Consider the following 70107-nt stretch of genomic DNA (forward strand, 5'->3'; position numbering starts at 1 on the left):
GTCAGTTCCAGGACAGCCAGAGCTAAACAGGGAAACCCTCTCTCAAACAAAATACCTAAATAAAACAACAACAACAAAAACTTAAAAACATTTTTTTTCTAGTTCAGCAATGGGCAGTGGAGTCGGAAACCAGGGCTCAACAAAGGCCTGCCATTTTGGGAAGAGGCCTTGTTTCAGTAGAGCATGCTGTCCGGACCAGATTCCTTTCCAGCTGACTGTCTTAAAAGAACAGTAGCTGGGCCTGTGGACATAGAAAAGAAACTGAAATATTTAGGGGTCAACTTTAGGAGAACATGGCAAACTGTGTAGGTGTTAAGGCCAACAACAAGTACATTTTGAGCTGTTCTAGCCAGGATTCACTGTCACCTGTGACCAAAGCAACTGGACTCTGTCATTTTCCTCCCAGAGTGTAGAAGGAGGTCTGGCTCCTGTTTTAGAGGGTAGGGAGCAGTGGGGGAAACACAGGGGGAAAAAATGGTCAATCAGCACTCCTGGTTGCAAGCCACAGAATCTCAAACTAGCATGTGCATGTCAAGAAATTCATCGGCTCAGGAAACTGAAAAGCTCGTGCAAGAGCTGACTTCTGCCACCAGTGGCGCCCAGATCTCACATGTGTTTTCAGGACATGAACCTGCCGCCTCATCTGTTCTTCTGCTCCTACATACTGTCCCTATATGGTAGCCAAGGTGCTGCCTGGAGCACTGAGGTGTTCTTCTACCAGAACAGGATATCCAAGGGAGAAATCACATTTTTCTTTCTCTTCATTTTTTTTTTTTTTTTTTTTGAACTGAGAACCGAACCCAGGGCCTTGCTAAATCCCCAACCCCAAAAAACCACATTTTTCTGCCACCATCATCCATCCTATGAAGTGAAGACCATTTGCGATGCTACCTATTCAGCTACGTATTCAGAGCTTGCTATAGCAAGAAGCTTGAAGCCTCTGCCACCACTGGTATTTGGTAGGCTCCAGGTAGGCACAAGAAGAGCCTTTGCAGTTACAAAGAGGACTGATTTCAGGCATGCTCTGATTGAGGGCTGGTATGGAGAAGCAGCTGGAACATTCGTCTGGGAGAAACAGAGAACAGGCCCCGGACTAACACTGGCATGGGGAGACATGAGGCAGTTAGATTGATCTGAGATGGTGACATGAGACCAGGCCGGGGTGTAGCTCAGTGGTAGAGCACTTGCCTACCATGCTCAAGGCCCTTCAAGACAAGATGTCAGAGTTGATGAAGGAGGGACAGCCATGGGTGACTGTTGACAATGTTCTCTATCCAGGGAGGGAGGAATACAGCTGTCATGAAGGAATGGAGAAGTGTGCTGAAGCTCAGCTCTTCCACCTGAAAAGGTCATTGTATGATTTGCTAAGGCTGCCCTGTCAATGTACCAGACTGGCTGAAGTATATAGCTCAGTGAAGGGCACCCACCTCAAAAGTACTGGGTTTGATTCTCAGCACATTGAAAAAGAAAGTAATATTGAAAAAGAAAATAATAAAGAAACCAAAGTACCACACACTGAAGCCAGAGGAGGTGTCAAGCAAGAAAAATGTATTGTCTCTAGCCGGATGTGGCAGTGCATGCCTTTAATCTCAGAGGCAGAGGCAGGCTGATCTCTGTGAGTTGGAGGCCAGCCTAGTCTATCTAGCAAATTCCAGGCTAGCCAAGGCTACACAGGGGTACCCTGTCACAAAATAAATCAGGTCACTTCTCCTTAGCTCACGTAGTCTGTTGTGGGAGGAGGATACTGAGTGGCACTCCTAAAGGGGAGAGCATGAGTTAGAGGTGCCCAGATACAGCAACAGGAGGTCAGCAGCCGTGCCGATGGCCAGAGCAGGCTGTTCCTGCTGCGAGGCTGAAGGTCTCTGGCTCCTGACTGCAGCGTGTCCAAACTGCATCCATTCCCAAGCTGGTGCTCCAGGCTCCTGCCAACCCAATGACCCTTTGTGTCCTACTAACAAGGTCCCCTGTGCTTCAGTTAGCAGGAGTTGGAGCCTAGTGCTTGCCATCCAGAGCCCCAACCAAGGCCTGGGCAGGGTGACTCCCCCAGTGCTACTTCTGGGTACCAAAAGAGGGTCAGTCAGCAGGGCTTGCTGAACACTTTCAGGTGGGGTCTCAAGATTTAGTCACCATAGCCTCTGCTGCAGCAGCAGTACATTAAACGAAGTTGTTGAAGAGACTGCTGTTAGTCTATTAGTTGGGGTTTTACTTGGCTGAATAGAAGAGAAAACCCCCCAAATGATATTGTTTTATACAAAATTCAGACATTTCTTTCACACAGAAAAGAAGCAGAGCCAGGCATGGAAGCACAAACCTGTAATCCCATCATTTGGGAAGCTGAGGCAGGATCATAAATTCCATGCTAGCTTAGTCTACATAACAAGACTAAAAAAATAAAAATAAAAAAATAACCGGGTAGTGGTGGCACACGCCTTTAATCACAGTCAACAGAGGAGTCAGGACAGCCAGAGCTGTTACACAGAGAAACTCTGTTTCAAAGAAGGAAAAAAAAAAAAAAAAAGACTCTAAGAGAGGGTGGCTGAGGCTAGGCAGCCAGAGACACTGTGAGTTCTTCATCCCGGGCCAGGCTTCTGTTCTGACCATCCTAGCTCTCTGCAAAAGACAAAGACTGGGAGTTAGGTGAGGAAAGATGGAGGAGGGTGGGGGCAAGAGAAAGGTTCTTTAAGCTGAGTCAGCTCCTAGGAAGCAGTCCTCCCACACAGCCTGGCCCTTACATCTCATTAACCATATTTATCCCCAAAGAAGGTCAGACAAGACTGCCTTTTGTCCTGGACAGCAGGGAGCCCAGCTGACACACAGTAGTGTGTCCTGTTACTAAGGAAGAAAGAGACTTGTGTTATTTTTTTCTATGACATTTGTGTGTGAGTGTGTAAATCTGAGGACTTTTCTAGGTTGATTCTGTGTTTCTGCCATGCTCCATCCTGGGATGAACTCTGATTGTCAGTCAAAATGTAGCAGCAAGCACCTTTATCCACTTAAGTCATCTTACTGGCCCAGAGAATGGTTACTGGTGGTGTGTGTGTGTGTGTGTGTGTGTGTGTTTGTTTGTTTTTCTCTGAGACAGGGTTTCTCTGTGTAATAGCACTGGCTGCCCTAGAACCTTGTGACCAGGCTAGCCTTGAACTCACAGAGATACCTCCCGAGTGCTGGGATTAAAGGCATGCAGCACAACTGTGAGACTTTTTAAGCATTTTTTTTTTAATGAGGAAATGCATCATCTTGCATAAGAAGCCCAGAAATCAACCAGTTTCAGGTCAAGTATCGGGGACTGAGGGGGTCCAGCCCCTCGATAGTCCCCTCCCAGGGTCTGGGAAGAATCTACAACCCGCTGATAATTAATCTTTGATGAAAAGAAATGAATCTATGTACACGAAACTCCTAGTTCATACACTTTATTAATTCTGTGATAGTTCTCTCTCTACACAGCTTCTATTCTGCTCTCATGTCTAGCTCCTTTCTTGCCTGATTTCTCTATATTTATCTACTGTCCCCTCTAGATTCTATCTTAATTCCTTCATCTAGTTCTGTCACTTCTAGGTTCTCATCTATCTAGTTCTTTCCCCTATCAGCTCCTCTCCCGTCTCCTTCTCTCTCATCTGGGTCTTCCTCATCTTGTTCTTCCCCATCTGGCTCTTCCTCATCTTCCATCTCGTTCCTCTAGTACTCTCTTCTAGCCCTTCAATCTAGTTCTTCCCCATCTCAGTTTGTTCCTCTCAAGTTCTTACCCATCTAGTTCTTCCATTCTCTTTTCTCTTCTCCGTGACTCTGTGCCCTGGAAGTCCTGGTATATATACACTTACAAGCAGTATTCCCTTAGCAGTGCAAAGCCAGGCTTCCAGGGTCAAATGGAGGGGTGATAAGAATCACATAGGGAGGCAATAACCATTAATTATCATTTGCAACCCCAAAGGGAAGTAACCAATGGGGAAATGAATTAACTAAAGGCTAAATTCAGGTAATATCTAGGAAGAGGGATCTTATGTGCTCAACTATTAAACTCTTAAACGTGATTAGTAGAAAATGTTAAGAATCTATAAGTTGCTAGGTCAACGGGAGAAAATAAAACTGTCTTCTTTTTTCCTGTGGCTCCTATCTGTCCAAGCTATCTGCTGTTTTTCTGCAGGGTGGGGGAAAGTGTGCTCAGTCGCTAGGCAACCTGTGTACAGCTAGATGCCTCTGGTGATAGTTAAAGGGAGATCTGGAATTACAGGTTTGGGAAAAGAGGAAGTAAGGCACATCCTTAATTGGCACATCCGCCAGGCCTTCTCAAACAGGTGGCCTGGATGCTTAAGTCTGTTCTTAGAGAGTACAGAGGTATCTCTGATAAGGTACTTTCCTCCATCTGGGGATGGACCTGGCCGGATGCTACAATGGTGATAATTACAGGGAGGCTTGAACTGGGGTTCTGGCTGAGCATAGCTGTCAGCATGGAAAGTTATGTAAATATTCCTAGAAGTGGTTAGGTAAGGAGTTAGAGGTCTATAAAGTTAGTAAGGCTGTAAGAAAGGGGGGTCCAAGCTGAATTGTGTAAAGCTATTACTTAACGTCCACCTGACCTAGGCGGTGTCTCCTTGTGGAATTTGTCTTAAATCAGGAGACCTTCATGTGGACTGTTATTACTGCTAGTCCTTGAAAGTGGCCAAGGGAGATATCTGATTCCAGAGAAAGCCTTTCCTGAGGCTGTTCTCCAAATACCTGGAATGTGTGTGTCCAGAGAGTGATCAGTCCACACTGTTAGTCCTTCTTAGGGAAAAGTCAATTGGGAAAACTATGAAGGCACACATGACTTTCATAACAGAATACAGCTGATATATAACAAGCCAAGTAACACCAAAAACTCCTTGGGATTTGGCTTCCTCTGGAGGAATTCCCTGATTCCTCTAGGTAGTGACTTTGCCATAACCAGCTGAGTTCTTATGATATATTCCTGCGGCCTGCAGCAGTCAAGGACCTAAGTCTTTCTCATTATCCCTCCATCCTTTCTGCCCTTGTTTTATTCTCTCAAATCTCCAGTCCTGGTCAAAAGATGGCTGTAGCGCTTTCACCGTCCCATTCTACAGTGCCTAGAAAAAGATAGGAGGGCCTTCTGTTGGAAGAAAACAGCTGCTACCTCAGCTGCATGGGCTGGCTGAAGGGTCTAAGGCAGCATCCTGTACCGGAAGGACTTGATAGGGATGGTCGAGAGGCTGGGACCTCGCTCTGCGGAGATGTCATCTCTCAGTGATCTAACACAGTCTACTTTCTGCCAGAGCAGGTGTCCAAGAGAGTAAGCACATACTTACCAAACCTCTGCTGGCCTCCCAGTGACCCAGGAGATGGTGTGGCCTATACAGGAGGGCCTAAAGTCCTGGGAGTGAGCTGGGCGGTGGTGGCGCACACTTTTAATCCCAGCACTCGGGAGGCAGAGGCAGGCAGATCTCTGTGAGTTCGAGGCCAGCCTGGGCTACAAAGCGAGTTCCAGGAAAAGCACCAACGCTACACAGAGAAACCCTGTCTTAAAAAAATAAAAAAATAAAAACACCAAAACAAAAGTCCTGGGAGTGTGGCTCTTTGTACTAACTAGCTGGGCCCTTTGCAGGAATGGAGCATTTATCTTCCAGAGCTGCTGTCTTGAGAAGTTGCTCACACCAATAGCCAAGCACAACCAGTGATCTGACGTCCTCTGAGGCCTTCCCAGGCACTTCACACTGTGGCACACATATGTACATGCAGGCAAGACCCTCAGACACATAACATAAAATAAACCAGTAAAACTTACAGTTTATCTCTGGAGTTTTCCAGTTAATATCTTTGGACCAGAGATGTCTGTGATACTGAAATTAAGTAGAGTACCACATAAGTTCATGTATATTTGAAGTCCAAGGACTGGGCCGTTAATTATTTATAGGGAGCAGAGGAAGCCCATACACATACAATAACACTCCTTAGAGCCTTGCCTTCCTTCCGTCTTGCTGAGAACATGGAACTGGCTTTTTCCCCCTTTCAATATTTAAATTCTTCTGTGGTGACTTAGCACATGCTAGATAAGCACTGTCATTGAGTTATATCCTCAGCTGTGTTTGTGTGTTTGTGTGTGTGTGTGTGTGTGTGTGTGTGTGTGTGTGTGTGTGTGTGGTAGATTTTTTACATAGATCCCATGCTAGCTAGCCTGGAGCTCTCTACCCTCCTGCTTCAATCTTGCCAATGCTGATGGAATTTGTATTCACAGAAAGATGCTCCAACCACTTTGACTTGCTTGCTTTTCTGAGTGTCCCTGCACCTGTCACTTAACATTATCCATGATGAAGCCCGCAGTGAAGGAAAGTTCTGTCGTTGTCAGTTGGGGTGGTGCTAATGTCATACCCGTGTTGTGAGGGAGTCTATATGATAGCTCAAGCTCTAAGATTCTCAGAAGCTGTCTGTGCATTTGTCCTTCATATACTACCATTTAATGGCATCTGCTTCGGGTCACTGTCGACTTAATCATATCCATATTCTCAACCCTTCAGGTAATGAGCCAGCTTTTTAGAAAACCCACACAAGTCTCAAAGACAGAAAAGAGAGCCACTGTGTTTCACACTTAGGTGAATTTATCAGTGATGAAATTGCAGAGTTATAGAAATCAGAATGTTCACACAGAATATACTCAGCTCACAGCAAAAATAGCTCAACAGTAAAACATCCCTTTCAAATCTGATCAAAAAGAACATGTGTCCTAGTGGTTGAAATTCGTCTGTGTATGGATTTTGCTGTTATAATAAAACAAAAAATGGGTAACAGCCAAAGCAGGGAGAGTTTGCAGAGGCAAACGAGTGTTGCAGAATATTATTTTAAGGTGTGTTACTTTTGTTTATGTTGCATTTGTTCAACTCTGTGAAGCTGTGTTACTGTGCCTGTCTAAAACACCTGATGGTCTAATAAAGAGCTGAACAGCCAATAGCGAGACAGGAGAGAGAGACAAGCAGGGCTGGCAGGCAGAGAGAGGATAAACAGAAGGTGAAATGTGGGAGGAAAAAAGAAGAGGAGCCATAGAAGGGGAAAACATCAGGGGACCCTGAAGCACAGCCCTAGAGATGCAGGTAATTGTTCTACCTGCCTATGACCTTGAAGTACATGCCCCTGGGGCGTGGCCTCTCAGGCCACCCTTATCAGGTAGGCACTCTCTCCCTGTCTCCCTCTTGGGACTTGGATGCTGGGACAGTCTCAGAAAAACAGTGGACTGTGCCTCACCTCTTCCAGGACCCTGCAACAATTCCTCTATTCTGTTTGTGCGTTTTCCTTTCTTAATAAATCTCTTTGCCCTTTAAGCAGACTCTGTGAATTTCTTGCTTTAGGCCAGCCAACCAGCTACACAGCAAGCCACAGAATAAGAGTAAGATTTACAGAACAGAATGGGAAAAGCCCAAAGGCAAAAGGTGTATGGGATAATTTAAGAAAAGCTGGCTAGAAACTAAGCCAAGCAAAGGCCTGATATTCATAAGTAATAATAAGCTTCTGTGTGTGAATTTATTTGGGAGCTGGGTGTTTTTCCCCAAAAGAGAAAAAACGAATGAGAAAATATGACCGCCAACCTGTGATCCCACTGAGATGGACTTGTTTCCTGAGCTTTGCTTCTAGATTGGCATGGTGTCCCCTTGGAGACAATGGGCAGTGTCTGGAGACAGTGTCATCACTTGGGAGAGACACAGGCATCTGCAGTGCAGAGGCCAGGGCTGCTGCTGAACACCAGTACTGGCTGGTTTGGGGTCAACTTCACACAAGCTACAGTCATCAGAGAGGAAGGAGCCTCAGTTGAGGAAATGCCTCCATGAGATCCAGCTGTAAGGCATCAATTAGTGATCAGTGTGGGAGGGCTCAGCCCATTGTGGGTGGTGCCACCCCTGGGTTGGTGGTTCTGCATTCTATAAGAGAGGAGGCCGAGAGAGGTGGCTCTCTGTGAGTTCAAGGCCAGCCTGGTCTACAGAGTGAGATCCAGGACAGGCTCCAAAGCTACACAGAGAAACCTTGTCTAGAAAAACAAAAACAAAAACAAACAAAAAAGGCTGAGTAAGCCTGTAAACAGCACTCCTCCAAGGTCTCTCTGCATCAGCTCCTGCCTCCAGGTTCCTGCCCTGTTTTGAGTTCCTGCCCTGACATTCTTTGGTGATAAACAGCAATGCAGAAGTGGAAGCTGAATAAACCCTTTCCTACCCAGCTTGCTTTCTGGCCATGGGGTTTTACTGAAGCAATAGAAACCTTAACTAAGAACACCTTACAATTCTATGTACTAAATGTGTGATTCTGGACCAGCTAAGTAACCTTCTGGACCTCAGCCTTCTCATCCGTAAAGTGGAGAGATTATGGTGTTAGGGTTCGCTTGTAGATCACCCCACAGAAGACCACCACTCATGTATGCAAAAGCAAGAGTGTTTATTTCTCGAGAGAAGAATTCCTGCATGCAGGGGTCAAGCCACACAACAAAATGGCGACGACCCGCAGAGCAGCTCAGGCTCCTTTTGTAGACAACCAGGAGGGGATCAGGTCGTCCTAAACATGATTGGCCACGTGAGCAGCAGCCACATTAATATGTTTCTGATTGGCTAGGGCTGTAAGTGCTGAATCATGCCTGGTGTGCAATATTTCCCACACCTGCTTTATCAGAAACAAACTGAGACCTAAAGAGAAACTGAACGTTAACTGTAACTCAGGCCTAGTGGAGGCTGGGGTCGGGAGAAGCCCATCATAGTGTTCCAGTGGTCTCTCAAGGGCAGTGAACAGTTGTTGAATATTATACATGAGACACTACCTGGAGTGATATTCCACTGGCTTTCCTGGCGTCTCTGTAAGAGATTCCTATTATTTTATTGGATTAACAGAGGAACTAAAACAGTGAAAACTCTTGGCACATGCCTTGAACAGTGTGAGCACACAACTGTCATTTCCTAGATATTCAAGGAGGGGTGGGTTGAGGAGGTAGATTAAGCTAAATATACTTAGTCACTAATTCCAAGAGCTTGGTTTGTCTCTAAAGAAAAGCCCTTGGTCTCTGATCTCTTTATCTAGTGGAATTTTATGTTTACAAAAAACAAACTTTAGCACTGGACAGATGACTCATTGGTTTAGAGTGGGTATTGTTAAAAGGTTTTTGCACCCTGGTAGGCTTCTCTGCCGACAATCCAAATTAGTACAAATTAAACCAAATTAGAAAAAGCCCCAGTTTGCCGGGTGGTGGTGGCACATGCCTTTAATCCCAGCACTCGGGAGGCAGAGCTAAGTAGATCTCTGTGAATTTGAGGACAGCCTGGTCTACAGAGCGAGATCCAGGACAGACTCCAAAACTACACAGAAAAACCCTGTCTCAAGAAACCAAAAAAAAAAAAAAAAAAAAAAGAGAGAGAAAGAAAGAAAAAGCCCCAGTTTAATGGGTAAAGTGTTCCCAGGTAATTCTCCAGCCCCCTAGAGAGGAAACAGGAGAGACCAGAAAACCACATGTCTGCTTTCTGGGATGCAGCTTAAATAAATACCCTGTGGGAGTGGTATTGAGCATCTTGGGGGAGAAGCCACCATATGGTTGCTGGGAATTGAACTTAGGACCTCTGGAAGAACAGCCAGCCAGTGCTCTTAACCTCTGAGCCATCTCTCCAGTCTCCTCTTCCTGCACAGTCATTCCCCATAGGCCTGTGCACACCCCTTCTGTTCCCTTCCCTTAATTAACTTTTATTATGGTGATATTTTATTTGTACTGAAATGGGATTTTATTTGTATGTTAATAAATAAAGTTGCCTGGGGTCAGAGCTAATAGCAAGCCATAGCAGAAGCTGGGCGGTGGTGGCACACGCCTTTAATCCCAGCATTTGGGAGGATCTCTGTGTGTTCAAGGATACAGCCAGCATGGAGACACACGCCTTTAATCTCAATACCAACCATAGAAGACCTGGAGGTCTGTACAGACAGGCAGTGACGAGGATGTCATGTAGTTGGGTTTACAACCAATGAGAAGGAAGAACAGAAAGTCTATAAGAAGACAAACAGACAGGAAGCAGGTCTCTTGGCTGAAGAGGACAGCAGCAGCAGTGAAGGGTAAGGTTTTTAGCTCTGATCTCTTGGGCTTTCATCTCTGCATTGGCTCTGTGTTTCTTATTTAATAAAGACGGTTACATCTACGGTTAGTGTTTCTTGTTGTACCTTGTGGCTTTTCTCGCATGGTAAACAGCGCTTAGAGAATAACATTGCACTGCTTAGTGAATAACAGCTGTTCTTCCAGAAGACTAAAGTTCAGTCCCAGCACCCACTGCAGGCAACTCACAACTCTAACTCCAGCTCCAGGGGATCTGGTCCTCTTCTGACCTCTGCAGGCACTGCTTTCACGTGCGCGCGCACACACACACACACACACACACACACACTCTCTCTGGTCTTCTTCTGACCTCTGCAGGCACTGCTTTCACGTGCACACACACACACACACACACACACACACACACTCACACACTCTCTCTGGTCCTCTTCTGACCTCTGCAGGCACTGCTTTCACGTGCACACACACACACACACACACACACACACACTCACACACTCTCTCTGGTCCTCTTCTGACCTCTGCAGGCACTGCTTTCACGTGCACACACACACACACACACACACACAGAGTAATTTTGTTTGTTTTGTTTTGTTTTCCCAGACAGTTTCTCTGTGTAGTCCTGGCTGTCCTGAAACTATCTCTGTAGATCGGACTGGCCTCCAACTCAGAAATCCACCTTCCTCTGCTTCCTGAGTGGTGGGACTAAAGGTGTGCACCACTACACCCAGCTCCACGCACAGGTACGGTTTAAAAATAAAACATATAAAGTTGAACCATCTTTTAAAATGTTTTAAGTATTTTCTTCTGAGACAGGTATAAGAATTATGTCCTTATTACATCACCAGCCTGCGACGGTGTCCCATCCTAAAAAGCGGGCTCTCCTTCCGTATTCTCTCCCCTCCGCCCGGTCTCTCTCTCTCCCTCTCCCTGCTAATAAAGCTCTAGAAAGGTAACCATGGCTCGTGATTCTTTCGCCACCGAAGCATCCAGCGCTCTCTTCCGTCGGCATGGCCGCCGCAGCAGCAGCAGCGGTGGCCAGCCACAAGCACCGCTGCTTAACTAACAACACGGTTTCTCTGTGTAGCCCTGGCTGTCCTGGAACTCGCTCTGTAGACCAGGCTGGCCCCAAACTCAGAGATCTGCCTGCTCCCACCTCACCCCCTAGCAAAAAATACATATATATTTTTAAATTATGGATATGTGTCTATATGGGAGTAGCACATATAAGCACATTTGTCTGAGGAAACTTTTGATTGCCGGACTTTGGTAGTCAGCCTCAGGAGTTAAGTGGCCAAATAAGGGGCTAGACCTTGGTGGCTAGCTTTAGGAATGCAGTCTAACGATTTTATTTATTTATTTTGGTTTTTCGAGACAGGGTCTCTCTGTAGTTTTGGTGTCTGTCCTGGATCTCGCTCTGTAGACCAGGCTGGCCTCAAACTCAAGAGATCCACCTGCCTCTGCCTCCTGAGTGCTGGGATCAAAGGCGTGTGCCACCTTCGCCCGGGTAATGGTTTTTAGAAAGGCAGAGGGAACGGGGCAGATGTACAAGGCCCGCCAGAGCCACATGCTCCAGTGGGTTAGGGTCCCTTCAGCGCTGGCTCTTTATGTGGACTAGATCGGTCTTGAACTCAGGGAGATCTGCCTCCCCAGGGCTGGGATCGAAGGAGTGCTCCACTACACAGGGCCTTCACTAGTTTAACTGTTTCTGCACTAGCTGCCTCTCAATGTATTCTCTGTACTGCAGTTAAAGGAGTCCTTCATGTCACTACTTTAAACCAGAGAGTTCTAAAGAAACCAAGCCCTTTAAGTGGCCTCCAGGTCCGTCACGTACGGCTCTCACCGGTCCTTTCTCCTTACTCTAGGCACTTTTGGACACGGGGTTTGCATATTCGACCTCTCTGGCAGCAAGGTTCCTTACTTCAGACCTCAGCTCAAATGTCTTCTGATAGATGGGGGATGCCTTCTGAGAACACCCAGTGTCATTCCATTTCCTCACGTCGTCTCTATCCTTTTTCCCCCTTGTCTTTTTCTTTTTTGTTTTTTTGAGACAGGGTTTCGCTGTGCAGCCCAGCCCTGGCTGTCCTGGAACTTGCTTTGTAGACCCCCGAGCCACTTGCCTCTCCCTGTGCTGGGGTGGCGTAGCCACCACCTCCTGGCTTCCCTCCTGGCTTGTATTTTTTTTTTTTTTTTTTTTTTTTTTTTTGCTGAGGGTGCTGGATACTGAATCCAGGGCTTCAGTCACGATCAGCAAGCACTTTCCTGCTTTTCTACGGCCTCCACCCCCGCCGCCCTCCTCCATTTTCTTTTCCCAAGTTAGCAACTGTCTAACATAAACATTTGTCATCTGACAAGCCTCCCTAGAGAACAAACTCTGAGCAAAGGAATGTGCTGGTTCCCCAAGCGTCCGGGGAACCAGCACGACGCCTGGCTCTCCTCGACCGTCTATGGCCCAAGTGACCAGGGAAGCCCTTTTACTTTCCTGGTTTTCCATCAACACTCAGGAGAGGAGGCGGCCTCCAGCCTGACGGCCTCCCGTCTCTGCATTTGCAGAAGTAAGACTGGAGGTCTCAGGGGACGCAGCAGCTCCACGGTTCCGTGCAGGAAGTACGGCCAAGCAAGCAAACAAAGTAACCTAGGGCTTGGGAGGCGCCCGCGGCCTAGCTTGCCTGCCTCCCCCGCTCTGGGTCTGCAGACCCCGGTCCCCGAAAGCCCGTCTCCGCAGCCGCAGGCCCGAGACAGACGCCCGGTCTAGGGGTTGGCTAAGGCCACCGGAGCCCAACTCAGGACGAGCTCCGGGAAGGTGTGGCCTGTGTGCGAGCGCGTCCACTGTGCCCAGCAGCAACGGTGACGACAGCCTGTTCGGAAAATGCACGTTAGCGTGAACGGAGGGGGAAACACGGGGTGTCTATTAACCCAGCCGGGCTGCTGCCCCCTAAAGCGAGCGGCACGACGCATCCAACATGGCTGCGGCGCCAGCGCGGCAAAAAGCAACGCAAGAAAATGGCGCGCGGGGGTGGGGGGGAGGCGTAGCCAGCTTGGCGTACCCGGGGCGGCGGGAAGAGGGGCCAAGGCCACTCCAGAGGGCCTCAAGACCCTCCGGGTTCTAGTACCTACTGACCCTCCCCGCTACGCTGGACCCAAGCAACAGGGAGGGCGGCTATTGTGTCTGCACAAGGCCAGCCTCCAGCGCCGCTGGAGCTCGGAATGCTGGGAAAAAAAAGTCGATTCTCTAAACAGAATGCGCTACGAAGACTGCGCATCCCCGCCACAGAGGGCCGGCCAGCCACGCAGACAATGTTACGTCGCCGCCGCGGAGGCTCGCCCCACCCCCAGCCCACGTTCTAGAGCCGGCGGCGCGGGGACGGTACGCCCGTTGCGTACACTGCCTTGTTTTAGGTGGGCCGCCAAAGGGCGCCCCCCCTGCGTCACTGACGTAAAGCTCTTCCTAGAATGTCTGTAGCACCGCGCCGAGCCCTCGGGCTCCGCCAGACGCTGTTTACGTAGCGTCCCGGCCGTGCGTAGCGTTAAGTTGGAGCAGTCTCAGCGGCCGCCGCCATTTTGTGCAGTCGCTGGGAAGGGAAGGAGACGCCTAGACCGTGGCGCCGCCCGGTTTGAGCGTGGCCAGACCTCCCCAGCTGTCCTGACGACCCCGATTCTCTGTGTTTTGCTCCCGTCTCCGACGAGAGAGGCGGCGACGGTGGCGTCTGCGACGGGAGACAGCGCGTCGGAGCGAGAGAGCGCCGCGCCTGCCGCCGCCCCAACAGCGGAGGCGCCGCCGCCATCGGTCGTCTCTAGACCGGAGCCGCAGGCCCTTCCCAGCTCGGTCATCCGTGCCCCGCTCCCAGATCTTTATCCGTTTGGGACCATGCGCGGAGGCGGCTTTGGGGACCGGGATCGGGACCGGGACCGTGGAGGGTAAGGGGAAGGAGCAGGCGGGAGGGGGGGCGGGGTAGCCCGCGGCTCGCGACGTACAATGGCGGCCGGGCGCCGGCCTCTGGCTCGGGCGGGCGCCTCTGCGGACCGCCGTGGTGGCTCGGAGGTGGCAGGCCAGCCTTGTCGCCTCCCTTGGCTCGCCTCGCTGATCATTTGGTCCCCGCAAGCCGCAGCGTCTGTCCGGGAAGAACCCGGATGCTCAAGTCTAGGAAAAGCGATCTCGAGATGACGATTTCCTTTCCGTTAGGTCTCCAGCCATCCCTTTCGAGGGACTGGCGTCGAAAGGGCCTTTTCTGATTCTAAACCAGATTTTACTCCCCTTGCGGTCATATTCTTGTTAATTAGAAACACGTTGGAATGAGAAGTGCTGGAGTTGCTTTTAAAAGATCGAAGTTGGGAGAACTAGAAGGGCAGGTGACGTTTTATGTTTACTTATTGCCTTTTAAAGATCCAGTTACACTGCAGAATTAACTTTTAAGGCCTAAGCTAGGAAATTTTGTTTTTACATTTTTTTTGAAAAATTAATTAACGCAGGAAGTTTCGTATTATGTTGCTAGAAAAATCCTTGAATGTGTGCCCTGAAATCTATACCAAAAAGCTTTATGCCAACATTGCTCCTGACGCCTAGATGCAGGAAACAGTTCACATCTAGATAAACTCGGGGTGCTTTTTATTTGGATACAATAAAGTCTTGGCTTTTTGTGGCGGTGCACAGGTAGATAGATCGCTGAGTTCAAGGCCAGCCAGGTCTACATTAGGAATTCCAGGACAGCCAGGTTTACATAGTGAGACCCTACCTCGAAGTAGAGGGGAGAAGTCTTTAAAAGTAACAAAGCTATCGAAACCAAGAGAACCTCTTGAGGTGTCACATGCCAGTGGTCCAGCACTAGATGCTGAGGCAGGAGCTTGGTGAGCAAGGCCAGCCTGGGCTACTGTAGATCTTGTGTCAAAGCAAAGGAATGGTTTTCAAAGTACTAGATGGGTTAGTTGTAGAAAAAAAAAAATGAGTTACAATAGCCTTGTAAAGTAATCTTAATTTTAGAAGATTTATTTTTTTTCCTGGATCATTACCTTAAGATTCAAGCAATGTTAGCCAGGCCATGATGGCATGTGTCTTTAATCCCAGCACTCGGGAGGCAGAAGCAGGTGGCTCTCTGTAAGTTCGAGGCCAGCCTGGTCTACAGAGCAATTCCAGGACAGCCAAGGCTACACAGAGAAACCCTGTCTCGAAAAAACAAAACGGGCAAAAAGATTACAGCAAGACCAATGGAAATAAAATCTGAGTTAGGCTAAAAATCTCTTCAAAATTGAGTTTGGGCCATTTTTGCAAGACTGAAAAGACCTGGCTTTATATTTCTTGAAGAGTGTTTCAGAATTTTGTTAGTTGACTGATTTGCAAGTGGGGTGGAGTGGCCACCTCAGAAGACATTGAGCTGAAAAGTCTGGGGTCTTTTAAAACTGAATGGGTGTACTTGGCTGTATATAGTTTTCTGTTGTATTGGTTCAGCAGTGGTATTAATAAAATTACCCCAATTCTGCTTACTGAAGATAGATATCCAATGAATCCCAGTAAAATTTCTTGCCATAAATCTTGTCTGGGTGGCTTAGTCTGCCCCAGTTGACCTAGAATGCACCGTATTTCAGTGTCCCAAGCTCTGGGATAGCAAGTGTCGACCACCACACCAGGCTCAACAGAAGGGGATTTTAGCTGTAGGTTTGTCCCCTAACTGGCTGGTCTTGAAATTCTTCAAAGTAGCTACTATTGAGTTGTCTCTGATTGTGTAGTCTTTTACAAGGAATAGGAAATGAGATTTTAAAATACCCCATTTGAAGCGGCGGTGGTGACGTACACCTTTAATCCCAGCATTCTGGAGGCAGAGCCAGGCGGATCTCTGAGTTCAAGGCCAGCCTGGGCTACAGAGTGAGTTCCAGGAAAGGCGCAAAGCCACTCAGAGAAACCCTGTCTCGAAAAACCAAAATAAAAATAAAAATACCCCATTTGAGTAGCAAATAAAGCTCTGTACTTTGACATAGAGTAAGGCAAATAAAGGTGATATTTGGATTGTTCCAGTAATAATTAGCTTCTAATTTCATACATTTTGAGTTTAGCAAGTGGCCATATCTATTCTTGTTTGGCTTACCTGTTTGTTGTAAAAGACATATAAAAAACAAGACTTAATTTTAAATCTATCTGAAGGGGGTTTTGTTTTGATACAGGATCTCATAGTCTAGATTGACCTTGAACTCTTTTCTTGCCACCACCTTTTCAAGTGCTGAGATTACACCTGTTCAGTACCATATATAGCTGTGAATATTATTAAACAAAAAAAACCCTTAACCTACATACTGATGGTTTCTTCTTGTAATTCAGTATTATTTGAGCCTGGTATTACCATCAGGAGACTGAGGCAGGAGGATTGTTGTGAGTTTCTGGGGCCATGCGGCTACAAGGTAAATGAGGTTCTGCCTCAAAACAAGAGTAGTACTATTAGGGAAAGAAAAAGGGGATGTAAAGTAAAATATATAAAGACGAAGGCTAGAGAGGAAAGGATTACAACTTTAAAAAAAAATATTTGTTGTGTGTACAGTGTTCTGTATGTATGTATACCTGCACACCAGAAGAGGGCATCAGATCTCATGATAGATGGTTGTGAGCCACCATGTGGTTGCTGGGAATAGAACTCAGGACCTCTGGAAGAGCAGTCAGTGCTCTTAACCTCTAAGCCATCTCTCCAGCACCTACAACTCTTTATTTTGGTTCTTTTGAGTAAAACACTAGTTCCTGATGTCCCAGTAGTTTGCAGATTAGCTGAGAAGTACTTGCCCCAGCAAATGGGGGGAAGTTGGCCAAGAAGCTGTTATAGATTTGAGGGGCTTGCTTAAAGTATGTACGTTTTCCTCGAGTCCACAGTCTTGCTCTTGCAGGTTAAAAGAGTATCTTCTTCGTTACGAGGGCAGGGACCTGTTTAGGTTTTAGTCCATGCAGAATCTCTGGTACCACTTAAACCACACTGGGTATGTAGTTGGTAGGCAGTAGTTTTGCCAGATGGATAGAGCTAGTGGTAATGCTGTTCTCTGCATAGAAAACTAGGGTACAGAGAAGTAAAGTGTGCTACCAGATTACATAGTAAGTTTCAGAATTAGAATTCAAGCTGGGTGTTGGTGGCGCATGCCTTTAATCCAAGCACTGGGGAGGCAGAGCCAGGCAGATCTCTGAATTCAAGGCCAGCCTAGTCTATCAAAGCAAGTTCTAGGATAGGCTCCAAAGCTACACAGAGGAACCCTGTCTTGAAAACTGCCCCCCCCCCAAAAAAAAAAAAAAAGAATTAGAATTCAAGCCTTGTTAGGTTCCAGAATCTCTCGAGATGATAAGATGAATGGTCTTTCTAAAGGGCTTTCCGGAAGCCGTCATTTTCTATGCTTTCCTGTCACGTGAGATGGATACTAATGCATCAACATTTTCTGGTGTCTCTAGGTTTGGAGCAAGAGGTGGTAGTGGCCTTCCCCCGAAGAAGTTTGGTAATCCTGGGGAGCGTTTACGTAAAAAGAAGTGGGATTTGAGTGAACTCCCCAAGTTTGAGAAGAATTTTTATGTGGAACATCCAGAAGTAGCAAGATTGACTCCGGTAAGAGGGGGTGGGGGATGAATGAGAATGTTTAAATGGGTTAATCTGAGTGTTTTATATTTTATATTAGGTCAAATCTTTTTAATGTGTTGTAGGGTATTTTGTTTTGGGTTTTGGGTAGTCGTCCGTCCCCCCGTCCCCCCCCCCCCCCCCAGGATTTCTCTGTGACAGCCCTAGCTGTGTGCCTATAAAAGCTAGAACTTGCCTTTATAGACCAGGCTAGCCTTAACCTCACAGATCTATCTGCCTCTGCCTCCCAAGTGCTGGGATTAAAGGCATTTTACCCACTATGCCCGGCCATGTGTTGTGCTGTTTCTTGGAGACAGGGTTTCTCTGTGTAGCCCTGGCTGTCCTGGAACTGACTCTGTAGACTAGACTGGCCCCGAGCTCAGAGGTCCACCTGCCTCTGCCTCCTAAACCATGGGATTAAAGGTGATTGTCACCACCACCCAGCTTGTTTTATTTTTTATTTATTTTTTATTTTCCTTTCCCTTTTTAGTTTTTCAAGACAGGGTTTTTCTGTGTAGCTTTGGAGCCTGTCCTGGAACTCACACTTTAGACCAGACTGGCCTCGATTTCAGAGATCTACCTAGCTCTGCCTCGAGAGTGCTGGGATTAAAGGTGTTTGCTACGCCACCACCGTCCGGCTGTTTTAATGTTTTTTGTTTTGGTTTGTTTGTTTTAAGATTTATTTATTTATTTAGGTATATGAATAATGTCTTCATGCATGCCAGAAGAGAGCATCATATCACATTATAGATGGTTATGAGCCCCCATGTGGGTAACTGGGAATTGAACTCAGAACCTCTGGAAGAGCAGCCAGTGCTCTTAACCACTGAGCCATTTCTTTATCCCCTGTTTTAATGTTTTTTAAATGTTTTGTTAGTTGTTTTCAAGATAAGGTCTTGATTTGTAGCCCTAGCCAACCTGGAACCTGCTATGTAGCCAAACTGGCCTCAGACTCAAGAGATCCACCTGCATCTGAGTGCTGGGCTTAAAGAAGTACACCACCATGCCTGGCTTGCCTTTGTCATTTGTTTTGTTTAATTTTTATGTGATAAAACTATTCTGTTTGTGGCATGGTCTCATTATGTAATTCTAGGCCTGCCTTTAACGTGCTATCTGGCTACTTCCCCTCTGGATGCCAGGGTTATAGGCATGGGCAGGCACATCTGATTTATGATCTTCTCTCTTTGATCAAACCCTGAGTTTTGTCCAAGAAGGCAAGTTCTTCTCAGCCATTGAGCTAATTTTCTTTTAGCAGTGCTGGGTTCAAACCTAGCCCCATATGCATGTAAAGCTTAAACTCTACTATGGAGCTACACCCTCATAAAATTAATTTTTAAAATAACATTGTGTGTTTGTGTGCTTTTAACCATTTGATAGTGTATTCTACTCAGAAATGATTGCTTGTCCAGAAAAACTCTGTCATGGAAAGAGCATTTGGGCCAAGTTGTGCCTATTCTCTTCCTCGTGGTAGTTTTAGGTAGAAGTTAACTGTTTGTAGTAGACTGTCTCACTAAGTAACCCTGACTACTCTGGAAGTGTTTTGTAGATAAGGTTAGCTTTGAACTTGGGCTGATCTTCTACCTGCTCCATTGGGATTACAAAGCACCTTGCCTGGCTAGGACGTACTTTTGAGAGGTTGTTCAAAAGCCTGTGGAAACTGGAGCTCTTTAGTCAGGTGCATCAGAAACTTGAATTCATGTAAAAAGCGTTGGTATTTACCACTGTGATAATAAAACTTAAATTGAGAAGAACTTTGATTGTCTTCCTTTTCCACCCTTTTCCACCCTGTAGTATGAAGTTGATGAGCTCCGTCGAAAGAAAGAGATTACTGTGAGAGGGGGAGATGTTTGTCCAAAACCTGTCTTTGCCTTCCATCATGCTAACTTCCCACGTAAGTGTTCTTTAGTCCTACATTAAGTGGTAGGTTGCTTAAAGGTTTTGAAAGGCTCAGAATTTTGTTAAAAAGACAAATAGAAACCTTTCAGAAAGAAAAGATAGTAGCCAGGCAATAATGGCTCATGCCTTTAATCCTTAGCACCTGGCAGGCAGAAGCAGGCAGATCTCTGAGTTTGAGGTTAGCCTGGTCTACAGAGTGAGTTCCAGGACAGCCAGGACTACACAGAGAAAGGAGGGGGATAGTAATTTAGTGTCAGATGGCTCAGTTGGTACCTAAGTTCAACCGTGGGACCCATATCAGTGTGAAAGGAGAAAACCAACTTCACAAAGCTCTCCTCTGACCTCCACAAACTCACTCTGGCATATCATGCCTGCACACACAAAATAAAGTTCAAAAAAATTTTATTTTATTTTTCATGACATAGTCTCACTATGCAGATCAGGCTGGCCCTGTCTCCCAAGTGCTGGAATTAAAGGCGGGCACCACTACCACCTGGCTTTAAATACTAATTTTATGTGAATTTCAAATTTTTTAGAAGCATGAAGGCTACTAGTATTAATAATACTATTTTTGTTTTGTTTTTTGAGACAGGGTTTCTCTGTGTAGCCCTGGCTGTCCTGAAAATAGCTCTATAGACCAGGCTGGCCTCGAACTCACAGAGATCCACCTGCCTCTGCCTCCCCAGTGCTGGGATTAAAGGCATGCGCCACCACCGCCTGGCTACTGTTTTTGTTTTTTTAAAGATTGTTTGTGTGGGATGAGGTTCCTAGGAGGTCAGAAGAGGACATCAGATTTCCTGAAGTTGGAATTACAGACATTTGTGATCCTGAGATGGGTATTGGAAACCAAACTTGAGCCCTCTGTAAGAACAGCAAGCACTCTTAACAGCTGAGCATTTTCTCAGCTTTGGTTTTTTTGGTTTTTCGAGACAGGATTTCTCTGTGTAGTCCTGGCTGTCCTGGAACTCACTCTGTAGACCAGGCTGAACTTGAACTCAACAGAGATTCACCTGCCTCTGCCTCCCGAGTGCTGGGATTAAAGGTGTGCACCACCACCACCCAGCTTCTGCATTGTTTCTAATGCCAAAACTTCTGGTATTTTGCCCCTGTGTTTTACAAGGCAGCAGAATATTGCTTCTAGGATATAGTATAAACTTTGGGAGCAGTAAATGACTCATGGGCCTGTGCTATTAGGTGTGTTAGGATAGTAGTTCTCAAAGGTGGTAGTGAACTGGAGAGATTGGGTTTAAAGTTCTTGATAAATCTAAGTAAGTCTTGTCTTCAGTAACTGCTACTTCTTAAGACCTCATGTGTGCCTTTAGTTTGCCTAATAAAAGTAGTAATGCATTTCCTTTTCTTTCAGAGTATGTAATGGATGTGCTGATGGATCAGCATTTTACAGAACCAACTCCCATTCAGTGCCAGGGATTTCCTTTGGCTCTTAGTGGCCGCGATATGGTTGGCATTGCACAGACTGGCTCTGGGAAGACATTGGCGGTAGGTACCGAGTCTTTAACATTGTAGTAACTTACTTTGTTATCCTAGTTGTCTTAGATTTTTCTCAGGTTTCCCCCACCCCTGTCCTGAGACTGGGTTTCTCTGTGTAGTCTCTGTTGTTCTGGAACCTTGCTCTGTAGACCAGGGTGGCCTCCAACCAGAGAACTGCTTGCCTCTGCTGCCTCCCAAGTACTGGGATTAAAGTTATGTGCCACCATTCCCAGCTGACATTTTCTCAGTTCTTAAACTTAAATTAAAAAATACTATGTGCAAGCCTGGAATGGCGAGGCACACCTTTAATCCCAGCACTAGGGAGGCCGAGGCAGGCGGGTGGACCTCTGTGTTGGAGGCCGGTTTGGTCTATATAGTGAGTCATATAGTGAGACACTGTCTCAAGGCCAAAAAATAAGATACGTGTGGTATTTCAGCTATGTGTTTTCATTGTACTTGAGTGTGGTAATGTGTTCTGGTTTTCCTCACTTTCTACTAGGGCATTGTTTATTACTGATTTAAATTGGAACCCGTTCAGATAATGGCTTGGGTTTGTATAACATTGTTCATTCTCATTCCTCCTCAGTATTTGCTGCCTGCGATTGTCCATATAAACCACCAGCCATACTTGGAAAGAGGAGATGGCCCAATTGTAAGTGTGTTGCAATTTGTAATTGTTAAGAATAACTACTTCAAATGATAGTTGAGTTTTAGGTACTGTGTCTAAAACCCAATTTAATTCTTTTTAAAAAATGTTTATGGGTATTTTGCCTGCATATGTGTGTGCATGTGTGTTGCCTTGGAGGCCAGAAGAGGGTATTTAATCCCCTGGACCTGGAGTTAGAGTTGTTACCTACAACGTGGTTGTTAGGAATTCAACCCAAGTCCTCTGGAAAGGGGGCCACTGCTCTTCATCATTCCAGTTCCTTCCCTAATTTAATTCTTAACCTTTTTCTCCATATGTAGAAGTGGTACTGGCCTGTCTTATTTGGAATTAAATGACTTACCCAAAGTTACACCAAAATGAAATGACTGAATTTGAGACATTCTTCCTCTTTTCTGTTTGTGGTTCTGGGTATTTAACTGGTGCCTTTGTGTGTGGTAGGCATATATCCCACCACTGAGCTTACCTCCCTGAACCTAGTCTTTGAACCAGTCTTTGCAACAAATTCAAGTACAAGTCTTTGTTTTAGGGTTTGTTTTTTAGTACTGGGGGGCTGAATTTAGGGCCCGAAGTATGCTAGGTAAGTATTCAACCACTGGGCTATATCAACAGCTCTTAAACACAATTCTGAATTACTCATTTTTATTAGTTTTGGTTATTTTTCTGTAGGGAATAATTCAGGGGTCAACTTGTTAGGGTCAGTTCTACCCACCATGTGGGTCTCAGGATCAGGTTGTCAAACTTGGGGGCAAGCCTTTTTTATTATTTACGTAGACTTGGCTGGCTTGGATCATCTTTCCTCGGCCTCCTGTGCTGGGATTAAAGATGTGTACCACCATCTCCCCCCGCCCAATACAAACATCTTACCTGACAGTGCTCCTAACTGCTGAGCCATGTCTCCAGCCCTCCCCCACTTTTTAAATAATTTTTTTTTAAATTTATGTGCATTGGTGTTTTGCCTGCATGTATGTCTGTGAGTTAGGGTGTTGGATCCTCCAGAACTTGAATTACAGACAGTTGTGAGCTGTCATGTGGGTGCTGGGAATTGAACCAGGGTCCTCTGGGAGAGCAGCCAGTGTTCTTAACCACTGAGCCATCTCTCCAAGCTCAACTTTTATCTGTATTTGCTGCTGATATTTTTGGTTTTGTTATTTGGATTCCACTCCCCCCGCCCCCCCCAACAGGGTTTTTCTGTAACAGTTCTGGCTGTCCCCGAACTTGCTTTGTGGACCAGGCTGGCCTCAATCTCACTCACAGAGATCTGCCTGCCTCTGCCTCTGCCTCCTGAGTGCTGGGATTAAAGATGTGTGCTACCACCACCTGACACATGGTTATTTTGTTTTGTTTTTTTTTGAGTCAGAGTTTCTCTGTGTAGCTTTGGAGCCTGTCATGAAACTTGCTCTGTAGACCAGACTAGCCTTGAACTCACAGAGATCTGGCTGCCTCTGCCTCCCAAGTGCTGGGATTAAAGGCGTGTGCCACCACCACCTGGCCAACGTGGATATTTTTTAAGCCAATTGTTCATCTTGTGAGGTTAAATGTTGGTCATACAAAACTGGGTGTGATATTGCATGTCTCCAATCCTAGCACTAGTAGATAGAAACAGGATCAGAAAGAACTTTAAGGTCATCTTCAGCTACATAGTTAAGGGCTGTAGAATCTATATAAGACCCTTTATTTATTCATTCATTCATTCATTCATGTATTTATTTGAAGTACATAGTACAACTAAGGGGGTCATTTATACTTCACCTAATCATAATGCATCAGTGTAACCCAAGTGGAGAGGATGTTGGTATCATTTCCAATTCTAAATGGTAAGTTATATTTTCTCATGAGCCAATGTGCTCCATTGCTCAAATAACTTGAGATGTGCTAATTAGACAATAAGAAGAAAATTAGATTTCCTGTTGGTTCTTAGGATTGTTTGGGTGTTTTTGTTAAACTTGGGGTGGCTTTCTCACGTTCACTTGCTTCCCCTCCCCTGGTTTCAGTGTCTAGTGCTGGCTCCTACTAGAGAACTTGCTCAGCAGGTGCAGCAGGTGGCTGATGATTATGGAAAGTGTTCTAGGTTGAAGAGTACGTGCATTTATGGAGGTGCTCCTAAAGGTCCTCAAATTCGAGACTTGGAAAGAGGTAAGAAAAACTTTTTCATGCTTGCTAATTTCTGTAAATGAAATTGAACAAAACAGGTTCTTGTGAGAAAATTCAGTATTTTTAATAGTGTAGAAATTCTTGGGATGCAGTTCTATTAGCTATTTTGTTGGGGGCAAGCTTGTGGCTAGAGCTTAACCTACTCTTTGTGAAGTTCTCTTTGCATCATGCTTTCCAGATACTATTTAAGTTTAGCAACTGCTGTAACATTGAATACAGCCACCAGGGCTGGTGCCTCCTAGTTTCTGTGTACTGAGGTCTGGATACTTTATATCCAAAGCTTCTTCATGGGCTAGATCTTTGATTTAATTTTGCTTTCCAGGCGTTGAGATTTGCATAGCCACTCCCGGGCGCCTGATAGATTTCCTGGAATCGGGAAAGACAAACCTTCGCCGATGCACTTACCTTGTGTTGGATGAGGCTGACCGAATGCTTGATATGGGCTTCGAGCCGCAGATCCGTAAAATTGTTGACCAAATCCGGGTTCGTAAGCTGACACTGCTTTGTTCTATTCATACCTGTTTGACTGTGTAGAGTTCCTTAATCTAAAGGAAACCTTCATTTCCTGATAGCCTGACCGGCAGACACTGATGTGGAGTGCAACTTGGCCAAAGGAAGTAAGGCAGCTTGCAGAGGACTTCCTGCGTGATTACACCCAGATCAATGTGGGCAATCTGGAGTTGAGTGCCAACCACAACATCTTGCAGATTGTGGATGTCTGTATGGAAAGTGAAAAAGATCACAAGTATGAAAGGAGACTTCGTTATCCTGTTTTGATAAAATACTAAGTTTGGTTTATTTCTGAGACAGGGCTGTACTAGATATCCTAAGGTTGCCCTCATACTCCTGATCCCTCCTTACTTAGCCTTCACAATGCTGAATTACAAGGTATACTATACCATAGCTGAAAAGGCCAGGATGTTTTTGAGGTTGAAACATTCTTTGGGTGTTATTCATTGGAGCATTGAAGTTAAATGCAGTGATCTTGGATTGTTGGGTTTGGATCCAAGCTCTTGTTTAATGGCAGCTGTATAATTTTAAGGCAGGTTTAAGATTTGCTTCTCATGGCCTCCATTTGTCGTTTTTCAGATAGGTAGACCTACTGGAAGCTAGAGGGAATTGGTGGGAATTGAGTTTTATTCATGGATCCTTGGCAGGCTTGGAGCTTGAGGTGTACAGAAGATGACTTAGTTCCTGCCTCCCGTGTGCTGGATTGAAGGCATATGCCTCCACACTTCGTTTAGGTGTTGCTGGGGATTGAATCCAGGGCATCATGCATGCAGGGAAATAGTATAACAGCCAGAGTTAGTTTGTGGTGTTTGTGTTCATGCACTGTGCTCATAAAGACAAGAAAATAGTCCTGATCCCCTGGTGCTGGAATTATAGGTGGTTGTGAGTTACTCATAGTGGATGCCCAGAGCTAGATTCAGTCCCCTCCATACGAGCAAAGACTTAATCTTCAGCCCCTGAATTATTATTTCTTAAAAATGCAGATGTATGTGCTTATTAAAGTATCTGTCAACAGGCTGGGTGTGATGGCAGGTGCTTTTAATCCCAGCACTCAGGAGGCAATTTGAGGCCAGCTTGGTCTACAGGGTGAGTTTCAGGACAGAGCTATACAGAGGAACCATGTCCTCTGCAAAACAAAACCCAAAAAGTTAGTTTTTTTTCCTTTTTGGAAGAAAATATTCTTGTGTGGTTGAGGTTGACCCTTGAGTTCTTCATCCTGCTTCAGCCTCCTGAGGGATACTGGGATTGTAGGCATGTGCCACCACACTCTTAAGCTCTGGGAGTTAATAGCATCTGTGTGGTTGATGGAAGAACTTTACTGTGTGAGACTGCATTGTTGGTCTTCTTTTCAGATTGATCCAACTGATGGAGGAAATCATGGCGGAAAAGGAAAATAAGACTATAATATTTGTGGAGACAAAGAGACGCTGTGATGACCTCACTCGAAGGATGCGCAGAGATGGGTGAGTACAGCACCTTGATAGCTTTATACCAGCAGATCTCAACCTGTAGGGCATGACAGGGTTGGAGGGCCAGGTAACCCTTTCACAGTGGTCATACATCAGATATCCTGCATAGCAGATATTTTTGAAATTTATTATGTATATAGTGTTCTCCCTACGTGTATGCTGCATGCCCGAAGAGGGCACGAGATCTCATTACGGATGGTTGTGAGCCTCCATGTGGTTGCTGGGAACCAAACTCGGGACCCCTAGAAAGAACAGTCAGTGCTCTTAACTGCTCTGCTATCTCTCCAGCCCCGCATATCAGATATTTACATTATAATTCATAACGGTACCAAAATTACAGTTAATGAAGTAGCAACAAAATAATTTTATGGATGGGGGTCACCACAGGAACTGTATTAAAGGGTCGCTGCGTTAGCAAGGTTGAGAACCACTACTGTGTGCTAAGGCTGGTACATGTGTGTATGCTATTTTAGCCTGATGTATAATTGTGTGAATGTATAAACGAGCAGTCTTATTGTGTAGCTTAAAGAACGTGATCAAAATTATGTATTAATACTTTTGTAAACATTTCTAATATATAATATTCTTCTGATAGTTGGCCAGCTATGTGTATCCATGGAGACAAGAGTCAACCAGAAAGAGATTGGGTACTTAATGGTAAGAATAAGACTAAGCATTTTCTTTTGAGATAGGATCTCACTATGTAGATCAGGCTGGCCTTGAACTCAGAAATCCACCTGCCTCTGCCTCCTAGGTGTTGCTGGGCCTAGCACAATACAGTTTTTTGACACCTATCCTGCCTCTCCCCCTTCCCCATTTATAATGAACCAGATAATAGATTATTGGGGCTTTGTACACCAAACAGTGGGTTCAGTGATTTCTACACAAAAACAAGTGGTTGTAGACAGGACTGCAAACATGGCCTGATTGTATTCCCAGAAAGGTTTGTTTGCAGAAAGAAGTGTTGTACTCCATTTTATTTGGAGATGAAAGTCTACCCAGCCCTGTTCTAGTTAACCGAACCCTGGGCATTTTGAGTACATCTCCAGAGTTCTTTAAAGTTCGTAATAATATAAATAAAAATAAAACTTTTCAAATGAAAAGGACTGGAGAGATGGCCCAGCTTAAGAGCACACACTGCTCTTGGCGGATCCTGCCACCTGTGTTGAGTGGCTCACAACCACCTGTAATTTCCCCTACAAAGGGATTCGATGTCTCTGGCCTCTGAGCACCTACACTCAACATACACAGACACACAGTTTGAACATACTTAAAACACTTTTCTTTTTCTTAATTAAAATGAGTGTGCTGTGAGCTGTAGATAGGTGTACAAAGCCAACATTATGAAAGGCGTCTATCTTAGGTGGGTGAGGGGAATGCTTTTTCTTCAGTTCATGTCTTCTATGGATGTTCTTTATGGCCTCAGGTCCCTAACTTGGTACCTTTTCTCTTTCTTCTTCAGAGTTTCGATCTGGAAAGGCTCCTATCCTCATTGCCACAGACGTAGCCTCCCGTGGGCTAGGTTTGTATAGATAGGTGTCTCTGTTGATGGTTTGTGTATCTTTTGGTTTTAAAATGTTTTTGTCATGTCAAATTTAGAGTTGTATGTATATGAGTTTAGTCAAGAGTGTAAGTGTGATTTCCCCCTTGGAATTTTTTTTTTAGCCTTTGTGGGTTTTTAATTTTTTTGTTATTTTGGGTTTTCTGCCATCATCCAACCCAACTCCCTGTTATTTTCAAAGTCTCGTTGGCTCCTGACAAATAGGCTTTGGTCTGCAGCAAGGCCTAGGCATGACTGTTAAGTTATAGGGAGAGGAGACATTCCTTTACAGCTTCATTTCTTTTTGGTTTTGTTCAGTTTTCTGGCTGGATAGAAGGAGCCTAATTAAACCTAGCTAGCAAAAGCTGGTTTCTTTAGTTTTTCCCTTATGCCAGTCTGTCTATTATAGATGCAAACGTAGAGGCCACTTCCCATGAATATTTACTAAAAAGGGTTTGATTACTCTGTACTGTAATGTCATTCTATTGAATCTGCATTGCCTGGAGTTACTTGAGTAAAATGGACAATTCTCGCCTCTTCTTACCCATCATTTGGCCACTGATGTGTTGTCTGTTTAAGAACTTAATCTGAAGATGTTCTTTGGGAGTTTGAACCCACGATTTAAGATACATACAAACAGCCTGTGATACTTTGGCTTATTGTTTTGAACTGAACAAGTCTGACCCAAAATGTTTACATTCATAAAAATTATTTCAGCTGGGTATAGTAATGCATGCCTTTGATCTCAGTATTTGGGAGACAGAGGCAAGTGATTTCTTTAGTTGGAGGCCAGCCTGGTGTGCATAGTGAGCTATAGAGCAGCTAGGGCTACCTTGGGAGACACTGTCTCCACAAAAAGATTCTCACAGCTGGGCATGGTAGTATATGCCTGTAAATTCCAGCACTTGGAAGCCTTGGGCAGGAGAATCAATAGTTTGAGGCCAACCTAGGTTATATAGCAAGATCTTGTTTTTGAGAAGTGGGGGTCATGTCTATCGTGAGGAATCCATTATTGGTGTGTTTAATTTCCTGTTGAGGAAGGTGAGAAGTACCAAGTTTCCCTGTGCAATTGAACATAGAATGCATAACAAGTATTGACTGCAGCAGTGATGGAGCTTTTTTATCCCTTCAACTCCTTCAGAGGTAGTGACCTGCAGCCATGGGGGGGGGGGTTCACTTCCCTCTGAGGTCATGTCTGGGTCGGTGCCGTTAGAACTTGGGCCTGTTGGGAGAGGAGGCAGAAGCCTGAAAGCAGTTTATAGAAGCGCTTTCAGTGATGGTGGTTTTTAAAACAGGCTTGCTATGTGCTGGTAGCTTCTTTGTGCATCTTGCCTAGACAATTAAAATCTTTGTTCTATGTCCCCTTGCATATTTTAACAAAATCAATTGGCTGCCATTAGAATAACTTAGACTCTTCATCCCACCCCCCCCTCATTGCGGTGAGGGGAGAGGGAAGGTACCTGAGTCTGTTTCTTGTTACTCAACATCAGTGCTTGTTTTGGGCCCCTTTGTTTGCTGCCTTGTAAAAATCAAAAGGAGGGAGAAAACCCACCACAATGGCAGAATTCTGACCATGGTCCTACAAGATCCTGGAAAGTGAAGGCTTCTACCTCATAGACAGGGGTGCGATTTTCAGCTGAGTCACCAGGCCTTTTTTCACTTCTGTGGAGCGATGGTCTCTTAACTGATCCCTTCAGGTAAGTTCTTGGCCTCCCATAGCTCATGATAGTCCTCTGCAGGCGACCACTGTTCCCTTTCCACTGGGATATTTTTTATTTCGCTTTTTTTTCTTTTTCTTTTTTGTTTTAAACTACAGACTGTTAAACTAAAAGTATTGAATTGATTTTGTTTTGTTTTTTAGCAGAAGCTTTGATATCAGCTGCAGATCACTCAGTACATGGCTGAGGCAATCTCCATTGGCCCGAAGCCGCTCTAGATGAGCCTGCTGGCTAGTCTTAGATTCTCCCTCCCAATTAGTGATTGGCGTTTCAGGCCACGGCCGAGGTTCTCCTAGCCATTGGCCAAAACATGGCACTTTGCATTTCTTACCCTGCTACAGCATCTTCTATAGACAGCAAGATAATATTGTGGCGGTGCACCAGTAGCCTCAGGGCAGCCTGGCCTGGGGAAAACAAACCAGACTCTGTGCTTGCTCTCAGGTGGCCTCAGTGAGCTTTGTGTACCCAGGACACCTTTCTAGTCTGAAGACCTTGCACCGTGTCCACCCTTTATCGAGCCTCTCCAGAAGTACTCCCAGCTTTAGCATCTGGAGCCCACCCAGTGCTTGCTGCTTGGAAAGCACACTCCTGTGCATCCAGCGCAGTCATTCAGCATGGTCTGTTGCCCATGGTCACTCAGTGGGAGTGACGGGGGCCATTATCCAAGCTCTGAAGATGTGCTTACGGAGTTAACCCCCACCCCAGCCCACCCCCACTCTTCCATCCTTGCCCTATAATATTTTTTCTTTGTGGCATCAACGACCCAAGCCGGAGACTCAAGCTGCCCCCTGTGATAAGTGCCTTCTCGTCTTTCTGGTGTGATTCAGGACTTTAGGGGTCAGTAAAGACTGAGGAGCCTTTATTGTAATAAGAAACAGACATAATGCCCCTACTTCACATGCCCCTAACAACAGCTGAATTTTTGTTTTTTAATCATCTCCCCTTTCCCCTGAAATTAATCCAGTCTGGGCAATAGATGCGTCTGACCCTTTGGATGTAACTTTTTTTTTAATTTTTCTACAATCACCCCAATTACCTTGGGGAGGCGTTGGAGGACCTGAAATTTTTACCTGAACCCAGGTTCTCCGGCGCTTGGCAACCAAATGGGGCTACAGAGAAGCATCTAAGCCAGTTCACAGAGCGAGCGTGTGTGGGGACTTCTCACTGCCACGGACCCTTGATGCATGCTCCCCGCGCTCCAGTGGTCCCGTGTCAGAAGGCGGAGTTTTCGAAAGGAGGCCGCCAAATATAAAAGACAAAGAGACGGGATCGGCTGCAGCGGTTTCCCAAAGGAGGAGGGAGTGTGCATCGGTCTGGTAACAAACAGAGAATGTTTTTTAATTACTTCTATCACAGAAATCTGTGTTTTATCTAGGATATTTTCGGAATATTCTTTGTAAAATGCAGATTTTTTTCCACAAAAAATTAGGATTCTGTTATTAAATTTGTTTGTTAAGTAGGTTAAAAAACTACATTTAGCTGAAAGCATTACACTAACATTTACATAATTTTAAGTTTTAGGGGGTTACCCAGCCCATTTCCTAGCCGTGTACAGAATATTGAATGTGTGTCTCAAGGTTTCATGGTTTTCCCCACATTCTTTGGCTATTGAATCTCCAGGTCACGTAGACAATCTGATCATTGATGATACAAGTACTAAGTTTGCAATAACCTTGAGTTGAGTGGAAAAAAACCTCACTTGAGAAGCTGGGCTTGGTAGTACAGTGAAATTTTAGTGTAATGTGTTCTTGTGACTGCAAAGGGAAAGATAATGTGGGTGTTCAAGCAAAGCAAAAGAGGTGTGTACTTTGGCTTTGGTTTGCTTTTTAACTACACAAGCGAAAAAACCCTAACTGTACATACAGTCTGAAAATGTAGTGAGTAGCTGGAGTGCCTTTCCAGGTTGCTCTGTGACTGGTCTGAAGGTAAGTTGGTTGTTGTTGGTAGTCTGTGCCAGGCTTCTCCCAACAGAGTAGAAGTGATTTGGCCCTGCACTTTACTGGTGGTTACTGATTCCTTCTCCATCCCGGTTTTGAAAGGGGTGGGTGGCACTAGAGTGTGTCCGTCTGAACTCTGGTCTAGTGTAGCTCCTGTCGGCATACAGTCACAGAAGAGGCAGGAGTTTGGGGATTAAATGGGACTCCCTGGGATTATAGCAAATCCAGGCGCAGTGCCCGGTTGTGTCCTGAGAGTCACGGATCCTCTTTTACTCTGTTGGGATGAGTCTCTTTTGTACCTGCTCAGAGTGGTTACTAACTTGGTCTTCTCTCCTCTTGCTGTCATCTGCATTCGTGCTCCCCACCTCTTGGCATTGTCCTTGACCTTCTCTTTCTCTGCCACATCAATTTACAACGGCTCACCATTGACTTGGAAGATGTGGAAGATGTCAAGTTTGTGATCAACTACGACTATCCAAACAGCTCAGAGGATTATGTTCACCGTATTGGCCGAACGGCCCGGAGCACCAACAAGGGCACTGCCTATACCTTCTTTACCCCGGGGAACCTAAAGCAGGCTAGAGAGCTGATCAAAGTGTTGGAAGAGGCCAATCAGGCTATCAATCCAAAATTGATGCAGCTGGTGGACCACAGAGGCGGTGGCGGCGGAGGGGGTAAGGGTAAGTCCTGGAATTTTCCAGGTACTACCAAGGACCCCTAATACTAATTGTGCCTGGGTTTTTTTTTGTTTTTTGTTTTCATTTTGATCTGTGAAGGCTCTTGCTTGGAAGTCAGAGAATACTTAGTGGTTTTTTTTTTTGTGTGACATTGTAAGTCAGGAAGCACATTTTGTCATTATGCTGCTATTACTATTGTAGCCTGGTATGTGAGAATCTAAGACCCATTATTTAAATTTTGGGTCACGTGCGTGTTCAAAATTAAACTAGTAGTACATTCCTGTAAATTTTTGGGGAGTGGGGGGTAGCTCAAGAGGTTTCTTTGTAACAGCCCTGGCTGTCCTATAACTTTCTCTGTAGATCAGGCTGACCTCAAACACACGGAGCTACTTCTGCCTCTGCGCCTTTTCCCTCCAACTGCTAGGATCAAGTGTTTGTCATTATATCCAGCTGTTTAGAATTCTTGACACCTGGAGGTAAGGCCAGCTGTGACTCTTTTAGGGACAGATGGAGCTCCCTAGAACCTGTCTCTTAACAAATACATGTAAAGCTAAACTCTTGTTGCTTTTTGATACCTTTAAATTGCTTCTTAATTTTATTAGGGTTTCAATTTTGCATGTGGAGAATTTGGTAATCTTTTATCATTTCATAACATAGTATTAGCTGAGCTCTGTTCTCCTGGCCAGATTGTTTTTGTGGTCTGGCAATTGTTTTTGTGGTCTGGCAGTGGTGGCACACATCTTTAATCTCACCACTCAAGTGGAAGAGGCAGGCAGATCTCCAGGTCAAGGCCAGCCTGGTCTACATTGTGAGTTTCAGGACAGCCAGGGCTAAACAGAAACTTTCTCATAAAGCCTGTTTCTGGTGGCACATGCCTTTAATCCCAGCACTTAGAAGGCAGAGACAGGCATATCTTTTGAGTTCGAGGACAGCCGGGGTTACACAGAGAAACCCTGTCTTGAAAAACAAAAAAAGCAAACAAAAAAAAGATTGTTTTTTTAACTCAAGGAGAGTCTAAAAGGCACCAAGTTGAGTGAAATATTAACTTAGAGACTAGCCTTGCTGACAGTGAAGACCTGTTGAATAGTTCTGTTCCCCTTTATGTTCAGTTTGTTTGGATCACATACAGCATTAAAGATCCCTCTATCTTCCCACCAGGAGGTCGCTCTCGATACCGGACTACTTCTTCAGCCAACAACCCCAATCTGATGTATCAGGATGAGTGTGACCGGAGGCTTCGAGGGGTGAAGGATGGTGGCCGGAGAGATTCTACAAGCTACCGGGATCGCAGTGAAGCCGATAGAGCCAGTTATGCTAATGGCAGTGGCTATGGGAGCCCGAATTCTGCCTTTGGGGCACAAGCAGGCCAATACACCTATGCTCAAGGCACCTATGGGGCAGCTGCTTATGGCACCAGTGGCTACACAGCCCAGGAGTATGCTGCTGGCACCTACGGGGCTAGCAGCACCACCTCGAGCGGGAGGAGCTCCCAGAGCTCCAGCCAGCAGTTCAGTGGTATAGGCCGGTCTGGGCAGCAGCCACAGCCACTGATGTCCCAGCAGTTTGCACAGCCTCCAGGAGCTACCAATATGATAGGCTACATGGGGCAGACTGCTTATCAGTACCCTCCTCCCCCTCCCCCCCCCCCCCTCCTCCTTCTCGTAAATGAAGCTGCTTGGTGGAGTGACTCATCATGCAGATTAATTCCATCTAAAGGAATACTGTCTATTCTTTTACCCTTCTAGCCCTTTGCATTTTTATTTTTTCTTTTTCCAACCATTGTGGTTTATCTTTTTTTAATGCAGATTAGTTAAAATTCACTGCCAGGTTTCTTCTGCCCACCCAAAAGATCCAGTCTGTAATAACAGATTTTGTAAGGGAAAAAAAAATACGTATATATATAACACTATATATATATAAAACTGACTGGAAAAGATTAATTTCTTCCCCCGAATTAATGCATGTTGAGGATATTGAGCTATTTTTCATCTTAAAGGTATTAGGCATTTTTGTTGGAGCCTGTTTATTGGGAAGGAGGGTAGGGAAGGATGGATGGTCCCGCAGAAGATTGCGGCATCTGCTTCAGACTGTTCTCCTTCCTGGGAGAAGCCAAGAGGGACTTCCATGCGCATTGTCCATGGTGGGTTTTAAGTTACTGAAGTTAGATTAGTCAGGCCTGATGAAATTTAAGACAACCAGTCATTTTGGCTGATGGTTATGACGTGCATTTGACAGTTAAAAAATTCCTAATTGGTTTTGACGTTCTCCTGCAGTTATTAAATATTAACCAGGTTAGTGTTGAGTTAGAAATTAAATTTCTGAGTTCAAGCAATCTTTAAGTTTAAAAAGTACAAGACATTGTTTTTGCTGGGTAGACTGGCATCTGGGTAGAGGCTGCCTGGTCCCCCCCCACCCCCCCCCATATAACCAGGGAACATTTGAAAGTCAGTTTTCTAGCCAGATAGCCATCATGAGCCGTAAGCATCAGTGCTTAGCAGAAACTTCCTGAGCAGCTGAGTCTACAATGTAGAGAGCACCTTTAGAAATGATGGAATCCAAATGGGCAGATCTTCCTCTTAAACTCGGTATTTTTAAAGTAAGAATGACTCACGGGCTGCTCTGCCCTCAGCCAGGCTCTCCTGAGCAGGACTGCTGAAGAGCTAGTCTCCACAGCCTGTTCTGTGGTACTCTTAGCAGCTGGAGGCACTCATCCTCGGCCTCCCTTTGCACTCAGCTTTTCCAAGGTAGGTAGTGCTTTAGGAGGCACTCTGGAGGACTAGAGTCCACTCCACCTTACTCTCCAGTTGAAGGTGGGTGCGTTTGTCTCCTCGGCCGGCTATTTGTTCAATGTTTTCTTACTGAAACTTCCAAGAGCAACAGATGCATCTGAAAGAATAGTCTGCTCTTGTGTCACCTAAGAGGATAGGACAGTAGATGGCCCCAGTGCCTATAGTAGATCACAGTGGTGGGTGGGCGCTTTGTTTACTGTTACCTGCGCTGTTCATTCCCAGTACAGTTAAAGGGAGGAGGCCCCACTGCATTCCTTCGCTGTACCCTCAAGAGTGCCCTGCTGCTTTCTAACAGTCTTAACGATACCCTGGAGGTTTCCTTCAGAAGGAGAAAAGGGGTGGTTTTGAGGGCTCTGAAAGTAGGAGTCAGTGTGCGCCATAACAGGTAGGTTGTCAGCATGTGTTGGCTATACGCATGGGAACGCTTGGCGTCCTTTCGTTTTCCTTACTATCTTACAGAATGTTAAGCTAAGGGAGAATGGTGGGCACAGACGTGTGGCAACCCTCCTCTGTGCTTTGGAACCAAAGTGTGTGTCTGTCTCTCACCCTGCTAAAAGGAAGCAGTGTCCCACCAAGGACACTGACCAGCCTGTTACAGAGAACTTTCTACAACCAAATTCAGATTTATTTATTAAGCATTATACCATGGGCTATCCTGTGGTACTGCAGCTCTTCAAAACGCCTCTTCTGATAACACCTCTGGGGATGAAGCAGTAGCACCTCTCCTCCCCACCAGAAGCATACTCCAGATGAAATCAACACCTGGTTTCATAGTTCATGAGCTCTTTTGGCCTGGGTACAGCAGAAAACTAGCGGTTTTCCGATTTAGTGCAAATGACTTCTGTCTCCTTGTCTGTCCTTTGGAGTTCTCAGGACGGGCGTAGGCAAACCCTTGAGCTGGGTCTATTGCCCTGGTGGTTAACTCACGTAGGGAAAGGGCTTCAGTATTAAGCTGTGGGCTGCTCCCCTACTCCTCCCAAACAATTTATTGTGCAGACTTCTCATCTAAAAGGTTGGTGGCTTTGGCTTGGGATCAGTGCTCTGCTAATGCCTTTGCTGATCTCTCCACACATTCCTGTCATGGAGACTTGAATTGTAGGTGTGATGTTAAGGCACAGGATGCTAAGAGCTGTTACTACTATTCTTAGTGTGTAAATTGTCCTTTTGATACCATCTTGTTTTCTTTTGTAGGTATAAATAAAAACAATTGACAATAAAGGTGTGAATTTTTATTACATTCAAACCTTACCAAGAGTTGAGGGTAATCTTAACATTTTGCTCCAAACAACAAATAGGAGTTGAATGACTAATTATCCTAGTTAGCACCTCAAACTGGGAGGGGAAAGTGGGGTTGATGATGGGTCTTGGCACAGGAATGAGTCACACAGTGAGATGACCATGGTGTCCACCTAGGCTGGCAACTGGGATGAGTCTAAGATGCAGTGTGGAAGTGGGTTGTGTGATGACACACATCCAGGGTCTTCAGTTCCACACTGACTAGGAAGGATCTTTGTGAATGTGTCTTCGAGTTCCGTGCTATGAACCCTCCACTGTAGTCAAAGGAGCAACTGTTGGTCATTCATGGAGGAAGTATCTTGTAGCTCCTTATTTTCACTTGCCCATTGTAAGGCCTCACTTGGGCAGCTGGAGCAGGTATTGATGGTATATAAGTAGTCCTGCTGTTGATGGTAAGAGGAAGGTCTGCCAGTGCTTTGCTCAAGTTCACACCAGCCATTCAAGTCACCAAGGAGAATAATCCAAATGATTTGCTCCGGGTGCCTTACGGTGTGGCCCATCTCTTCAAACAGGCATTGGTAGGCTTAGCTTCTTTCCTTTGAGGACTAGAAGAAAAGGAAGGTCAAGTTACAGAGTATTCTATACTTAGAATTGTTTTCACCACCACCACCACCCCGTTTGAGAGTTTAACGGACATGACTCCCCAGTGCTAAGATTAAAGGCACAATCCACCACAACTGTTGTCCCTTCAAAGTTGTCATCTGACAGGAGGAGGTTGCCGGAAGTTGTATTTCAGGTTAACCATGGCCTCCATGTCTCTCTGCCCCGGTTTTGGTTACTGGTGCTCCTTCCCTACATAGTTGTTGACTCAGCAGTTGGCATCAGTTCATCTCTCTTCCATTCCCATAGACTATCCTTGATCTCTTCACCCTGTGCTTAGCTGCCCTGACTATGCCTGCGTGGCAACTAATGGGTTGGCTGAAATGAGTTCTTACAGATGATGCTCTTGGTGATGTACTAACAAACCCCTGAGGTCTCGTGCGAATTTAGTTGGTTTGCATTTCAAGGTTTACGACTTTCTAAAGCCCGTTTTGGATCCTAGATGATTTTCCCAACCAGGTCTGTCAAAAGTCCTCTTCCAGTTCTCTTGTCTGTACACAAGTAGGATTCCCATTGGTTTGTGCCTCCCCCATCCAAATAAGCTGCAGAAGGGATGAGCCTTGACCCTGCCTCAGACCAGCTGGAGTACCACAGAGTGTCTAATGACTTAGGACAGTGCCTACCTTTGGTCACGTACAAGTAGAAGAAGTCACAGTAAAAGATGGTTTGTACTACTCCAGACACCACTGAGATCTGATCATAAAAATTCTCTGTCTGGTACCGCCAGATCCAGTTGGCTAGATAGAGTGCCCGATACAGCCCCAGGAAGAACAGGTAGTGAGTGGTGATGGTCTCGGCCTCTCCAGTCTTGCTGATCATGAAGAGCTGTGGCAGGATGGCCACCGACTCCAAATAGATGGAGAAAGTCCAGAGGACCTGTCAGAAGAGCAGAGAAGGCTGGGAGGGTCCATTGCTTGGGAGGACCCGTGTTAGTGAACGTTGAGAGAACAGGCTCCTAGTGTAACAGTAACCCAAGTAGGCTTTGAGCTGACTGTCTCCCAAGGAAGGGCTGGGGTGACACACCCCTTTAAGAACTTTGTGGCTTTCTGGTGTTGGGGACAGAAGCCAAGGTCAGACGCGTGCTGGACAAGCACTTCCCCATAGTGTCCCCAGCCCTGTACTTGAGTAGCTGTGCTTTTCCATCGCTGTCTATGGAAATACAAACTCAGGGATGGAATGAATGCCTGCTTGTTTTAACAGTGCAAACATGTCCGCAGCACAGTTTATAAACGACATAATTTAAGCCACAGCTTGTCGGGGCCATAAGTACCAGCAGAGGACCTCCAGACATTCTCTTGAAGCTCAAGCCTGCTGAGTTAATAGTGGCCTGGACTGCTCTTGGGGACACAAGGTCCTAACAGAAGCAGGGTCACCACCTGCTTAACTGGAGCCTCATGACTGAACAGATGTGCCCCTTACCGCTGTGAATGGTAAGAAATGGGCTTGCAGTAGGCAGGCTGAAGAGGGTGCTGGGAGGCACCCCTGCCTTGGGATCAGACTCACCTCCGTTGGTGCGTAACTGTAGTTGACCAGAAAGGAAAGGCCAATCACTGGGACCAGGAGGAACTCCAGCCGGAATGTGTCATTCTCGCTGTCGAAAGTTTTCCGGAATTTCCAATAGATCATGTACACGGTGGTATAGGCACAGAGGAGGAAGACCACCTAGGGAGGCGTGGGCGGCATGAAGTCTTGTTGGTTAGGTGGTTTTTTCAAGACAGGGTTTCTCTGTGTAGCTTTGCGCCTGTCCTGGAACTCACTTTGTAGCTCAGGCTGGCCTCGAACTCACAGAGATCCTCCTGCCTCTGCCTCTGAATGCTGGGATTAAAGGAGTGCGCCACCACCGCCCGGCTTGAAATCATTTCGTAATGCTCATGTTAAGCTGTGATATCTGTAACCCTGAGGACCAACATGTTATTGTCCCCCAACATGCGTGCGTGCGTGCGTGCGTGCATATGATATGTTCCTGGGGGCCCTAGTCTTGTGGGCTGGAGGTCACTGGCTTCTCTAGTGTATCCTCAGGATCTTCTCTTTTGCAGGTCTGGACAGCCTTGGAATTTGCATTTCTAACAACTTCCCAGGTGGCGCTAATGCTGCTTAGCTGGCACTAGACTACACTGGCATAGGGAACTCAATCACTTAAACGTCACTAGAATGACATGCTGTCACAACATGTAGCGTGGGGGTCACATGCCCTGTGAAGACATGAGTCTGTCTCCCCTACAAGAGGACACATGGGCAGGACCCTCCTCTGAATCAGCACAGATTAGCGAGGGAGGGAATGCAGGAAGTGACGACCACCTTTCCATTCCATTCCAGACTAGACACTTCATCCTGCCACACAAGGCTGGGTCTGCAGAGGAATGAACTAAGCGGGTGAGGAGTCTAAGTAGGGGGTGATGTTAAGACCCCAGATTCACACCATTCAAATGCTTCACAGGTGACATCTCTACCCCCACCCCTCCCCTGCTAGGAATGAGCTACCTGATTCCCAAAGAATCTCTCTGAGACAGAGAATTCCCTTTGGTGCACTATATCATCTCTTGGAATCTTCACAGTTACCCTGTAAGATACAGATAAGACACTCCTACTCCACACATGAGCAGGTAGAACTGGGACTTCAGATATAATGCACTCAACCAAAACTACATTTCCAGAGCAGGCGGGAATCACGGGGGAGAATTTTCAGAAAGGCTTTGGGTCTTTTATTTGTTGTGAGGTTTTGCTTGTTTGTTTGTTTGTTTCAAGACAGGGTTTCTCTGTGTAGCCCTGGCTGTCCTGGAACTTGCTCTGTAGACTAGGCTGGCCTTGAACTCATAGAAATCCGCCTGCCTCTCTCCCACCTCCCCCAGTGCTGGGGTTAAAGGCGTGCCCCACCATGCCTAGCTATTTGTTTGGGTTTTTTTTAAAGAGGTGTGTGTGTGTGCCACTTGAGATTTTGGATAAACTATCTAAAAAGAGCTTTTTCCACATGGGTGATGGCGGCACACACCTTTCATCCCAGCACTCGAGAGGAGATCTCTGTGAGTTCAAGGCCAGCCTGGTCTACATAGTTCCAGGACAGCCAAGGCTATGTAGAGAGAACCTGTCTCAAAAACAAACAAACAAAACCAAAAACACTACCAACAACAAAAAGAGCTTTCTCCATAATCCCAGCATATGGGAAGCTGAGGCAGGACGATTTCAAGTTCAAGGCCAGCCTTTACTATGTGGTAAGATCCTGTTTCCAAACCAAGAGGAGGCTGAACTGGGTGGTGGTGGCGCATGCCTTTAATCCCAGCACTTGGGAGGCAGAGGCAGGGGGAATCTCTGTGAGTTCAAGACCAGCCTGGGCTACAGAGTGAGTTCCAGGACAGGCTCCAAAGCTACACAGAGAAATCCTGTCTCAAAAAACTAAAAAAAACAAAAACAAAAAAACCAGGAGGCTGGAGAGAGGTGGCGAGTGCTTCCTGCTCTTGCAGAGAACCCATTTGGTTCCCAGCACCCATATGGCAGCTAGCTCACAATGGGCTTTAACTCCAGTTTCAGGGAATCCAACACCACCTTCTGGCCTCTGTGGGCACTGCATACATGTGGTGCACATACATACAGGCAAACACTCATACATAGAAAATACAAGTAAACCATTAAAAACTAAAACAAGCCAGGTACAGTGGCATACTCCTGTGATTGCAGCATGCAGGAGGCAGAGGCAGGTGGGTTTCTGTGAGTTCCAGGACCCCCAAGGCCACATAGTATGACCCCATCTTATTAGACAAACAAACAAACAAAAAGCTTATCTAGCTGCTAGGTACCTTACTGGGCCACCAATACCCTTCTGCCTTAGGAGACACACACACACTTTGTAACCCTGTGGTAACGGAGAATAGATATGCTCATGACTAGCCACACAACTTACCAGGCCCACTGCCAAGTGAAAATGTGAGGCCCTTTGTTTATAACTAGGAATTTCAAGATGGCAACGGCAGAGGCGTCAAGTAAGTGTGGGGCTCTGGCGGACAACTGTATCGTTTACATGCCCACGAGTCCTGGCCACCCCAAGGCTGTCGAGCAGAGTTACAAGGAGCCTAGAATCCATGGACCTGCCAAGCCTGCCCTGGACTGCTCACATCCAGATGTTAGGTAATAGGAATGTGCTTTTGCTAAAGTCACTCACGCTGTTAACATCTGAGCAGCTGTACCCCACTTTGCTGACTAGCAATCTGTTCTTTTTTTTTTTTTTTTTTTTTTTTTTGGTTTTTTCGAGACAGGATTTCTCTGTATAGCTTTGCGCCTCTCCTGGAACTCACTTGGTAGCCCAGGCTGGCCTCGAACTCACAGAGATCCGCCTGGCTCTGCCTCCCGAGTGCTGGGATTAAAGGCGTGTGCCACCACCGCCCAGCTAGCAATCTGTTCTTATCTCTGATGTACCTGCCTCAAAGCCAGGAAGGGTGATGAGAATCTTCACCCCAAAAGCACCCAACCATGGCACAGAGATGAGGCATGGCGGTGGAACTGAGAAAACCAATCTACACCTCCAAACCATAGCACCATCGAAGCCTTTGGTCCCTCTGCCTCACTGCCTCAGCCTCACACCGCTTCTCTCAAGAGGCCAGCCAGCCTGTTCCTGCCTCGAGGGCCCTTTGCCCTGGCTACACGTTTTGTTTGGTACTCGTCCACTGATCTCAGGTCTGTCGCCTGTCATGAACACCTCGGTTAACTCCTCAGCACCTGCCCACGCTCCCTGAGGTAGCTATGCAGTGATCCTCTATCAGATGACCCTTCAAAACTTTTTAAAAAGTCAGATGTTAATACTTTGCTTAGCCCCCTCCACAACCAATGTGCTCATTTGTTTACGGTGTCCCCCGCAGGATCCATGAGTCTTGCACGTCTCCAAGTGCCTGGACAGCAGAGGCAGAACACACTTGCTCCAAGTGTAGCCAAACCAAGTTCACCAAATGTCCAGGGTCCAATAAACAAATGTCTGAATTGTTTGTTAAACCATTCTGTGTTACGGCTAATTTTTAGGAAATGTTCAGTCCATGGTAGAGTGCTAGTATTTACGTGTGTGTGTGTGTGTGTGTGTGTGTGTGTGTGTGTGTGTGTGTGTGTGTGTTCGCAGTGTCCGGTGATCTTTTGAGACACTGTCTCATTGTGTAGCCCTGGAACCAAGTATGTCGACCAGGCTGGCCTTGAACTTGCAGCAATCCTCCTGCCTCCCTGTTCCCTCAGGGCTGAGACTTCAGGAGTGCATCATGATACCTGCCTCACATTTAAATATGTGACCTTGACGAATTTCACAGCCACCCCTCTGAGCTAAGTACAGGTACCACCTTGGCCCTGAGGGAACCGTACAGAGGCCCGTACCAGAAAGGTCCTGGGCAGCAAGGCAGGTGTGAGAGCTCCACCCCTAGCCTGAAACTTCCCAACACAGCAGCCCCCCAGCCCCCACCCCACCCCCACCCCACCCCCCAGCCCCACCCCACCCCATCCCCCACCCCACACTCTCACCTTCATGACTGTGTTGTAGATGGAGATGAAATTGGAGACAAGGTCCAGGTACCTGGTGGTGAAGACCAGAGCAAAAAGAATCTGGCTCTTCCCAGAGATGCCTGTGCGGGGTGAACAAGGGACCATGAGAACACAGTCTTCAGGTGGCCACGCAGGTGCCAGGTAGGCCTGTCCCCGCCCTGCTCCGAGTCACTGGAGTTCCTCTGCCTCTCGTGGAGCTGTGATCTGTCACCAAATAAAGATCTGAACGCTACGTTCCCAGTCACCCTGCGTGCGCCACCTTGGTGCTTCTCTGTGGAGGATGCGGGGGTAGTGTGAGTCGCCCCGGGTGGGGGTGTTGAGGCTGTTTTGTGTGCCACCCCCGGAGCTCCAGTGGCAACCCCAGAGCTCCATCCTGGGAGAACAAGGCACTGACTCCAGGTGCTGATTCACCGGGGAGACAGGCAGGCAGATGAAGACGCCGGCCAGCAGCACTCTGTTTCCCAAAAGGCACAAATTTAAAAAGCTCTTTCCCGACTTACAAAGGTTATGCCTATTTTTACTCATTATAATACAAAAATCAGGGGTGCAACTCAGTGACTTGCCAAGCATGTACAAGGCCCTGGGTTCCGTCCCAACAGTGCAATTAGTAAATAATAAACACCAAATAGAGCATGCACAAGCAACCAAGCCTGAGTGCACAGACCTCGGGCCACTGCTCACTGTATGCGCCTGAGTGCATGACCCAGTGGTGCCTTGTTCTCCACGCTGTCTCTTTTCTTTCTCTCTTTTGAGACAGGGTCTTGCTGTGTAGTCCTGACTGGCATGGAGCTTGCTATAAAGAATAGGCTGGCTTGCCGGGCGTGGTGGTGCTAGCCTTTAATCCCAACACTCGGGAGGCAGTGGCAGGCCTTTTGAGTACAAGGCCAGCCAGGGCTATACAGTGAAACCATGTCTCAAAATTAATTAATTAATAATACTACTAATAATAAGGGCTGGCCTCAAGCTTTTAGCAACTCTCCCTTCCTCTACCTTTTCAGTGCTGGGGTATAGGTGTGTACCACCACCTGCCCAGCTCCAAGGTCTGCCTGTCTGTCTTTCTTTTTAAAAAGGATTTATTTACTTTGAGAAATGGCTCAGTAGTTAAGAGCACTTACTGCTCTTGTAGAAGAGGGGTTTGGTTCCCAGCCCCCACAAAGTGGCTCACATGCCTGTAACTCCAGTCTCCAGAGATCTGATGTCTTCCTCTGACCCCCCCCATCAAGGGAAGCAAACAGACTCAGGTACACACACATACACATAAAAGGGATAAATAAATGTAATAAAATGCTATTTCTTTTAGCTAGGTATGGTGGTGCACACCTTTAATCCCAGCACTCAGGAGGCCAAGTTGGGTGGATCTCTGTGAGTTCCAGTCCAGCTACAACCACATAGTGATAACATGTTTCAAAATATAAACAAAAAGATCGTATATGTGTGTGTGTCTTTGTGTGCGCGCGCGCGCGCGCGTGTGTGTGTGTGTGTGTGTGTGTGTGTGTGTGTGTATACATGTATATGTAACACAAGTGTACCTGATGCCCGTGTAAGTACCTGGAACTGGAGTTACAGTTATAAGCCATGATGTAGGTGCTAGGAATTGAATCCAGGTCCTCTGCAAGAGCAATCAGTGCTCTTAACCACTGATCCATCTTTCCAGCCCTGACCCATGGTGTTTCTTGGCCTCCTTGGTCTATTCTTTTTATTTATTTATTTATTTATTTATTTATTTATTTATTTATTTATTTATTTGAGTTAGAGTGTTGTTATATAGCTCAGGATGGCCTTGAACTCCCAATTCTCCTACCTAAGCCTCCCAAAGGTTATTTTTAATGTTTTTTTAAAATATTTATAAAAGTTACTTATTTACTTAGTATATGTTTGTAGTGTTTGTGTGTGCACACATGTCATGTACGGAGATCAGAGGACAGGTTTCTTGGGATGGCTCCCTCCTTGCACCACGTGGATCAAACTCAGATGCTCAAACTTGACAAGTCCCTTAACCCACCAGGCCATCTCACCTGCCCAATCTTTAGTATTTTGAGACAGCATCTCACATAGCCCAGGCTGGCCTCAAACTCTCTGTGTAGACAGAGTTGGCCCTGAGTTCCTAATTCTCTGCCACCACTTCCTGAGTGCTGGGATTACAGGCTAGTGCCATCACAACCAGCGCTGTCTTGGAACTCGCTCTGTAGACCAGGCTGGCCTCAAATTCACAAAGATCCTCCTGCCTCTGCCTCCTGAGGGCTGGGATTAAAGGTGTGCGCCACCACCACCTGGCCTACCAGGGACTTTTAGATGAAAGTTTCAGAGTCCAGAGAGTTCCCTCCAGCTTTCATTCAGGTTGATGTCATACCTAGTGGCCATAAAGGTTCTCAAAAGAAGACAAGAACAAGGGCTGGCCCTCTGTGCAGCGGTGCAGTACATAACTCCCTGACTCGGAATGCAGAGACAGAGGACTTAAGACACAAGGAGCGGGGCTGGAGAGATGGCTCAGAGGTTAAGAACACTGCTTCCAAAGGTCCTGAGTTCAATCCCCAGCAACCACATGGTGGCTCACAACCATCTGTAATGAGATCTGGTGCCCTCTTCTGGCCTGCAGGGATTCATGCAGACAGAACACTGTATATGTAATAAATAAATAAATCTAAAAAAAAAAAAAAAAAAAAAAAAAAAAAAAAGACACAAGGAGCTTTGTCTCTCAATAAATAAATAAATAAATAAATAAATAAATAAATAAATAAATAAATAAATAAATAAATAAATAGGCATGGTGGTGCACACCATTAATCCCAGCACTCGGGAGGCAGAGGCAGGAGGATCTCTGTGAGTTTGAGGCCAGCCTGGTCTATAGAGCGAGATCCAGGACAGCCAGGGCTGTTAATGCAGAAAAACCCTGTATGGAAAACCCACCACCACCACCAAACAAACAAATAAGGATTGGGTGTGTCCTAACGGTAGGGCACTTGCTTGGCACATGCAAGGTTCAGGGTTCCATCTCCGGCACCAGAATAAATGATCAAGACAAACAGTGAAAGCTTCTCTCCTCTTGACTCCACTCCCACCTCCCCCCCCACCCCCCACCCCCCCCCACCCCCCCACCCCCGTGTGCCTGCCTCACCTTCCCTGCTGGGACCCTGAAACAACAGGTAACCCTTTGCACTCCTCTGGCCACTGCTGGTGGTCATGGCGGTGGTGCCAAGGGCCAGGTGCCTGTTTCCTTCTTCCTTGCCCTGCCTTCGTCAGTCTAACCATTCCCCTTCACAGTGCCCATGTCTCTGCAGCCAAGGTCAACTGACCTCACCCCTGGTCTCAAGAGCAGCTAAAATCACCGGCCGCCATCCCTCTCCTGGCCCGGTAGCATCAGGCAGCTTTGCCTCCCTTTCTATGGCTCTACCTGTCTCTACCAAAACAGCAGCCCCCACCCATCCTGCCCATGACGTTCTCTGAAGCACGGGCACAGGTCCAGATGACTTCCATCCTGGGCCTCCAGCCTCCAGGTGCCCTGAGCCAGACCCTGAAGGACTGTGAGTGAGAGTCTCTCAGAAGACTCCAGGCTCCTGTAACTTCCAGTTCACTGCAGAGCCACTGGATCCAACCTTACTCAGCCCAGTCCCCCTCCTATCCAGTCTCCCAGGTGACAGACATCTCAACCTCCATCTCTTGATGCAGGAGAGACCTGCTGTGCCTCGTCCTCTGCCTCTACATCTTCCATCTACCTCTTCTGAATCGTCCACGGCTTCCTTAGTCCTGGATCCTGAGCATGATGGGTAAAGCCTTCCTACCTCTGGACCACCCTACCTTCTGGATTCCTCTCCCTCCTGTGTGTCCTTCCCAGGATATGCCCTATGCCCTGCGGCTTTTATGTGTCTGCAACGGTTTTCTCAACTCTGTATCCTGTTTCTGGGCACACACACTGCCCATCCTCTTCCTCCACGTAGCCCTCCGTTGTTCTCTGCTTCCTCAGCCCTGGTGGAGTCTGAGTTTACCCCAAAGCTCCCATCTGAATGCCTAACACAGGCAGGGACACAAGGGACAAAAGATGGCTGAAAGACAGTGTCCATTGCACCACGGGGGACTGCAATCCTCAATCCAACCTGGAAACTTCTCCCAACCCCAGCAAGGCAGCAAGGCAGCCAGACCTCTGGTCAAACGGAGCCCCTCCAATATCTCCATCTCCACTCAGGGCCAGCTCCAGACCCCTGGGCCAGGCTGGGGTCACTAGCACGCAGGAAAAGGAAGACTCTCCCTGGGGAGTGGAAGGCGGGAGAGTGGAGGGGAAGACCCTAAGACTAGGGGTCTTCTAAATACGCACTCTTCCCTCCTAGTGAGGGGGAGGGTCGCCGCTTCCCCCGCCCCCCCAAGTCCTCGCCCAGTAGCAGTGGCACCGCCAGCTTGGAGTGGAGGATAGGGCGACGGAGGTGTGGTAGCAGTATCCGTGGAGGCGGAAGCCACGCTCCGGCAGAATCTCCCGGATCCTCGGGTGTCGAACAACTTCACTGAAGTCTTTGGAAGCGCGCGCGCGCGAACGCGGTTCCCTCTGAGCCCGAGTCCCCACCCTGGTCCCGTCCCGCCCCGCCGGGGCGCCCGCTCACCGGCACAGCTCTTGGACCTCCAGATCTTCCCCAGGAGCAAGAACATGGCCAGGAGGTGGCTCAGGTCTCCGAGGATTCGGAACACATTCATGGTCCCGCCCGCCGCTTCCCGCGCCGCGTCGCGCGGAACTTCCAGGGAACTTTCTGGAGCGCCGAGCGCCGCCGCTGCCACGTCCCCGTCCCCGCGCGGCACGGTGCCCCAGGCCGCTGCCGCGCCCCCGCGCGCGCTCCCGCCGCTCGCGCTCCCGCCGCGCGCACCCTTGGCCGCGCGGTGACGTGGCGGGGCGGCCGGGCGCGGGCGAGGAGCCAGGATGAAGCGGCGCTTCCTACGTCCCCACGCCGACGGGCGGGGCAGGTCGCACGGCCGCTGCTGGCCTACGCCCCTCTCCGGGCGTGCATACGCACCCAGGGGACCCCCTCATCCCCAGAAAGCACCATCACAGCCTGGCACTTGGCTAAAAGCTGAGTCCCACGGCCCAAGCTCTGCTGGGGCCTGGGGGGTGGAAGCAGGCTCTCTGCGGCTGTCAACCTCCTGGGTTGGAACTCCTGGGAAGCGGGGCTGCAACTAGCCCTGAGCCTCTCACCTGTTGATCTGGATAGCTCTGGGCTAACCTTGTCGATGGCTTTGGGTGTGGAGACAGGCTGACCCGGACTCCCCTCTCTGGGCCTTAGTATTGACGTCCTTACAGCGGAGCTGCTGCTGAGAGCCTGAACGAGGCTAAGTGTGTGGTTGGATCCCACGCCTTCATTTCTGTTCCCCTCTTCTTCATGTGAGAAGACGCTGGAAAACATTTCGCTGACCAGGAAAAACTCCAAATGGCAGAGAGGCGGGCAGGGTAGAGTGGGAAGAACCTTCAGTGGGCTAGAGGCCTCCTACTGTGTGGGTTCTTGAGCAGGGCACAGGTCTCTGAACCTGTACACATGGAATCAAGGGTCCTAGTGCCCTCTCCTTGATCCCAGCACCCCTCCCGTTCACTGGAGCGCTTCATCTCTCCTCTTCCAGCTCCCACTGCTTGCAAGAGAGGCTTTGGCAGGATGAAGATCTGCCACTGCCACGTTCGCCAGCTCTTTCCATCTCCCCCCTCCCCAGTGCCCTTCACCACCACTCCCAGCACAAAGCAGTCCTGGGAGGCTTGGCATGTGACCCCGGGGAGTATCATGGACTATGGTCTGAGGGAGTGCAGCATGTAGGACCCTGGAATGGTTTGATGTGAATCTGCAGGTAAGAAAACACACACACACACACACACCCCACAGTAGGGCCAGGCTTGTGGCTCAGTTGGTAGGGTGCTTGCCTAGAACACACAAAAACCTAGGTTCCATCCCTGGTGGCATGGATCAGCCAGTAAAGTCACGTGATGACCAGTTTGACAACCTGAGCTCAGTCCCCAGAACCCACGTGCTATGGCATGTGTTCACAATGTAAATAAAAAAACAAAACAGAACTGGGTGTTGGTGGTGTGTACCTATAATCCCTGCATTTGGAAGATGGAGGCAAGCTCAGGAGTTAAGATCGTATAGTGACTGGGCTAAATGTCACACACACACACACACACACACACACACTGTTGTGTGACAAAACTTTTCCTGGGGAGATGAAACACACTCCTCTACTCACCCCAGATAGGGAGCCTATCACAGACCAAAATATGGATATCACCAAAGTCCAGTTGGTGAACCGGTGAGTTTTATTGGGGTCAGTTACAGGAGCAGAAATGACTCAGAGACAGCTGCATCACCAGGGCTCACCCCAGCATGGGTGACAGCTCACAAAGCCGGGAACCTCAAGCTCACTGCACACCCTGCAGGCAGCTCCACAGGTGGAGACTGTCCTTTCCAGGGGCCTCGGTTGGTCCAAACCTCTTCCAGGCAGCTCTTCTGGTTTGAGAGTCTTCTAATACGCCACACACACACACACACACACACACACACACACACACACACACACACGGAATAGCTGAGAAAGACCCCAAGATGAGACATGTGCAATCAAAGCTGGAGAACAGCATCTGAACAGTGTGTCCAGCTAGGCACTGCCATTCTCACACTCTACCCAGAATCCCGGGTCCAGAGAGGAGAAATCATTCTTCTTTCTTTTTTCTTGGTTTGTTTGCTTTTATTTTTTCAAGACAGGGTTTCTCTGTGTAGTCCTGTCTATCCTGGAACTCACTCTGTAGACCAGGCTGGCCTCAAACTCAGAGATCCACCTGCCTCTGCCTCTTGAGTGCTGGAACTAAAGGTGTGTGCCACCACTGCCTGGCTGTGAAATTGTTTCTGATTAACACACACACACATACACACACAGACACATACAGACACACACAGACACACACACACACACACACACACACACACACACACACACACACCGTGTTAGCCCCAGGCCCAGCCCCAATCTGACTGCACTGCCCTGCTAGTAGATATGATGGGATGTGGTGGGGGGGTTTCCCAGTCCAGAGCAGAGAGTGAGGGGGTGGGACCCTGTGTAGCAAGGACTCCCACCTGACAGGGAGCTTTCCCACAATGAAAGCCACAGGCTTGCGCATCTGTGGGAGGGTTGCATACCCATTGGGTGCTAGGCCCCATCAGGTTGCTGGGCAGCTTCTCCCTGTTCAGCCTTCGAGCCTGTGGGGCAGGCAATGGGGCCTGAGGTCAGTGACATGAGATGCATGGCCTGGCCGTGGCCCTCTGGGAAGATAAATGGTCCTCAGCCCTCTCTGTCCCCTGCTTTCACCCAACCCTGCCTAGATGCCTTCCCTAAGTCGATGCCCAGAGAAGGCGGTGGCTATTTAAATCCCTCAGGTGAGGCTACCCAACCTGCTGGCACCTCCTTCCAGCGCCCACGTCCTGCTCAAGCCAGAGAGAAGCGTGTGCAACACATCTGTCCTCTTGGGAAGCAACCCAGCTGTCCGTGGGGCCTGGGAGCTGGGATGGGGCTGTGTCTTCAGCTTCCTCTAATTCCTCCCAGGAGACCTTGGCAGGGGAGACTGGCCAAGGCCAGCAGGCCTGAGAAGTGGCCACTGTGGTGCCAAATGGGAAAGGATGGGAAGCTGCAGGCCTTGTCCTGGGCCTGCCACTGCGGCCGTGAGCCTTTGCATGCCTCTTCTCTGGGCCTCAGCTCGCCTGTCTGTTAAATGGGTCGTCTTCCTGAGGCTCCTGCGAAATGAACGCTAAGTCTGCCTTTCACAGATGGGGAAATGGGTGGTCTGAGTTGTTTGTGCCCACAGCCTGCGTCAGCATCCTTTCCCCCAGGACTCCCCAGCCTATCCCCTGCCTCCAGCCTCCTGCACTATCATCGTTCCCCATCAGTCCGGCACCGTCCCTGGTGAGTGGGAAAGAGTGCCTTACCCTCATGCCTCAATTTCCACACACACACACACACACCAAAATATGCTTGCTAAGGTGAAGCCAGAGGGAAATTTCCCTCAGCTCAAAGGAAAGAAGAGTGTTCCTTCTCATTACCAAAGAACCTTGTGTGTTCAAAATTGTGGGAGAAAGAATGAGGATCACTCAACTATAGAAAAAAAGATACACGGGCATAGTCCCACAATAATGTTTTCTTTATCTCCCCCTACTGACTGCAGTGCTTGTTAGATTTCACCATTGTGTGGAATGCCCTGCCGAGTGTGGGCTGACTCCCCAGCAGAGTCCCAGAAAGCAGGGAGACTCTATTCTATGGGGCTTACTTCATCACTAAGGGTTCCCAGGCCCCTGGGCATGGCCTCAAACAGCCAGCCAGGGTTCTCTCCCTGTAACCTGGTTCTCAAGTGTCCCAAAAGTTCACTCCCTGGCAGGTTCAGAGCTGGTGGCATTTTACAGATCAGACAGCCAAGGTTGTGAAACCTCCCTTCCACTTTTAGTGCCAAGTGTATTTATTGAAGACCAGCTGTGTGCCCGGCGCCCTGAGGACTGAAAAAAAAAAAAAGTCAATGCAGCCTGCAGGATTTCTTTGGGTGCCCAGCGTGGAGGAAGGGACTCTTCACAAACAGGCAAGACCCAGGGGATGGAGTAAGAAGCCTCCTTAGAGGAAGTTGCGAGCAGGGTTGTAATTAAGGAAAGTATCAGGGCAAGTGAGCTTTGAGTTGGAGTTTGCCTCAAGAACAAAACCTGGAGAGAGGGTTCCAGGAAGTAGAGACCTTGTCTAAGGACAAGAAGATAGGCTGTGGCGCACTGTTCCAGTGCGTCCTGTCTGCCGTGCTCTTAAAAGGATGTCAGCAACGGAGCTTGAAACAGATGAACTTCAGCCTAGGCTTCATCAGATGAGTCTTGGGCTTCATCAGCCGGGGAGCTACCCATTTTAAACTATTGACTCTCTCACGTCCATAACCTATGTGGTTTTTTGTTTTTTGTTTTTGTTTGTTTGTTTTTTGTTTGTCTGTTTTGTTTGTTTTAAATTGACTTTGGGGATGGTCACAGGGCCAAACAAAGTTAGCAAAGTGTCTAAAGCGCCTTGCATAGAACAGGTAAAGATCACGCGCCAGTTCCTCGATCCCCCTTTGCAGGAAACTGAGGCCCAAAGGAGGGCCCGAAAAGCGGACCTGAGAGGAAAACACGGACCCGTGCCGCTTCAGAGGTCAATTCCCCGCTACACAGCGCCTTCCTGGCGCGTTAGATTTTTGCCGCTGGAGTGCTCGGAATTGACCGTGCTGGGGTGACATGGGTTTACGCACTTCACGGAGCTGTGCTTCTGAGGTGTGTGCGCTACGCTGGGAGCGTTACTCTAGGGACGGGTGTCGTTTTCTGAGACCCCCAAACGGCCGTAGTCGGCCCGGCTGCTCCAGCCTGGTGCCGCGAGTCGTGAGCTGGGCCTGGCCCGGGCGGGGTTCCCACGGCAACCGCAAAGCCGCTCCCCGCGTCTCCGGAGTGACGAGGCGCGAGCCAAGACCCGGAGCCTGGATTTCTGGAGCCGAGCCCACGGAGCGAGGCTGGAGAGAGATCGCGGCTGGCCAAGAGAGGAGGGGAGCGACAGCAGCCTTACGTCCTTGCGCTGGCGTTCCCGAGGGCATCCGGCAAACGCCACTCCCACTCACCCCGGCCTCAGTGTGGTCACCAGCTGCCTTCTGGGGATTCCTTCCCTGCTTTCCAGGTGGGGAGACCGAGGGCTGGGCTGCACCCCAGTGTCACTGGGTGAAGTGGGCAAAGCCGGGACCTACTCTTGGTGGCCCGCATCCCGACTGAGAACTGTGCAGAACCACGAGCATCTCCTCGGTTGGAGACCAGCCCAGTTAGTAACCTGCTGTGTGGTCTTGAAGTCCCCACTCCTCTCCAGGTCTAGGAGATGGGACATTGCCACCAATGTCTCAGAGAAGCTCTCACCAAGTGTGTGAAATAGTCACCAAGTTTAAAAAGAAAGGTGTCGAACTGCACAGTGCCTTGCACATGCCAAGGGCCATCTCCGTGTCTGTTCTGGTCCCGTCTGTCCACTCCAGCCCCAAGGGCAGTCCTCTGTGACAGCCAGCTGCACCCTGAAGTTGGGTCTCAGAACCTTCCATGCCTAGAGGTTTCAAGCCTGCAGGTGAGTGCACCCCTACTTTTTTCTCCCCATGGACAGAGCTCAGGGCAGTTCTCCTTAGACCTAAGACTCTGTGTGTCCCAGATGTAGAGGGGTTCATAGAGGCATGGCCTTCCACCTACTCACCCACCTGTCCCCCTCCGCTGTGACTGAACAGATCAAGCTCCTTACTCATTGGGGTTGCCTGAAGCCCGGGACCTGCCCCCTGGACAGAGCCCATTTGGTACCCTAATACCCTTTGAGAGCCACGTGCTGGGCATGTGTTTGGATGGATGTATCTGTGAGCCTGTGTGTCCTGTGTGTGCACACGCGCGTGCGTGCGTGTGTGCGTGTGTGCCCGTGTGCACGTGTGTGTTGGGGGGATATATACATGGGTGTGTGTCTGTGTGCCTGGCATGGCAGGCCTTCGTGTATGTGCACTTCGGATGGATGTGTGTGAGTCTGTATATGTGAATGTGTGTATTTATGGCTGTGTGGAGTGTCATGTGGTATGTGTTGTTCATTCCTGGCATATGTGTTTACCGGGCATCTACGTGTGTCTTTCTGGTGCGGATGCCTATCTAGATAGGCTTGTGTGGGCTGTGCTCATGGTGTGCTCGAGTGAATGTGTGTAGCTGCTGGGATCTTAGGTGCTGTGTGTATGGGAGTGGTGTGGGGGTGTGCTGAGGGTCTTGGGAGTAGAGGCTTCTCCCTCCCTTCTCTGCTCACCTGGTGACCTTCTTCCCCAGCTAAGGACTGTGGCGGGGCCACTGGGCAAGCAAAGGCCACCTCCTGCTCCCTCCACAGACCTGTGGCTGCTCAGGTCTGTGGCCACAGTTGCCGCCAGAGGCTAGGTTGGATGGGTGAGCCTGGGGCCAGGGCTCATGTGACACCCCTCACTGCCTGGCCTCCTCCCCTCCCCACAGCAGGAGCAGCAGCAGGAAAGGTTGGCGGAGGGGGGCTATTTTGGGAGCATCTCCTTAGCAACAGCTGCCACTGCCGTCTGTGGCGGTTTTTCTATAGGTGCTAAAATATTCCACCCTGGTGACTGAGTGCTGGGCGGTGGGTGAGGACGGGGATTGAGGGTGGGAGAGACCCCTCCAGTCTTTCATCCCAAGGGCTGGCATGCTGGCGTGCTGGGCCCCCAACAGCCCTTTCCTCACTCCGGACCTCTTCTCTTGGAGCTAACAGGACTGTGGAGCTTTGAGGCAGGCCAACTCTGTCTTGATCTGATGTCTCATCTAAACAGCTGGTGGCCTCAGTTTGCCTCATCTGTGGAATAGGCTGGCTGGATTCTCAGAAACTTTCTAAGCCAAAAACAAAACAAAAAGCCACCTCTGGAATCAATAATACTGATATTTCTGAGTGCACCCCAAACCCCAACTGTCCCCACCTGTCAGCCCTTCCCCCTCCACCCTTCACCCTTCCCAGCTCTATGCACAGGCTCTTGAGGCCACTGTGGGACCTAGGAGGCCTGAGCAGGCTCCCAGAGTGGGTGGGTTAGTGAGCCCTCTGCCAACCTGGAATGATCCTTCCTTAGGACCTAGGCAGGTGCCAAACCCAGGTCCAGGCCTGGCATCTGCATTTGTTAATTCCCACTGAGCCAAGGCAAGCCACTTCCTCTCTGTACCTCAGTCTGTCTCTGCACCCGGAATCGAGACTCCAAACCTCTGCTTCACAGAGTTGTGGGGGTCAAATGGGGGCTGTGGCACAATGAACAGACAGACACGCTTCAGCATAACACTTGTTCTTCCAGACAGGTGTCCCTGGTGCTGAAGCTGTGCGTTCAACACAATGCTGGGCCTCAGTCTCCCCACTGGAACGGTACCTGAAGTATAGAGTTCGTGTAGAGATTGAGGCAGTGCTTATAAGGACCCGGAACAGTGCTGGGCTGATGGGATGAATCTGTGGAGTCTCGGACTGCCCCATTCCGCCCACCCCGTCAAGGCTACCCTATCATGCTTCTGTATTGGATGAAGACAAGTCCATTGCCTTTCAGGGCTACAGAAGACTGTCCCATTACAGATGAGGCCTCTGAAGTTGGTCCAGAAAAGATAAACAACTTATCAAGGGACACACAGGTCCTAACACCCAAACCATTTTTCCTTTCTTTCTCCAAGACCCCTTACACACACTTACACACATATGCATATACACACACATTGGCATATTATATCAAACGAGGCGTAAACTCCTGGACCATGACATGGCCTGTGGCTAGGTCTTCCTGAAGCATTCATCCATTCTCAGAACAACTGCTTACAGTGGGGAATTGTCTTATTCTTCCCACTTAATACAGGGAGACCCAGAGCAAAGAGACTACCTGCCCGGGGCAATTGGGTGTTTATTTGATGGTGAAAAGAGAACTCTGTTTCCTGGCGTCCCTGGACCTCTCCTGGCTTGGAGCTGCCCTATCTCTTACTCCCTAGGCCTAGCCCTGCAGCTTTCCAGGGACTCAGCAGTTGCCCCATAGTGCAGTCCAAACCCATCCAGGGGGCCCCATCCCTCCCTCAGACTTTCGTTGCCTAGTGACCTGGTGAGGGACACATAGCCCGCAAGAGCAGCTGTGGTGGATCTAGAGATCCCTGATTCTGTCTACCTCTTCTTTCTGCTCTCTCTTTCTCCTGCGCTCACCCCTCCCGGGGCAGCCAGCCACCAGGGGAGGAAGCTGCAGGTTACCAGTTGTCCCCGCATCCTCCCGCTTTCAGTCCACACAGGGGTGCAGTAGATCCCAGACATCTGTCAGCTGCTAAGTGAACACTTATTTTGCTGGAAGGCGGGCGTCTATGCATAAACACACACACATGCCAGAGAACATTAGTCCTGGCTATCTGCCCGAGGGCACAGGAGGGTAAGGAGAGAGAATGGCAAAGAGAACAGACACTGTGCACGGTGAAGGTCCACCGTGCTGAGGATGGCACCCAGGGGACAGCATGGGCACCTGCTGCCGGCACCCACCTACCTTCAACAGTCTGCGCACAGGGCCTGTTAGCGCTCACAGTTTGTGGACAGGTTAAACAGAATCTCACTCAAGGTCATTATAGTTTCTAAGTGCTTTCAAAGCCAAGTTGGTCTGATTTCCAAGCTTATTCAATTAGAACCCTACTTGTGCCTACCCCAGGGGCTGGTAATCGGTGGGTCCCCAGTGCTGGCTGACTGAATGAATGGGTTCTGGCTTACTTGTGTCTTGGGAAGCGGTACTGAGGCTGGGCTTGGAGAATAGCAGAAAGGCTCTGAAGGCAGAGAAGACCAGGGGCATTTCAGGCAGGGGGAACACAGCATGCAGGCAGAGAGAGGTGTGAAGGCATCTGGTACGTTCTGGAATCCGTGGGAATCGGAGGACATGTGTGAATATATGGTGTGCGGGAGCCGACAGCGTACCACACTGAGGAGTTGAGACGGGGAGAGCCCACGGAAAGACGGTTGTGTGGCCTGTGTCTTGTCTTGGGAGGTCTGCTTGGTGTAGGAGGACAAAGAGATTGGAGACTCAGTCAGTTCTCCACAAGTGTGTTGTGCCCCCCCCCCCCAGGTCTTCCTCTCTAATCTGGACCTAGTCCTCCATGACCAGACTCCAGCAGGTTCAAATGGCTATCTGCCTGCCAGGGTTCTAGACTCCTACAGCCACAGAGAAGCACTTTCCTCAGAGGGCTACATCAAGGTGGTAAATGCTCAGGAAAGTGGGTGACTGGCTCCCCAGGGACTGGGAGGTGCTTCCAGAGTGTGGGACCCAGACCTGGGCTCTCTGGAGGTGGTTGGGGGAGGAGGGCCTGGATCCTCTCCTATCAAGACAGCTTGATAAGGGTTGGAGAGATAGCTCCACACGGGTTTGCTCCTCTAGCCGAGCACCCAAGTTGGGTTCCCAGCACCCAAATGCCAGCCCACAACTGCCTGTAATTCTACTTCCAGGGGAGCCGACAATCTCTCCTGACAGTCACAGGTACCTGCACACACGTGGTGCACATACAGTCACACGGGCCCCTGCCTACACACACACACACACACAGGCACCTGCACTCGTGTGGTGCACATACACACATGCACAGACATTTGCACTCGCGTGGTGCACATACACACACACACACACAGGCACCAGCACACACATGGTACACACACACACACACACACAGGCACCAGCACACACATGGTGCACACACACTCACACAGGCACCTGCACTCATGTGGTGCACATACACACATGCACAGGCATTTGCACTCGCGTGGTGCACGTACACTCACAAGGGCACCTGCACACACGTGGTGCACACACACACACACACACACACACACACACACACAGGCACACAAACACATTCACATAAATAAAAAAGAAAAGACAACTCAGTAAGATGAAGAAGAAAACAGGGATGAGGGTTTGTTTGACTTCCACCCCACTGGATGACCTTTCACGAACTTAGGGGCCTCTGTGGGTCCTCAGTCTCTGCGAACCGGAGCCTTACTAAGTGACTATTAGGATCCCTCCAAGAGCGACCTCCATCTCCTTAAGTGGGGGTGCTTAGGGCCCTTAGTTGCTAGCGCTTCGGGAGGAAATACAGACCTCCCAGGAGAGGGGTCAGGGCCAACTGGACCCCAACTGGACCGGTTCCCACCTACCCTCTCCTGGGCTCGGAGAACCCTCCCCACCTGCTCCCGGGGGCCTCGCAAACCCGGGAGCGGATCCTCGGAACGGATTCCGGGAGGAGCGCGGCAGAGCGAGGAGGAAAACCCGGGCAGGATCCGGGCGAGAACGGGACGGCGCAGCCCCCCAAGACCCCTGCCCGAGTCGCGGGTCCCCGGAGCGAGTGGCCCGCCCGCGTGGGCAGGGCGCATCCGGAGGGCCAGGGCGGGGTCCGCCTGGGGCTGGAAGCCGGGGTGCGCGGCCTCCGCAGCGGGGCGCGGGTCACGTGTGAGGAGGGGCGAAAGTCTCCGAAGCGGGGCGCGTGCTGCGAGTTGGGAGTTCTCGGCGCGCCGCGGGCGGCGGGAGCTCGGGCTCCCGGGCGAGCCGGGGACGCGGCGGGGACCGGGTCCCAGACGGAGGGGGCGGCGGCGGGAGTGGGAGGGACGGCGACAGAGAAGGACACAGCCGGCTGAGGAAGCGGCGCGGGGCGAGCCTGGGCCGGGGCAGGAGCCGGGGCGCAGCGACAAGGTCCAGAACCCCGCGGGTGGAGAGGCGGGAGCGAGACGCCGCGGCGGGGACCGTGCAGCAGGCGCCAGGTGGCCGCAGAGCCCGGCGACCCCAGAGCCGAACAGCGGGAGTGTCGCGGGGCTGTGGGTAACAGCGGGCGGTGGGGCGCCCTGGGCCCAGGGACCCCACAACCTGAGCCCGGGCTCCACGATGCTGCCGCCGGGGCAGCGCCCAGCTCTTGGCGCGGGACAACGCTGAAAGTTGCGCAGGAAGAGGCGCGGGACGGCGCGGAGACCCCAAGACCCACGGCGGCCGCCCGGGTCAGCGGCGACATCGCGGGCAGGCGGCGCCCGCGCCCCGAGCCCCGCGCCCCCGGACGCCGCCCGCCGGACTCCCCCGGGGGATGTAGCGGCCACTCGCCGCCCAGACCCTCCTCGGACCTTGCGCCCCGGGGTAAGCTCCGGCTCGCCCATCGCGAGCGCTGTCAGTCCTTGAGTCCGTCGCAATGTCTGTCTAGCCGAGGGAGTGTCTGTTTGTCCTGCCGCTCTGGCCATACCCACCCTGCGCTCATCTCTCTGACCCCGGTCCTGAAAGGTCCCTGTGTAGTCCTGTGACTTCCCCGAGTTGGCGTGCTCTGTCCATTTGGCCATTTGAGCGTCGCCTGTGGGTTGCGGCTGGCAAAAGAAAGGAGATGGATGGAAGAGATTTTTGACCTCCTGCCCTGGCGATGGCCCTTCTCTGCCCCCGCCCACCTCCATGCCAGGAGCTTCAAGGCAGGTGACTTGCAGCAAGATGGGAAGGGGGTGTCTCTACTTCCCACCTCCCACCTGCAGTCTCTGTGAATGGTTCTGAGTATGACAAAAATCCCCCTTCAGCTGTGTTGAGTACCTGCCTTGTGCCAAATAACCGTAGGGTAGGTGAGAGGGGGTTCAGTAGATGAAGCATTTCAGGGTTTATAGTGGTGGAAACTGAGGCTGTAGAGAGAGGAAGAAATGCCCCCCCCCCCTTCTGCAGAGGGAAAACACAGCAAAGAGTGAGCCTTGAGCTCCAAGAGGAGAGAACTTCCCCCACCACCTGCAGAATGTTCCTTAACCAGGGTCAGCCTATTACCACCCCTACACACACACACAAACTATGCAGGGGAACCCAGACTTCGGGGCAGAGAGAGGTAGCCCAGAGAAGCAGACAGCAGTGCCCTCTAGGCATCAGGAAGCAGGATGGCTGGGCTTCACTGACAGACAGGGCCTCCAGAGCAGGAGAGCGCCAAGTGGTAGGTTGAAGGAGGTGGGGATAAGAGGGAGTGTCTGGCCTTGGACAGAGAGGGGCTGGACCCAGGGATGCAATATCCACTCCATCCCCCACCCCCATCCAGTCCTGCATCTTCCAGGACTTGTGGGGACCCAAGAGCCCTGCATAGGCTTGACTTGGCTTCTGATGAGGAGCAAATGGGGGTAGGGGGAGCAAGCGATTGCATGCAGTGTGGTAAGGGCAACAGCTGCTTGGCCGTGGGGCTGGAGAGTGGAGGGCTGAATCTAGAACATCCAGCTCTATTCTCCCCTTGGATGAAGGGTCTCTTTCTGGAGTTTTCCGTGCTGGGCATCATGCCTCATACAGCACTTGGTCCAGGCTTCAGAAATGAGCTCAGCTAGCTGAGAAACCAGCATCCTGGGCAAGTGATGCTCCCGAGCCTCTGCCAACACATCTGTGGAATGGGGACACCAGACCTGCCCCACTGACCTCCAATGGAGGGCCCTGAGCTCTGTGAGCAGAGTCCTGGTGGGCTGGAGAAAGGACTGGGCAGATGGGAGTAAGGACTCGACTTTGAGGGGAAATGAGTCGCTACCGAGGGGCAAGAATATGGCTCGAAATACAGACTGATAATAATGGAGGTGTCTAGGCATTAGAGGGGGGACTTGGGAGACGTGCCTAATGATCCCTTTTTGTCACCTTTGAGGAAACAATTCCCTGGGGAGGGAAGAAGCATAGAGGTGACTGGCCAGACAGAAATGTCCGTGGGCTTCTGCTGGGGTGACCTTGGGCAGTTGGCTTTTCTTCTCTGATCTCAGTTTGTACAAGCGGAAAATGGGAGTGTAGCACTGACTGGGTTGAGATGTCAGTGGCTTGCACACAGTGTCAGGGCCCTGAGAAGAGCTTGCAAAGAAAGCCAAAGAAAGCATGCAGGTTCTCAAGCATTTGTGGATCAGAGGACAAAGTCACTCTAGGATGCTGTGGGAAGATTCGGGGCTTAGGATGAGAGGGAGGGGGAGGAGGAACTGTGTGGGCTTACACAGGGCGGGCTGGTTCTTAATGTGGATCTGGGGGAGGCGGGGGCGAGTGCTAAGGGGGGTGTGAGGAGGTGGGGGCCCCTCTGCGGGGACCACTGAGTCACGAGGACATGTAAGCGACATGACAACCAGCAACATGGTAACCAGGAAACTAGCGGTGGGAATGGAGCTGGAGCAGTGTGTCGGGGTGGGGGAGGGTGGGCTGGCAGCACCCAGGCTTGGAGGGTCCCTGGTGGGTTAGGCTGGCTGGCCTGCCGGGGGGGGGGGATGCGTGCCAGGGCAGGCTAGGGAAGAAAGGGGGTGTAAGCAGAGGAAGAGGAGGCACCCGGGGGGTCTGCTGGGCAGGGGGGCTTCTGTGGTACCTCCCCAGGCTCCTCTTCTCCTCCACATCTCCACTTTTCATGCCTCTCCCCCTAGGATGCCAAATTTGGCTCACGCAATCTGTCGTCTCTCTTCTGAGATTGGCACGGGGACGAAAGCATTACATCAGCGCCTGATCCCCCTGCACTGGAGGAGGGAGGGGAGGACCAAGGAGCGGTCCAGGCTGGGAGGGGAAGGGCAGCAGCCAGACTCCAACTTTCTTGCCTGTCTCTCGTTTGCTCTTCTTACCCTAATCTTAGGTGTAGGGGGAATTGAGGCAGTGGGGAGGGGTGGGGGGGCATGCAGACGAGCCTAGAGGTGGGACCAGGACTCCAGTCTTGGGGAGGTCCCGTGGCTCGGGCAGGAAGTCAGGCCCTGTTGTCCCTCTGGCTAGGTGAGGCCTGAGAGTTCTCAGGACCTGGTGTGCCATGGCCTGGCTGTGTGACCTTGGGCAGATTCCTCTGTACAGGGTCCACGTCTGTATAGCGAATGTTGGCCACTTGTAGTATTGGCGATTCCCCTGGGAGGAGGTGCCCTCTGCCACTTGGGCATTCCAAGGGCCCCAGGAGGGATCCTGTGACCTTGAACAGCAGCTCAGCTCCTTGTGCCTCCGTCTCCTCACCTGTGAAATGGGAATGGCGGAATGTTCAAAGTGACCCCACCTGGACCCTGGACATGAGTTGTGGAACAGGAAAGAAAGCAGCCCCCTGGCTCCAAAGCCACAGATGTGTAGGAGTCCTGTGGCCTTCCACATGATGGCCAGAGGTGGGGAGCAGGCCAGCCTAACCACCATGGGGCCAGGTGGCATGGGAAGATGGTTTCATGCATGCCGAGACTGGGTGCTTATGTCATTGGTCTGATGCTGTCATTTTACAGAAGTGAAAACTGAGGTCCCGGGGCCACGCTGATGGCCTAGGAATAGCCTAGGGGCTCCGGCTCCTGATTCTCAGCCCACTCTTAGAAGCAGGCAGACAAGAGTCAGGCAGATCAGGAGCGCCCACCCCCCCGGGGGGGGGGGCTAGCTCTGGCTTTGGCCCCTCCTCTCCCTCTCCTACTTCCCTACCCATCTCCACCATCAAGGACTTTGCTCCTATCCCCTACTTGGTCTACTTAAGGGATTCCTTTAGAACTAACTCCTTTGAAAACTAACCTTAGGCTGTCCCTGCGAGGGACTAGCTGGATGTAGGGATAAACTGAAAGGTTATGGTGCATTCTAGAATGTTGCTTTCTAGAATATTCCTCTCCCTGGGTGAGTTTTAGGCAGGAGATAATTTATCTAGTCGCCTCCAACAACATAACACCCCCTCAGGGATTCTCTGGGGAAGAACTCATTTTTATAGATGGGAAGACGGACTTAGTGACAAGGACTGAGCTGGCCGGGTTGTCCCGAGTCAGCCAAATGGCCTGTTATCCTCTGGAGGCTGAGAAAGATGGGGTACCCGAGGTTTGGCGAGAGAGTGAGCACCCTGCTCCTAATCAGGCAGAGGCTTCCTGCCCGGTGACTTTCACCTCATGGGTGACTATGAATGACATCCCCACCTCGGGGATCCTCGTATGTATGATATTCCCAAAGATGGCCAGGAGGCCGTGTATATCACTCTGCTGTCTAACTGGGGGATATCCTGCCTGACCAGGTATGAGGCTAGGAGCTTCAGCAAATTCTTACCTAATCTCCTCCATTAATGATGTACTGTCCCTGTATTACAGATGGAGAAGCGGCAGCCCAGAGGGGCTGTGCTACCTGCCTAAGGTCACACAGCGAGGAAGTACGGAGGGACTGGGTTTGAGTTTAGATGGATCTGGTTCCCCGGGGGCCGTCACTGGGGCTTCCCCAGAAAGAGTGGAAAATATTCCTCCCCTGGGCTGGGGTTTGGCAGGAGATGGTCTAGTCGCCCCCACAGCCCAACACCCCCTCAGGGATCCTCTGGGGGCTCCATTCTAGAGACAGACGCAGTCATGAACCGCTGGGGAGAGCTCATTTCATAGACAGGAAGACTGAGCTGGCCCAAGGTTGACCAGAGCGTCGGCGTTCAGCTGGGCAGCCCTGTTCTCTAGCCTGGGACTCCTTGGGTGGATGGTGACATGATGTGTGGATGTGGATTCGGAATCCTGAGATGTTGATGGCTCCGGGCTGGTACTTCCGGGAGAAGAGTCAGGTTCTGTCATTCCACGGAGCAGAGAGAGCAGGCATGGGAGGTCCTGCTGGTAGTCCTCCCGCCTTGCCCCTAGATCTCCTGCATCAGCACCATGGCCTGATGAGGTTTGGGGATGCGGAGTCAGAGACCTGTCTGGAGTCAGTAACCTGATTGTGGTTCTCTGTGTGACCTTAGGTCAGTCAATCGCCCTCTCTGAGCTTGGCCCGACCAATGAGGTGACAAAGTTCTGGGAAGAATAAAAAAAAAAATCTCTATGCCCCACCCCCACCCCCGCCCAGTAGCTGCCACTAGGCTGTGTCATCTCTAAATGCTCCGCCCTCCACTCGGGGACCCTGGGCCCTGGAAGGGGCAGGCAGGAACCCTGGGGGCTGGCATAACCTTTAAGCCTCCTCAGGCGGACTCAGTCTTCCTTGGGGTGTGTGTGTGGGGGGGGGCGCTCTCGGGGCTCAGCCCTTCTTCTCTTTTTCATCTTTATTTTTCTCCTGCTCCCTCTTCCCTGGCGACGTGGGCTGATCGCTGCTCAAACTTTTAATTCACATGGTAATTGTAATAATAACATGGGCCGAGGCCCCTCTCTGCCTGTGACACCGCAGCTGGCAGAGCTAGGCTATGAATAGAGCCTGAGTCACACGCGCTCGCGGGCGCGGGCGCGGGCGCGCGCTCCTGCAGGCCGCGTGCGCGCGCGCGCGCGCGCGCTCCGCTCAGGGGTGGTGGGTGGGTGGGGTGAGGCATGGGGGCAGGGGGGCTCACACTCAGGCTGGCTCTGCATCCTGACCTCCTATTCCCCAAGGCCAATGCAAGATCTGTCCCCACAGACTGCCCTCTGGTTCCTGGGTGAACCTGTAAGACATGGTTACGGTTACTTCTCATTCGCAGAAGGGGAAATCGAGGCTGCCTTAGAGAGCCTGGCTGCTGGAAACCTGTGGGACGGGATATGTGAGTTTTGGCTGATTCTGAGGCCCGCGGTTCTGTTTCAGGATTCACAAGCCGGGGAAATGGGGGGCTGTGGGGTTAGGCCGCTGCCCCTGCAGGGCCCTCCCCACAACCTCCTCACAGCCGCCTCCCACCTGCGTGCAGCAGGTGCACACCAGAGCCCTGCCTGGAAGGATGGCTGTGTTGTTTGGTGACACAGAGATTGTATGCGGCAGAGAGACCTCAGACTTCGGATCCCCTGCCTCCCCTTCCTGAGGGCTCAGATGACAGGTGTGAGCCCCCGTGCCTGGCTTTAGACAGTGTTCGGGGCTGTTTCGTGCGCGCTCGACAGTCGCTCTACCGACGGAGCTACAACTCCAGCCCTTATAGGTTGTCTTGAAGGGGTGAGCAGAAGGTGCTGGACTTTCTATGCCGTCCCAGTCAGTGCTCCCCCATGTCCCATGAGCACAGCACCCCGTTTCCAGGCGAGAAAACGGAAGCATGGTAGTAGGGTTTGTCCCAGGCCCCACAGGTATGTCTGTCCTTTGAATCAGCATATGTGCCAGCCCCCGCCCTTCCCTTAGTTGGTCCCCTGCCCCTCCCCATTGTGCCTCTCCCCACCCACCAGTTCCTTGTCTCTTCTCTGTTGGTATCTGGCCACTCCTTAGCCAGCCCATGGCCTCAGCAGAAAGGGTGAGGTGAGGTGAGGTGCCCCTGGGAGGCACTGTCAGGCCCTTACAGGCTACCAGGAAAAGTGAACTTCTGTATTTCCCACCCCACTAAGAGCCACGCTGTGGGAGGTGGTGTCGTCATGGCGACCTACCCCTGAGAGCATGGGCTGGAGATGCCTGGGGGCCTGGGGGGCCTCCAGCTGGGCAGAGATGAGCGAGGGTGTGGGGATGCAGGTTGAAAAGATGGGACCGGGCTGAAGAGAAATTTCACCTCAGCGCTAGGCCTGTCTCCTATACCTTCCCTGCCTAGAGCAACCTACCCGAGACAAAGGGCCCAGAGACCACACAGCTTCGCTTGCACCCGACAAGCATTTGCCTAGTAAAAGTGGCAGAGGTGAGGCCGGGCCTGCTCTGCTCCTGAGGGCCTCCAGGGTCCCTGACACCCTTCCCCATTCCGTCAGGTACCCATATCTCTCCATGCTCCTCTCCTGGGCAAGTCCACGGATGTTGGACAAGGGAAGATGTGGTAGGAGGAAGGCTCAGCCACTCACAACCTTTGGTGACCTTCACTAGACCACTGTCACTCTGGGAGGCCCTCTGAGCTCTGTGAAGCCAGGGCCACTGGAGGGGACATGGGTCAGTGAGGTGTGCTTAGCTTTTCCTGTGGCCTTCTCTGTTGCTGGAGCAGGGAGGGGAGGGGAGAGAAGAGGGACCAGGTGTCCCGTGGGGCTGGGGGTCATGCCGTCTGAAGGAGGTGTATCATCGTCGGCACCGGGCTTCCTCATCTGGCCTCTTCCCGCTCCACAGTGTAACTCTGCCTGTGTGGAGATGTCATTGGTCTGGGTGCAGACAGGATGGGGGTCAGCGAGGCACAGACAGAAGCCACGGCTTTCAGAAACCTTGTCTCCAGTCACTTGGTGTCTGTCCCTTCATGCCTGCTGAGCCCTGCCCTTGCACCCCAGCTCTCTCTTCCTGTCCCCAAACCTGCTGCAGTGGGGACGAGACACTGAGTGGGCGCCAAGCCATGCAGCTGCAGATTCCAAAGCCACCTGACCTTGGAGAAGTCCTAGATGGGCACCAGGGCCATCCCCCAGACACCAGTCAGTGACTGAACAGGAGAGTAGACAGTACAGCCAGGGCAGACAGACCAGGGTCCTGTCTCAGGGCTGCCCTGGGTCCCCAAGTCCTTAGATGAACCGTTCAGCCGGCTGAGCGTCACTCCTCACGGTCAAGCGGGCTGCCTGTCCCGGGAGGTTTATGGACAACCGCTGAGTGGTACCTGCTGAGGGACAGCAGAGAGTCCCAGAACAGGGCCTTTGAAGGGACTCAGAACCCAAGTGAACATCTTGTGGGGACTGAAGTATGGGGACCACAAACAGCCCATTGTCTGTTGTCTCAGATTTTCACTTGGCCTTCCCCAGGCCCCTGTGCCTTTGCCTCCAGAGCGCACGGCATCCCCTGTAATGTTCCTGCCTGCTTGCTTGCTTGGGTAGTCTAGGGGTTGAACCTGAGGCCTCAAGCATGCTGTCTGCATCCCTAACCCCCCTTCACTCCCCCCTTTTTCCTTTTACTTCCTGTTTTGAGACAGGGCATCACTAAGTTGTCTAGACTGACCTTGAACTCTGCAGTGGGCTGACCTTGAATTTGTCTTCTTTCTGCCTCGGCCTCTCCAGCAGCTGTGACGACAGCTGGCCCAGACCACCAGACTTGGCTCTGAGAGGTGCTGGCTCATCACCTTTCAGAGCAGGGCTTTTAACGTCACAGAAGGGAAGACCTGGGTGTGGTGGTGGTTCAAGCTTGTCACCCCAGCCCTTTGGATGGGGTGAGGCGGAAGGATCGCTGCAGGGTTAGGGCCAGCATGGGCTAGGTGGTGAGTTCTGGGCCGGCAGAGTGAGATTAGTAACCAAGTCACAGGCCGGGCCTGGCCTGTAGAATACTAAAACACAAGGCATGTGTGAGGGTGGGTAGCATTTTAGGGTACCACTGGTGTGTGTGTGTGTGTGTGTGTGTGTGTGTGTGTGTGTGTGTGTGTGTATGTGTGCGTGCGTGCGTGTGCAAGCATGCACTTGTGTGCTTATTAATAATACAGTTTACCCAGCATGTTGCTTTACTCTGGGTCTTGTTTGGAGCTGAAAAGTCAATCCTCTGGGTAGAGATCCCATGGCTTCCTTTTCTCCCAGGCCCCTCAGCTCCTGGAGACCCAAGTGCCAAGACCTCTAGGAAGCTACTGCTCTGCCTTGGAGCATCCTCCTCTCCTGTGCATGGCCGCCCACCCAGCCTGGGTCCCCAGTCCCCTGTCACCAGGGCTTTAGCCCTGCCTGAGCCATATTCCAAACTCTTGCCCAGCTGCCCCTGCATTCTAGAACTCGTATATCTTTCCAGGGACCCTTTCTTTTTTTCTTTCTTTTTTTTTTTTCTTCCAGGTTTTTTGAGACAGGGTCTCTCTGTGTAGCCTTGGCTATCCTGGAACCTGTAGACCAGGCTGGCCTCAACTCACAAAGATCTGCCTGCCTCCTGAGTGCTGAGATTAAAAGTGTATGCCACCAGGCCTGGCCGGCTCAGGGACCCTTTCTTTAGCTCCTGACTATGCAGATTCTTTGACTGCTGTCCTAGAACAAGATACTTCACAAGATCTAAGCTAAGTAGGCCCTCAGAGCTTATGGGTTTTGTTTTTGTTTTTGTTTTTGTTTTTAAAAATATGGTTTCACTATATAGCCCTGGCTGTCCTGAAATCGCAGGGATCTGCCCTGCCTCTGCCTCCTGAGTGCTAGGACTCAAGACATGTGCCACCGCGGCCAGCTCAGAACTCATTGCTTCTCCCACAGCACGTAGTGGATACTCAAAATATCACTACTCACAGTGCACCCTCCAGAGCATAACTACAGACATGCCAGGCAGAAAGGCAGGTGCTGAGCCCACTCAGGATACCGTTAGATGGCGAGTGAATGAATGAATGAATGAATGAATGAATAAATGGGCTGGCTGGAGCTGGTGGGAGGTGGTCAGAATCTATGAGTAAGCACTCAGCCGACAGGTAGATGTTCTTTTAGCCACAGTTCCTTGGCTGTTGCCAAACAGTGTTGGGATGTGACCACAGTCCCTCACCCTCTGAGGCCTGTCTGTCTGCTGTGCCCTCTCCCCTAAGCCCTGCTCCACCTCCCAAGCCATCGTTCCCCAAGCTTCACCCAGGATACCCGTTACCCCCCTTCTCCCCAGGACATCCAGGACTGGGCTCTGTGGAGGTGGAACAGAGAGGCTTGAGACTTGAGACGTCCTGTCCCCTGTCTCCTCTGCTTACGGCTACTGTGCCGTGTCCGGTGGTGCAGCAGCACAGAAGGTCCCTCCTGGTCTGTGCTCGGGGCCACCTCTGCTCCCTCATTACAGCATCAAAAATAGCTTGTCACATTCTGTGACATCGCCCTGCTCGGGCCCTTCACGGGAATTATGACAAACTGCACAGACCTCATGTCCTTGCCCCTCATCGGTTGTGTGTGAAGGTTTACTGCATGCCGGGCTTCAGGACTCGGTGCATGGTCAAGGATGCCCAGCGTGGGTGCACCAGTGACGTAAGGTCCATAAGGGCCGTGAGGAAGAGGAGGACATCGGGAAAGCACAGGACACGTTGGAGCCTAACGTCTCTAAATCAAAACTCCCATGGGAGGGGGCTGGGAGATAAAGAGCCACAGGATGTCACTGAGAAGGGCAGAGACCAGTACAGAGGCCCCCAGGCAGGGCAACTTGACATGTTGGAGGGATGGGGAGAAAGGCCGTGTGGCTGTGTGGCAAGGGTTGGGATAAAGAATTAAGGGGGCAAGATCTGTATGAAGGCAGAACCTTTTGTGGGCCCAGAGTTCGGCCTGGGGAATGTGGGGTACCCCAAAACTATGGCCGGGGAGGCCAGGAGAAGGCTGTGGCTAGGCAGCACATGGAACAGAGCATCCAGCATCCAGTCCCATGGGCCTGCTCCTCAGCTCTCTGTGAGATAAGAACAGGACCACCACAGCTTGGAATGAGGACCAGAGCATGGTTGGTACCTGGCCGGAGTGTTCACTGAATATGTTCTCCCCCTGCCCTTAGGTTCTGGGAGTGATGGAGGGCCAGGGTTTAGGCCTGAACCAGCCTGGGAGGGCTCACAGACTGAGTAGAAGGTGGGGAGGCAGTGGGCACCTCTTAGCCATCTAGCAGACACTCAGAGCGAGTCTGCTCTGAAGGAGATGTGGCTGCTGGTATTTTAAGGCTCAGGACTAGATGAGATCACGGGGGGCGGGGGGGGGGACTGCAGAGGAGCTGAGGAGGGGGGTCAGCGATGGAGGGAGGCTGCTGGCTGCTGGCGGTGATTGGTGGCTGAACCTGTGCCCCCAGGGTATGTGGCTTATAGAAGTGGGAGGAGGCAGGGCAGCCTGAGAGGGGCAAGATGGGGGACTAATCACAGGCTCCCTCAGAGGAGCCCTCAGCGGCGGCGGCAGAGGGGAGAATGGGAGGCACATGTCTCGCCCTGTAAGAAGGGCTTTTATGGCCTGGGGAGATGGCTTGATAAGGTAAAGCGCTTGCTATGAAAACAGGAGGCCCTGAGTTCAGATCCCCAGACCCTGTGTAAAATGCGGAGTGTGGCGTGTGCTTGTAACCCCAGCACTGTGTGTATGGGGGGGGGGGGCAGAAACACGCAGATCTTGGGACCTGCTGACCAGCCAGTACAGTCAAAATGTCGAGCTCCGGGTTCAGTGAGAGACTGTCAAGAGATAAAGTAGAGAGTGGTTGAAGAGTCCTGAAGTCAGCCTCTGGCCTCGCAGGACTTAGGAGAGTGCGTGCCCACGCACAGGCACACACTCACGAATACCACAGGATGGCTGCATCTTACCATTTACAGTCTCTGCCCTCTGCACTTGACAGTCTACACCTCTTGCGCTGGTCATCTCTGCAGCATACCTGTACAGTGGGTGTTATTCTTCCCCCCATTTTGTAAAGGCGACTTAGGGAAATTAAGGTGTGTCCCCCGAGGCCCCACAGCCCCTGGGGGATGTGTTCTTAGGGCTGTCCGGGATCACACTATTTGTTGAGGACCTTACGAGTGCCATGGACCCCTCTGACAAACACACATACGTCCAATGCTAATTTTAAAACTCACGGGTGTTTTCCATAGGTGATACACCCGTATGCTTCTAAAATTAAAAGACAAATGAAAAAAACAGTGAGTATTCCCCCACCCTCCTGCATCCCCAGCCACCTGCTTCCCATCCCGAGAAGCAGCCAATGTCACTGTTTTCCTGGGTCTCCATCCAAACAGAAGAGAGAAGCAAGTATGTGTAGCTATAAACTCCTCTCCCTTTTCACACGAGGCAGCGGCTCTACTCACCGATCATTGCTGCTGCCTCCCCCCCCCCCACTTAAAAATACATCTTACAGACCCACAAGGCTCCCAAAAGGGGCTGCCTCCTTGGCATGGCTGCGTGGTGCCACTCATGGATGGGCAGCTGGATGCTTCCAAGCTGCGCTTCAACAAGGAAGGCCGCCTGCCTCACTCTCGAGTGTGTGTGTGACTTGTGTGACTGTGTGATGGTCCCCAGCTGTGAGAAGGTTCCGTCATCAGTGCCCTGGTGCCCTCTGGCTGGGCAGAACCACCCAGAGGGAGGGAAGAGGTGGGGAGGGGCACCAGCCTAGCTCTGAATCCCACCCCGCCTCTTGTATCATTTTTTGTTTCTCTCTCTCTCTCTCTCTCTCTCTCTCTCTCTCTCTCTCTCTCTCTCTCTCTCTCTCTCTCTCTCTCAGACAAGGTCTCATTGTAGCCTTGGCTAGCCTGGAATACTCTATGTAGATCAGGCTGGCCTTGAACTCCTAGAGATCTGCCTGCCTCTGCCTTCCAAGTGTTGGGATTGAAGGCATACACCACCACTCCCAGCTGTTATTTTTACTATTTTGGGGTGGAGTTTCACATAGCCCAGCCTGGCCTGGAATTCACTATAGAGCCCAAGATGACATTGAACTCTTGATCCTTCTGCATTTACCTCCCACGTGCTGAGATTGCAGTCATGTGTTAGGCTGGTGCCTCTTCTGTAGGTGGTGCCTGCCAGGGCAGCCTGTGCCCTGAGAGGGGACAGCAGCATCCACCCTTCAAAGGTCTCGGGATCCCTGGGCCTCCCCACCCCCACCCCAGCTATGGGGTCCTGTTTGCTGAGATCCGGGGACAAGGCAGTGGTGGTATGGGTGGGTAAGAAACAAGAGCCTTCAAACCTACCCAGGTGGGTGACAGGGACAAGGTAGATGTGGGCTCTTCAAGGTCACCATCCAGCCTCTTCTCTCTTTCCAGCCTTGGGGAGATGAGCTCAGTGGACTGAGTGGGTCCGGGAGTCACCCGGCCTGAGCTCCCTGCTGTGAGGCTGTGGGTGGGTCCTAGACCCTCTCTCGCCTCTGTCCATTCACACCTGGCCACATGCTCTACGTGGTCATCCAGGAGTTCTGGAGCCCAGCAGCTGAAGACCAGTGGACAGCTCCATCTGCAGGGCCCACGGTCACCTACTCCGTTACCTGGTGACCCACTACCAAACCCTCTGGGCTTTATCCAGAGTGTTCCCAGGCCCCTTCCTTCTCTCCAGCTCCACGTCTCTTGCTTCTCTGCTCTCCCCACCCTACTCCCCCCCCCCACCCCCACCATA

At 50.0% G+C, this 70107-nt stretch overlaps 2 protein-coding genes across 3 annotated transcripts; one reads left to right on the top strand and one right to left on the bottom strand.

The window, feature by feature from the left end:
* The first annotated feature begins 13564 nt into the window (after positions 1–13564).
* On the top strand, positions 13565–35022 carry Ddx17 (DEAD-box helicase 17). Of its 2 annotated transcripts, none has more exons than XM_059248059.1 (13): positions 13565–13972; positions 17466–17616; positions 19417–19516; positions 20885–21018; positions 21596–21661; positions 23668–23809; positions 24150–24310; positions 24400–24572; positions 25690–25800; positions 26402–26463; positions 27269–27328; positions 31439–31681; positions 32837–35022. In XM_059248059.1, exons 1-13 carry the CDS (start codon positions 13923–13925, stop codon positions 33421–33423), a joined length of 2040 nt encoding a protein of 679 aa, XP_059104042.1. In that variant the 5' UTR covers positions 13565–13922; the 3' UTR covers positions 33424–35022. The 2 variants fall into 2 exon arrangements, with proteins under 2 accessions (XP_059104042.1, XP_059104043.1); XM_059248060.1 differs by having other exon boundaries at positions 31439–31675.
* A 1543-nt stretch (positions 35023–36565) lies between these two features.
* On the bottom strand, positions 36566–46651 carry Kdelr3 (KDEL endoplasmic reticulum protein retention receptor 3). The gene is made up of 4 exons (XM_059247817.1): positions 46461–46651; positions 41851–41951; positions 37867–38025; positions 36566–37239 (listed from the first exon to the last, which is right to left on the bottom strand). Exons 1-4 carry the CDS (start codon positions 46549–46551, stop codon positions 36802–36804), a joined length of 789 nt encoding a protein of 262 aa, XP_059103800.1. The 5' UTR covers positions 46552–46651; the 3' UTR covers positions 36566–36801.
* Between the last annotated feature and the right edge of the window lie 23456 nt (positions 46652–70107).

The sequence above is a fragment of the Peromyscus eremicus genome, chromosome 20 (genome assembly GCF_949786415.1).
Source record: "Peromyscus eremicus chromosome 20, PerEre_H2_v1, whole genome shotgun sequence".
Taxonomy (NCBI): domain Eukaryota; kingdom Metazoa; phylum Chordata; class Mammalia; order Rodentia; family Cricetidae; genus Peromyscus; species Peromyscus eremicus.

Coding starts and splice junctions, on each gene's coding strand:
- Kdelr3 (XM_059247817.1), bottom strand. CDS start 46,551: ATGAATGTGTTCCGAATCCTCGGAGACCTGAGCCACCTCCTGGCCATG. Junction 41,952..46,460: donor GAGGTCCAAGAGCTGTGCCG/GTGAGCGGGCGC, acceptor CACCCCGCACAG/GCATCTCTGGGAAGAGCCAG. Junction 37,240..37,866: donor ACAGTTACGCACCAACGGAG/GTGAGTCTGATC, acceptor CTCTTCTGACAG/GTCCTCTGGACTTTCTCCAT.
- Ddx17 (XM_059248059.1), top strand. CDS start 13,923: ATGCGCGGAGGCGGCTTTGGGGACCGGGATCGGGACCGGGACCGTGGA. Junction 13,973..17,465: donor CGGGACCGGGACCGTGGAGG/GTAAGGGGAAGG, acceptor TGGTGTCTCTAG/GTTTGGAGCAAGAGGTGGTA. Junction 25,801..26,401: donor CGAAGGATGCGCAGAGATGG/GTGAGTACAGCA, acceptor TTCTTCTGATAG/TTGGCCAGCTATGTGTATCC.